We start from the raw sequence: 72,089 nt of genomic DNA, 5'->3' as shown, positions 1-72,089 counted from the left end.
TTACAATTACATATTACACATATTAGAAATGTAAATGTCAATACTGTGGACTGTGGCGGCCGAGGCGGGTTTCGAACTGGAGTTCACCAACGCCCCTTGATCTGATGATCAACGCTCTAACCACTGCACCACCGCCCCTTTAGTACATTTCCAACATTAATTGTCCTGAGTTAAGCCCATTTTAAACAATTTCAGGGCTGTAAAATAATATCTATGCACAATTTTATGATGGATAAACTTGCTTCTCGCATCCCTTGTAGCCAAACCTACATCCTGCCATAGATCCTCCCTAATCTCACTACCGAGGTCTTTGTGCCAGATCCTTCTCAGGCCAGAATATAAAATCATGATATTTAATCTGGAGTTTATTCAGAGGACATTAGTATTCTTTGATTAAGCTCAAGAAAGCTGCTAAGCCCACAGTGAAGGAGACTGACAACCTATAATCCTTCAATCCGCAGCGTGTCCGTGTTTCCATTTTGCTATAACTCGTTATGTCTCGAGTGTCTAAGGTTTCGGGTCCGGGACAGTTCCCTACCTGCTGGTTGACGTCGGCCCCGTTGTTGACCAGCAGCTCCAGACACAGCGCTCCGTTGGTGGAGACGGCGGCCAGGTGCAGGGGGGTGTACCCGCAGCGGTTGGGCTGGTTCACGTTGGCCCCGTGGTTCACCAGCTCGTTGGCCACCGCCTCCTGCCCCGTGTAGCACGCCACGTGCAGCGCCGTGTTCCCGAAGCCGTTCGGCTCGTCGATCTGAAGGAAACACACGGAGACCAGATCAGACGGGAAGACCTCCGGGAGAACAGGTCTTCTCTACTAACACAGAAACTGATGATTGGAGCCTTGTCTTTCATCCTTTCTTTATAAATAATGCTGTTGATGTGTTGTGATTTTAAAAAGGTGTCTATTATCATGTTGCCGGGGACAACAGCTGGAAATTAGCAATGTTGGCTGAAGCTGCCCCATTTACTGTTTTTTGTAGTTGACGACACTATAAACAAATAAACTAAACTCCCCTCTTGTTTACGTCCTAAGGTCACCTGATAGTGACGTCATAAAGGGAAAACTCGGGTTATGGTTTTACCAGCTATTTTCTGATATGAGTAAAATGAGCTCTTCGTCTAAAAGTCAGCCGGTTTTGTCGGTTACATTTCCAAAACCAGCTCGGTGGCTACGACATAAAACCTGTCAGTAAATACCCCACTGGTGAATTTAAAACGCTAACAAGTGAGACGACTAAACGTCATCACAAAAATCACAAACTGGTGGTAATGTGTTTGCGGAGGGAACCAGGGAGAAGCTGCCTTCAGGATCCACTACAAAAATACGGCCGCTCTATATCGCCCCCTATGGCAGATGATCTTAATCTGTGGATAAACTGCAGATCATCCAGAGCCCTCTGTACTTTCACTTGAGTCAGTACTTCTACTTTCACCAGAGTATTTTTAAACACGAGTATGTGTACTTCTACTTGAGTAAAGGATGTGTGTACTTTTGCCATCTCTAGTAATCTGTGACGTTTTGCTCTCTAAAATCTCAGGCCATTTTGTCCTCATGCACCAATGAGCAGCTCTCATAGGAATGAACAAGCCCCGCCTCCATGGTGTGAATACCCGATTTCATTTCACTCTCCCTGTGTGTCTCTGAGTTTCGTCTCCATTGCTTCAGCAGAAGTTTCCATCACAGTATCCAGTTCTTATTACCTCGCCCACCTGCTCCACCACCACACTCCTTCCTGCTGCCTTCGCTCCTCTGACGCTCACTTCCTGTCTCCACCTCACGGGGCCGAGCGACGGGCCTGGGGGGGCGGAGCCTCCTCCTCCACCCCCCTCTGCAGCTCTCTCTCCAAACACATCCGACACCGCACCAATCTGTCCATGTTCAAATGGAGCATATTCAATATCACTTGATTTAGAGACGATATTAAAGGGTTAATCATTGACAAATAGTACGTAATCATCAGGTATGAGCCTAGAAGGACTTAGTGGGTAAAGACAAATAGTTTACTGAAATGCAGACTTTAAAACACAACAAAATAGTGAGATATTAAAAGACACAAAATCCTAAACAGTTATTTATCCTATGAAAATGGAGCAACTGTAATGCAATAACAAAACGGTTAAGTCAATATTTGTTGGTATATATCAAGTAATCTGATTCCTATTCGCCGCCTCTAGTGCGAGGGCCGGGCCACATGGAGCATATTCAATATCACGTGAGTTAGAGACGATATTTAAGGGTTAATCATTAAAAATATGATGTAATCAAATGCCTTACGAGGCCACAGAGAGTGAAATAAAACCCCTCCGGCTGCTGGTTTGTGAAACAGAAATATAGCTAGTTTCAAACAGTATTTCATATTGCGTGTCTCACCTCTGTGCCCATTCTCAGCAGGTACTTCACGATGTCCAGGTGTCCGCTGGCAGCAGCAGCGTGCAGAGGAGTGTAGCCCTGCTTATCCTTACAGCTCTTATCTGCAGAGCGAGACACCAGCAGCTTCACCACCTCCGAATGCCCTGCAACACACACACACACTTTTTTTTAAATATAATTACATTTATTTAAATCAACTTTTTTTAAATGTTTATTCATGTATTATTATTATATATATTTTAATTAATTATCTTTTTTTAAATGTTATATCTATATATATTTTTTTCATACACTTTTGACAAAAGTCTGCAAAATCCACTTCTTCCATTGGCCAATAACCACCACCTGAATCTCCTCCTCGAGCACCATTGTGTTTTTTTAACCAATCATCTCTCAGAGGGGCGTGGCCAGCAGCAGCTCATTAGCATTTAAAGCTACAGACACAGAATCAGCACTTTGGAAACAGGGCTGAAACAGAGGGGATTATGGGTAACACTGCAAGGCTCTGTATATATATCTGAGAGCTGTGCTATAGTGATGAGAAACAGTATAATAGGGGACCTTTAAAGCAATAAGTCCACAACCAGAGAGTGTTTACGAGCCAACAGTCGGTCTCGTTGTTTCTCGTTTCATTGCGTCAGGACTTGGCCGTGTTGTCGCCCTTCTTATGAGTCAGACTCGTCTCAAACAAAAGGAGCTTTTTTCAGATTTTTCACAATAAAATGTGTTTTCTTGAGCACTTTTGGCAGTAAGAGAGACCGTCTCACCCAAGTAAGCAGCACAATGGATGGGCTGTCTCTCCTTCTTATCGATGGCGCTCAGGTTGGCCCCTTTGTTCAGCAGCAGCTTCACCATCTGTGGGACAAATAACACACATTTAGAGAAAAGAAAATCGCTCATAAAAGGTCTCATGTTAAGGACATACTGATTAAATAAGGTTGATATGTGCACATGTCTGTTCTGTGTGTTTGAGCACAGGGTCGGATAAAGACAAGGTGACACTAATAGTACTTTTATAATTAGTAGGATTACATTCAAGCCAAACAAACATTTCAAATGAATCCAGAAAGTCAAAAAAATTAAATACAACGAATTTTTCAAAAATAAATATTGGAGTTTTTTTCCTCCAAAAATCAAAGATATAATTAAAAAAAAAAAAAAAAAAAAAGGTTTTGTAATAATTTCCCAAATGTTGTTTGGTCTATATTTCTTAGAAAAGATCAATTTGAGTTTAAAATATTTATGTTATTATTCCAAGGGCACATTTTACAGAGAAGTCAAGATGCCAGATTCTATTTTTAGAATAAGATAATACTTTACTGTAATAATTAGTTAAAATAGTATTGGTTGTTGTCTGTGAGTCTCCAGTTTCCCCCAGATCAGCAGCTCCCAACCTTTTCCAACTCAGGGCCCACTGAAGAATCAAAAACATTATCGCAGCCCACATTCAACCATCAACAACACGGAGGCTAAATAAAGTTCTGATTGGTCGATTCAGAACATGTGACACGTTGTTAATCCAGTAAAACAGACTGGAATAATGACCGTTGCTAAGGACTGTAATGACCGTTGCTAAGGACTGTAATGACCGTTGCTAATGACTGTAATGACCGTTGCTAAGGACTGTAAGGACCGTTGCTGAGGACTGTAATGGCCGTTGCTAAGGACTGTAAGAACCGTTGCTAAGGAGGATCGAGAAAGAGAAAGGAAAAGAGGTTAAAAAATAAAATAAAAAATCTTAATAATGAAAATGTTTCCACACAAATCATAATGTTTTGCAAATTATTTGGCGGCAATTATTGAATTTACATTTACACCCTTTAATATGTTATTTGGGCTTTTATATGAAGACAGCACACAGTTAATAAATACAACTATTCTTCTGGCTAAAATACATATTTTTAAAAGTCAATCAAGGAGTAATCTTAATGTAAGGTGTTTGAAGAGTAGATTCAAAACGAAGAGTGGGATTAAAGGAACAGTAAATATGCCATGTTGTGTTTTTGGATGTCAACCTATTTTTGTTTGTGAAATGTTGACTGACTGTATCTTTATTTCTTCCGTGTTTGTCTGAGATGGGAATGTCATCTCCTATATGTTATTGTTATGACCATGTGTGTGTCTTTAGCCTGTACAAAATAAAAAAATAAATACAAACTAAAATTATTTGGCGGCCCACTTGCAATGCCTTCGCGGACCACTAGGGGGCCACGGCCCACAGGTTGGGAACAGCTGCCCTAGACCTTATTGGGGACGTAACGGTCGTAAACAAAGAGTAATACCATGATTAAAAGCCTCAACAGAAGCCTTTGAGCTCCTCTCCTCATCTTAAACAAAGTCTGATAAGATAGAACTGTATCCAGAAGGAAGAGTTAGGGCTGCTCAATTAATCGTATGTAATCGCAATTAGGATTTTGGCTTGCAACGATTATGAAAACATCATAATCGAAATAAAACGATTATTTTTATTTATTCAATTTAATTTTTTTAAAGGTTTTTCAGTTGAATTCTACTTAAAGTTCAGAGTAATCAACTGTTAAAAACATACCGTTTACATTCTTTTTTCAATAAATGGATGTTTTCAAAGTAAATGGATAAACGTTTTTAATAATCGTGATATCAATTATTGAGCAGTTCAACATCTACAGGAAACAGAGGGTCTCATCATTGATGTGAAGGGGAGGTCTGTCGGTGTTTGGGATGAAGGGTGAACTGCTACTATCTCATTTAAGTCCAATGGTCCTTGGTGTTATGAAATCTTGAATGTAATTGTACCCTCACTCATCCTGTGAGATTGAAATAGTGTTTATGTGTTTCCTGACCTCCATGAACCCGCTCTGCGCGGCGTGGTGCAGCGGCGTCCTCCCGTATCTGTCGGCCATGTTGAGGTTGCTGAGCGTGGCGAGCAGCGCCTCAGCGCAGCGCGTCGAGCGGTTCGCGGCCGCCACGTGCAGCGGAGTCTGCCAGAACTTATCCCGCGCCGTCGCCTCGGCACCGCGACGCAGCAGCAGCCCAACGGCCCTCTGGGAAACAGGAAGAGAGCAGCAGGAGGTTAAAGGTCACCTATTATATAGTTTTTCATTCAATATATCACCGGTCTCAGATATATCCAGAGCCTGTCTCTGATTGGCTGAAACACCAAACAGATCGTTGCAGCATTACCCATAATCCTCTCTGTTTCAGCCCTGTTTCTAAAGTGCTGATTCTCTGTCTGTTACTTTAGATGAAAATAAGGAGCCCCTCCCCACGCCCCTCTGAGAGACATCTGGTTACAAAGAACTCAATGGTGCTCTAGAGGAGATTCAGGTGATAAGGGGGGGGGGGGGGGGGTTACCTTGGTTGCTGATTGGCTAATGGCTACACAAGACAACACATCGTTATGACATCACAAAGTGGCCAAAATCTGATCAGCTCGTTTTCAGACAGGTTTTTATAGAAATGGATCAAAAAGAGAGAAAATCTTTGTTCCTGAAACTTTCAGAGTCTCTTTCCACAGAGGGGACACATGTTGATGTAGAAGAGACACGGAGAAGAGGGGACACATGTTGATGTAGAAGAGACACGAAGAAGAGGGGACACATGTTGATGTAGAAGAGACATGAAGAAGAGGGGACACATGTTGATGTAGAAGAGACATGAAGAAGAGGGGACACATGTTGATGTAGAAGAGACATGAAGAAGAGGGGACACATGTTGATGTAGAAGAGACATGGAGAAGAGGGGACACATGTTGATGTAGAAGAGACACGGAGAAGAGGGGACACATGTTGATGTAGAAGAGACACGGAGAAGAGGGGACACATGTTGATGTAGAAGAGACATGGAGAAGAGGGGACACATGTTGATGTAGAAGAGACATGGAGAAGAGGGGACACATGTTGATGAAGAAGAGACACGGAGAAGAGGGGACACATGTTGATGTAGAAGAGACACGACGAAGAGGGGACACGTGTTGATGTAGAAGAGACATGGAGAAGAGGGGACACATGTTGATGTAGAAGAGACATGAAGAAGAGGGGACACATGTTGATGTAGAAGAGACATGAAGAAGAGGGGACACATGTTGATGTAGAAGAGACATGAAGAAGAGGGGACACATGTTGACGTAGAAGAGACATGAAGAAGAGGGGACACATGTTGATGTAGAAGAGACATGGAGAAGAGGGGACACATGTTGATGTAGAAGAGACATGAAGAAGAGGGGACACATGTTGATGTAGAAGAGACATGAAGAAGAGGGGACACATGTTGATGTAGAAGAGACATGGAGAAGAGGGGACACATGTTGATGTAGAAGAGACATGAAGAAGAGGGGACACATGTTGATGTAGAAGAGACATGTAGAAGAGGGGACACATGTCGATGTAGAAGAGACATGAAGAAGAGGGGACACATGTCGATGTAGAAGAGACATGAAGAAGAGGGGACACATGTTGATGTAGAAGAGACATGAAGAAGAGGGGACACATGTTGATGTAGAAGAGACATGAAGAAGAGGGGACACATGTTGATGTAGAAGAGACATGAAGAAGAGGGGACACATGTTGATGTAGAAGAGACATGGAGAAGAGGGGACACATGTTGATGTAGAAGAGACATGAAGAAGAGGGGACACATGTCGATGTAGAGGAGACATGAAGAAGAGGGGACACATGTTGATGTAGAGGAGACGTGAAGAAGTTTGTCTTTTGTAATATTTAATAAAGTCATAAAGAAAGTCAATATCCATGAGAGGAAACAGCTGCTCCTCCGTCCCATCATTAAACCAGATGTCAACTCTTAACATACGTCTCTGTTAAACACATTCAAGACGAGGGGTCGACCGATTATCGAGGCCGATATTCCGCATTTTACAGATTATCGGTATCGGCCTTTTTTTTTTTTTTAAATCAAATTGCCGATACAACTTTGGCTCTGAAGGCGCCTCACGATCTGGACTACTAAATGAGCGAGACTCAAACATCACAAGTTCAGAACAAGTTTGTGGTTTTTATTTTTTACTTCATTTGCTCGGGTCACAGAGAGGAAACCAGTTCTAAGACGTTCATCAAACATAAAAAGGCATTTCAAAGAAGTTATTCTACATTTTGACATCAAGATGTTCTGATTTTACTGCAAATGTATATCGGTTCCAAACATCGGTTATCGGTCTCCTTGACTACTAATAATCGGTATCGGCCTTGAAACAGCCGTATCGCTCGATCCCTATACGAGACTACAAATACAAGTTAACAGAGTCAAAGTTAATCATGTTTGAAATGATCATTTGATCATTTGACACGACGGCAACACAACGACAGGAGAAAGAGTTATTCTTACTTCATTCCTGGAAGCGGCCGCTCTGTGCAGCGGGGTCAACCAAACGTGGTCTTTAGCATTTACAGTGGCACCTGGAGACAGAGAGCAACGTCAACAAGGGGTCAGAGGTCAGATGGGACGCTATGATATATATTTTTTTCTTTTATACATTTTTTATTAATTTATTATTATTTTTAAAGTCATTTTATTTCTTTTACATTTTGTATTATTATAATTTTTTTTAAAGTAATTATCCTTTTAAAAATTATATTTATTCATTCGTTTGTGTCTATTCTTTATATACATATATTTCTCGTCTTTTATATGTATGACTTCTTGTACTTTCGCTCATGTTTGGCTCGTTAGATACAGCTCAATTCAAATGTGTGAAAATGTTTGTAAAACGAAACTGAAATAGAAATGATAAAATGTATACATGTTCATTTAATTCATTTCTTATTTTAAAAGTTACTTAATGTATATCATTGTAATTGTATCTTCGATTGTATTCATCTCTATCCTGTGTGAATCCGTGCCGTTTTTCATTCTCACCCTGTTGCTGTTAAACTACTTCTCTAAAGAATCAGAATAATCACTAATATGAACATCGACGAGACATTTGACTCTTGTTCTGTTCGTCTTCTTACAGAGAAATAACAGGTTCTACATAAGCAACCAGAAAAGTCAATTCTGTAGACAATTATTTAATTGAAGCAATAATCAATCAATCAATCAATCAATCAATTAACAACTTTATTTATCCCGCAAGGGGCAATTGGTTATGAGCAGCAGCTTGTACACAGGCAGGAACATACAAGAAGAAAACACACAGATACACCCGGGAGCACAGATGTGGATAATTCCAATTTACACTATAAATAGTTCAAAGCATCACAATAATAAATAATAAATAATCAAGTTAAAAGCCTTTTCAAGAATTTAAAATATCGTCAGAAAATACTGTTTCCAGCTTTTCTAATGTGGAGGATTTCTGCTTTATTATGTGTATGCGTGCTTCCTGATCAACACTAAGCTGTCTTCGGCTCTTTGCTTGCTGTAGCTAATGTAAACGTCACCTCTGTGGGACCAGCAAAGATATTCTGATTCTGAATAAAGTACAACACTTTCGGACTGACACTACGAGGCAGTTAAACACGGAGGATTTGAAGCATCATTCCTGAATGCAGCGCGCTCACCTGATTCGATGAGGAGGTCCATTATATGGACGTCCCCCACACAGGCAGCAGCATGCAGTGGCGTACGCCGCTCTTGGTCCTGTGGGATAAAAAGGTAGAAAATCTATCAGTTGGTTTTGTAGTTCGACCCTGAAGGAAGCTGCTGGTTCCCTCGACAGAAAGCAACGGGATTTCTCCAGAGGAAAATAGGAAATAATGTCTGTGGAAACGAACATGTTTGATGAATGCACGTTCTGTTCAGCCGGATGATCTCCACACGTCTACTTTCATAATGTTCTAATCATAAATATAATGTCCAGAAGCAAAATGCTAACGTTATGCTATAAAGGAACTACAGGCGAGTCCAGCAGCACGACTTCAACGTCACGCCGACTTCAGATCCATATTCAAACACACAGATTCAAGATGGAACGAGTTGAAGCGTTTGTTTGAGCACTCTGCAGGAGGCAGGGACTGGCTTTCAAGCAGAACAGAAACTAACTTAGAGGAGTGTTCACGTGTTCGGCGTAATGACGTACAACGGCCTCCACGACTTCTGTAGTGCTATTCAGCATCCTTATTTTTAAGCGACCCAACGGAAGTTTATTGTAAAATGCGGCCATAACTCTGGCTAGTAAGGTCGTATCAACGTACTAAAGCTCCATTGGAAGCCATTTGGAAAATGTTGTTCATTTGTGTGTATGAATTATACGTTTTTGTATGATTTTAGTTGAATAAAAAAGAAAAAAAAAGAAGGGCAGGCACTTTCAAAAATACTTGGCAGGTGATTGGATCAATCTGTCTATCACCTTCTATCATGGGCCAATTCTGATTGATTAACAATGGCTGGTACATGTGGAGCACAGCACTTCTGATTGGTGTGGATGACTGACACACAAGAAGAAAAAAAAAATTGTAAAAAAAAAAAGTTTAAACAAATCGCAGGCTTTCCCATTTAATAATCGCATAAATTAAAATCGCGATTTCGATTTAAAATCGATTAATCGTTCAGCCCGAGTGTGTGATACGTACCAGTGCATCCGAACGAGTGTGTGATACGTAGCAGTGCATCCGAACGAGTGTGTGATACGTAGCAGTGCATCTGAACGAGTGCGTGATACGTAGCAGTGCATCTGAACGAGTGTGTGATACGTAGCAGTGCATCTGAACGAGTGCGTGATACGTAGCAGTGCATCTGAACGAGTGTGTGATACGTAGCAGTGCATCTGAACGAGTGTGTGATACGTAGCAGTGCATCTGAACGAGTGTGTGATACGTAGCAGTGCATCTGAACGAGTGTGTGATACGTAGCAGTGCATCTGAACGAGTGTGTGATACGTAGCAGTGCATCTGAACGAGTGCGTGATACGTAGCAGTGCATCTGAACGAGTGTGTGATACGTAGCAGTGCATCTGAACGAGTGTGTGATACGTAGCAGTGCATCTGAACGAGTGCGTGATACGTACCAGTGCATTGACATCCTCCTTTTTGTGCAATAGTAGTTGAACTTCTTCAGCATTACGATTGAAGACAGCCTGGACCAGAGGAGGCTGAAACACAGGAAGAGTGATTTACTTTCACTTTGACTCCCTCCAGATTCCCGTAGGTTACCTACTTCCTGTTTACACTGATCATGTGACAAAGTTTGGGATGTGTTGTGATCTGTGAGACCGGACCAATGATGCACTGATGGCTGTTCAATCATCCGCCACTAATGAGGAGTTTATATCAACATCTATTAAAGGAATGGTGATGAAATGAAGCCAAATTGCTTTTTATCCACTTAACTCGAAAGCTGGTTTTACATCTGCCAATAAACAGAGGAGGAGGAAGGAAAGGAGGAAGGAGACATGAAGGAGGAGAACAAGGAGATGAAGGAAGGAGAAATGAAGGAGGAGAAGGAAGGAAGCAAGAGGAGGAGAAGAAGGAGATGAAGGAAGGAAGTAAGTAGGAGGAGGAGGAGAAGGAAGGAAGGAGGAGAAGGAGATGAAGGAAGTAGGAGGAGGAGATGAAGGAAGGAAGTAGGAGGAGGAGAAGAAGGAGATGAAGGAAGGAAGGAAGTAGGAGGAGAACAAGGAGATGAAGGAAGTAGGAGAAGAAGGAGATGAAGGAAGTAAGTAGGAGGAGGAGAAGAAGGAGATGAAGGAAGGAGGAGAACAAGGAGGAGATGAAGGAAGTAGGAGGAGAAGAAAGAGATTTAGGAAGTAGGAGGAGAACAAGAAGATGAAGGAAGGAAGTAGGAGGAGAACAAGAAGATGAAGGAAGTAGGAGGAGAAGAAGGAGATGAAGGAAGTAGGAGGAGAAGAAGGAGATGAAGGAAGTAGGAGGAGAAGGAGATGAAGTAAGTTGGAGGAGGAGGAAGAGGATTGCTCTCAATGATATCTGGAGTTGGATTATGAAATGACATCACGACATCTCTCTTATCCCCCGTACGGTTATGACCCTCCATTTAATACTTGATCAAATGCAATCTTCGAGACGTCCCTAAAGCTAAGAGCAGGAAACTGTCTTCTGGTTCAGGACTGCCTTCTGTCCCCAAAGCCCACATGGAGCAGCCTCAAAACAGGCTGTATTCTCACAGGAGGAAACTACCAACATGCAATGCTGCAGATTAAACCGCCCTACAGTGAGTGTACACAGGAGTCAGGACGTCTGCAGCAGTGACATGCTACACACACTACGGCATCAGTGACACACATCATAATAAACACCGACTGGGATCATTACTGCAAGAGTAAACACACTTTGATTTAGGTTAGGGTTGAAATGCATGACTTCTACATGTAGTGGTGAATGTACACAGTGTGTTGGAGGTGAAATACTTCCCAAATATGTGCATAATGGAGCCTATGCATGTTGACAAGCAGTGTGTGTGTGTGTGTGTGTGTGTGTGTGTGTGTGTGTGTGTGTGTGTGTGTGTGTGTGTGTGTGTGTGTGTGTGTGTGTGTGTGTGTGTGTGTGTGTGTGTGTGTGTGTGTGTGTGTGTGTGTGTGCAGATGACGAGCTGTGGGGTTTAGGGTCTGGGTTGTGGATGTACACTTAGAAAGGTATTCTATGTATTCTGCGTAAGAACTGAGTAAAATCAACTGTTAATGAGAATCCCCTGCTCAGTTACGTTGCATACAATTCACGTTGTGCTTTATACTTTAATACATACAATATTTCACTTTTTACTCCAATACATTTATTTTTAAAATGCAGTGATTTGCAGGGATGGATTTAAAATACAGAATACAAATCAAACGATAAATCATTATGCATTATTTTAGGTTAAGCTACCCAACAGTATAGCAAGTAATTTGCTTTGTAATGTCATGTATTGTATTGCAATAATCCCCACCTTTACCATGTACAACCTTGACATTAACAATACATTTAATACAAACATGTTATATTTTTAAATCTGAAATGGGCCACAGTGCACAATCAGTACTTTAACTAAAAATGTATTTTAAAGCCTGGTAATAACGTTTCATAACATACGGTTAATCTAAGCAGGTTACATTTCAACTGCAGCATGTAACTCTTTAATGCAATGGTTAAATATGCTATTGTTCAGTTAATGCATTTAGCAGGTTTGATGTAGCGTTAAGCAGCCGATTCTTGTTTTTCTCTCCAGGTAATAGACGGAGCCCTGACTGCGGCCTTGTCTTCTATACAGGCTGCAGCTGAGCCCCAGAACTGGGCCTCGATTAGAGCAGCAGATTATATCAGTTCATGTGACAAAAATCTAATTAAAGGGGGATGGTAACAGTGTGATTCCTATTTAATAAGCATGCACTACGAATAAGGTGAAAATGAAACTCGGTTCGTGTATTAGACGTTGTATGTTGAAGAGCTGGAGTGTTCCAGCAAATAGACTGCGCCACAAACACTGTTCCAGCAAACACTGTTCCAGCAAGTAGCCTGCACCATAAACACAGCTCCAGCACAAACACTGTTCCAGGAAATAGACTGCGCCACAGCACAAACACTGTTTCCAGTTAACACCGTTATAGCAAACGCTGTTCCAGCAAATAGCCTGCGCCACAAACACTGCTCCAGGAAATAGCCTGTACCTGGTCTGCGATGTTTTGGACTCCCATCTCCCAAACTCAGCCGGGACGGAGCTCCTTCATGAGGAGGAAACCTGCAGGTTTTACCGGCGGAGCTACTGAGTCCGCGGATAGACTACACCCATGGCCGGCTGCGAACAGAAATGCGCTCCGATGTGTCAGTGTTGTTGTCGGTAGTCCGGTCTGTGGTCTGACGGATCTGAGAGTCCGCCTACAGGCGTGGCGGGGCCGGGGAGCTGAGCGGAGAGGCCGCCCCCTGTGGAGGGAGGAGGTACTGCAGTGTGGAGGGAGGAGGTATTGCAGGGGAACGGCCCCGTGTGGAGGGAGAAGGTACTGCAGCGTGGAGGGAGAAGGTACTGCAGTGTGGAGGGAGGAGGTTCTGCAGGGGAACCGCCCCGTGTGGAGGGAGAAGGTACTGCAGCGTGGAGGGAGGAGGTACTGCAGTGTATTATTTATTTATTATTAATTATTGTGTTATTATTGTATTGTTATTTCGTTATTTTATTGTTATTTCTTTTTTTTTATTCCTTATTTCTTATTATTTTATTCGGTGAAACCGTGCACTTCATCCCTGAAGGGGGTTTGTTTGAACCACCATTAAAAGAAAATAAGAAGAAGCGGTTCCTCTCCAGTCCACAGGGGGCACTGTTTCCCCGCAGAGCTTCGGCGAACAACTGCCAGAAGAACAGTCTGTCGAAAAAATCAGGCAACATATATTGTGAGATTATTACATTTCTAAGAGAAATTGATCAATTTAAAATAATCTATTCTAGAGGTTTAGTTCTTTTTTCTTTTGTTTATTATTTTCTGCATAGTCTCTTGTCCACACTCCAGTCCAGTTGGTGGCGGTAATGCACCTACAAGTTGGTTTGCCAACCACCAATAAACACCAAAGAAGAAGAAGAGGAATAAGAAGAACAGTCTGTCCCACCGGCTCCAGTTTAATCAGAAGGTCGTTCTCGGCCGGGCGGTGTTTAACAACAACCGAAACCTCAAGGAATCACCCATTAATTCAACTTTATAGAGAACTATTTCTCCAATCGCGGAGGGATGTGCGCGTTGCCGTTTAAAAAAAAGGACAGACAAAGCGCGGCGGAAGGTCGCTTTTATTCGGGACTCGTTATGAAACAATGCTAACGGCGAGCTAACGTTAGCACCGCAACGGCTATAGAAGCGACGCATAGTTACGGTAACCAATAAATAACTGGTTATTCTGGTCGGTCGGGGTTAGTGACGAACGTGGGAACTATTACACCGGAAGAAGAAGAGTGTTTGCACTCCGGGTTTTGTTGGACCGGTGTCAGAGGCTCTCAAACCACGGATTCAGGTCTCAGCAGATCCTTCGCCCGGCTTCTAGTCCTCAGAACCTCGGTCTCTGGTCCTCTGAACCCCGGTCTCCGGGTGTTCTGAACCCCGGTCTCTGGTGATCAAGCCCCCGGTCTACAGTCCTCTGAACCCCGGTCTACAGTCCTCTGTTCCCCGGTCCCAGCAGCTCCTTCTCCCGGCTGGTTGGATGGCAGCCTCGGCAGGAGCCCGGAGGCTCCCCATGGGGGTACGGACCTTCAGTGACTTCCTGCAGATCGCCTCGGTGGGCTCCCCCCGGTCAGTGCTCTCAGCAGGGGGACCAAGAGGAGGCCTGAGACAGAGCATCAGGTAACTGAAGCCGGCCAAGGGTCACCTAAAGTCTGATCTGTGAGGGCTATCTTTGGACACACTCAACCAGTCATGTGAGGAAATGGTCAAAAGCTAGTGTGGAGAATTCTCTAAAGAAATAAGGAGTCTGTCTTTAAACGAGTTAAATATCAATAGGGTGCAAACTGATCAGAAGTGGCGCCAGCAGTGACAGACTCGACAAAGACTGGATTCGTGGACTTGCTCTAAAACGTGGACGTATCTCTGATTGCACTGTACAATCTCTTGTAGATTTCTTGCCAGTATATACTCAGATCGTGTACTTGAGTAAAAGTACCAGAGTGTAGGTAAACGTCCTGCATTCAAAATGATCCTCAAGTAAAAGTAGAAAAGTATTATCATCAAAATATAATTAAAGTATCAAAAGTACTCGTTTTGCAGAATGGCCCATTTAAACACCATACGTATCAAGTTAGGGTTTACTTGAATGACTGTATCTACAGCTGGGTAGCTTAACCTTTAATAATATAGGATTATGTAATGTATGTATTTTGTATACAGAACCTAGATCTGCAAAGTAACTAAATATGTAAAATAAATGTAGTGAAAGTATAAAGTACCTTAATATCTTTACTGAAGTACAGTAGCTTGTAGCCGGGCATGGAAAAGGGTCACCTTCATTCTGCATGTAAACACGGAGACGTCTGAGGGCTATCTTGGGATCTCACAGACATGCTAATCTAATGATGAAATGCTAAATAGCTAACATAAAGACATCACGGTCTAGGACGTGAGAAGGGAACTCTGGGGGTGTAGGGTTCAGGGATTCAAATACAAATGGTGGTCCATCTCAACATTGACCTGGCGAAATGTACACTAATGAGAGCGAGGCTGAGTTATTGGTCTAAATGCCGGGAAATAGAGGAAAACGTCCAGAGAAATATAATCGTGAAACATATGGGAGACGTGTGAACTGGGACCCCTCAGAGTTAAAGCTCTAACTGGCTTTACATGTCTTATGTCCCCAGTCCCCTGAGTCACATATTAGAGACAGACTTCAGCAGCACATCACTTTATCGTTGGAAGGCTGATTGCACCAGGGAGGGAGAAGCTGCCTTTAGGAAACAACACAGAAACACCTCGCGCCTGCGGATTTACTGTAGAAATGGAAAGGTAAAGTAAACACAGGATCCTGCTCTCGTGATTTAGTCGGGGGACAAAGCTTTCACCGTTCATAAGAGAACTCAGAAACCTCCAGCACACACACACACACACACACCTTGCTATGATTGTCCTCTGCCTTCAGTCTCTGGAAGCTCTGTGATGTTGTTGTTGTTGTTGTCGTCGCAGAGACTCCCTCTTTCCAGAGTGAATCTAACGGGACGTTTCCGCTCACCTTTCAGACACCTGTCGTCATGCGGCATTCTGATGACCAGAACTCCCAGAATGCTTTGCTTTCAGGACACGATGACGACGGTTCCTCCGAGCAGAAGCTTCCTCAGCTTCACCAACAAGAGGAAGGAGTACTCAGAGCGCAGGATACTCGGGTAATTCATCCACGACATTATTACTCATTTATATTGAGGGGTATTGATTACTATGTTAGTCCTTTCTTTACATTCTTATTTTTAAATCTTTATTTATTTTATTATTGTATTATTTGTTTTATTATTTTGTTATTGTTTTATATATGTTATTCTTATTTAGTTATTATTCTTATTTTTTTATTTATTCTTATTTAATTTATTGTTTTGTTAATCCCTTATTATTCTTATTTTATTTATATATTAACATTTGTAATTCTTGTTTTATTCCATCCTTTGTTTATCGACTTCTGTTGTTTATCTTTTTGTGTATCTAAAGACCTGTATAAATAAAGTTATATATATTTGAATCCTATTGTGCACGCCTCAGCTTCTCGATGCAGGAGATGTACGACGTGGTGGCCAACGTGGACGACTACAAACACTTCGTCCCGTGGTGCAAGAAGTCCACGACCGTCATGAAGAGAGCGGGGCACGCCAAGGCTCACCTGGAGGTGGGCTTCCCCCCCGTGGTGGAGCGCTACACCTCCATGATCACCAACGTGAGGCCGCACCTGGTCAAGGTGAGTCCTGCAGAGACGGCACAGCTGCTGCTTCAAGGTTCAAGGCTTTCATCGTCATGTGTGCAGAGCTACAGTGTGGCTATGACCATGACGTTCTGAGGTCACAGGCTCCTCCTCCAACAGAGCAGCACAGATACCATAGTGCAAGTAAATACAAATAAAATACAATGGAAATAGTGCAAGAATAGTCGATATCAAAGAGAGTATAGAGGTAAAGAAACTTGATAACATATATAAAACTAGGGATGCACCGATCTACAACGCGACGTCTCCCGCTCACCGAGCAAAACGTAAACATCGGAGCATTTTACCGATGTGCCAATGGTGGGGAAAAGGTGTGTGTACACGGATGTATCGGTGCATCCCTAGTATTGGAAAGAACTGACATTGCGATATTTTCTTCCCCTGCCATACGAAAAAATACAGGAATTGAACAAAAGACAGTTAAACCATCCTTTCTTGAACTTTAATGTTTTACAATTGGTATTTTTTTAACTATATTTAACCGGATGAAGGATTTTAGTCACGGACGTCTGGATCGTAAGTCATCAGAGCAACAAGCTGCGCTAGCTCGGTTGTCCTGCTGCGATCTGATCAAGACTGGTTGTGATTGGCGGTTTGCTGTCACTCACTCCAGAACCCTGACATGACCGTTTTCCTTTTGGAGCAAGCAGCAAAAGTAACATGACGTGTTTGAGTTCATTTGCCTGCTTAATATCGCACGTCCTAAAACATTTTTCTAGATCTGATTCAATAAGTCGGCTGATTCATATTATCATATCATATTCTTCAAATGCTGATAACGGCCTCTCAGATACGGAGGTCCGGCTTTCCTCGGTTTTATATCACATTAAAGAGAATATCTTTGACGGAACATTTTAAAGACATCACCTTCAACTCTAGGGAAATTGTGACGGACATTTCTCACTATTTTCAGACCTTTTTATCGACCGAACAATTACAACTAAAAAATCGCACGTCCTGCGCATAACGCGATCATCGCCATGACGCGATATATCGTGCAGCCCTAATCCCGAGTATGAGCCATGTTACCGTTTGCTTTAATTGTATCGAACCGGCTTGATCCAAACCGGCCTAAATGACTGCATATTTGTACGAAGTCCGAACACATGCTTCGTCAGGTCTGTCCGCAAAGACAGCGTCGATGTATCGCTGCGTCCCTAATTAGTTATGGAATATTTGTATTGCACATTCTCACTTTAGCTTCTTAGGATTAAAAAAGAAATTCTATTTATTTTTGTCTTTTTATTGAACATTTACTTTTATGTCTCAAAAATATCTTTATTTAAAGGTGGGGTAGTTAAGTTTGAGAAACCGGCTCGAGATCGCTAGAATTTGAAAATACACAACCGGAGAAAATCTGCCGCTTCCTCACAGAGCCCCTCCTCCAACACACACGAACGCGCACATGACCAATGAGGGCACGAGATAAGTTTGTGCCCCGATGGAAGGCTGACAGGCAGGCAGGCCATCCAGTTACTTTAGCCGGGCCGGCTCAGATGATTGGTTGTACTTTTTATAGTATTACGGCTTCCACAGATTAATTTTCTTTATGGATTTGTTGTCAAAGCACTTCAGATATTTATTGCTATCGGGATGTTAAGAGCATTCCATGGAATATAACAAAAAGTGTATCTCGAGCCGGTTTCTCAAACTTACCTACCCCACCTTTAACTGTTAATATTTAATTTAAAGTATTTAATTTGACTATTTTATTGACGTTTTTATTGCACATTCTCACTTCTTTTGTTCTTTTTATATATTTTACTAAATGTGTCTTTTTCTTGGATATTAGTAAAAAAAAAATATTCCACATTCTTGCTTTACTTTTTAATGTTTTTACACATGTTTATATTGTTTATTTAATTCTAAAATAGAGCAGCTTTCACAAAACCCTAATTCCCCCCTGGAATAAACAAAGACTAATTTCTGACCTCCCCCCCTCCCCCCTCCAGGCGGTGTGCACAGACGGGAAGCTGTTCAATCATCTGGAGACCATCTGGCGCTTCAGCCCTGGGATCCCCGGATACCCCCGAACCTGCACCGTAGACTTTTCTGTGAGTAAACCCCCCAGGTGCTTTCTCAACGAGCGTTAGAGCGGGATCTCGACATTTCATTTGTATTTGTTCCGTTCATGCCAAGCACAACTTCATGTTTAACAAATATTTACAAAACACGTCTCTATGAACTCGCCTTTGACCGGAAAGGAGCAGGGAGCAGAAAATAATGTTCTATGACCGGCCCCTTTCTAAAAACATAGACAGATGGTCTGCCCTTCATATGTTCTTATTCACAGCCACACATCACAGCATCGCAGGAAAATAAGAGAAACACAAACACGAACTAACACAAATACTTAGTTCCCACTTGACAGTTAACGGAAAGAAACAAAACGACGACAACGACACCAACGACACCAACACATCACATTTCATTTGAGATGAGATGGAGCTTCATTGACCCCCATGGGGAAAGTCAGGCGCTTGTAGCAGCAACGGGGTCAGAGTGAAACCAGGGTACAAATAAAGACAAAGTAGAATACAAATAATGATAAAGTAACTGTTGAAGCAAGATATCACAGCAAAACGTTGAGCGTCTGAATGAACGTGTTAAATATATTTACATAAATGTGCACTTTTCCAAGTCCTCAGGCGCTTTGCATTACACATGATATATTTCAGACATGTTATACATCGATGAAACCCTCTCACATGCAGAGCACACAGTGACATGTGTTCTCTGCATTTAACCCATCCTAGGGTCTAGCGCTAGGAGTCTAGCGCTAGACTCCTAGCGCTAGGAGTCTAGCGCTAGGAGTCTAGCGCTAGGAGTCTAGCCCTAGGAGTCTAGCCCTAGGAGTCTAGCCCTAAGAGTCTAGCCCTAGGAGCAGTGGGCAACTATTGTACAGCGCCCGGGGAGCAATGGGAGTGAGGGGGGAAGGGGGTTGTCCGGTGCCTTGCTCAAGGGCACCACCGCAGGACAGGAGGTGAACTGGGACCTCTCCAAGTAGCAGTCCATGCTCCATGTGGGGGACTTGAACCGGCTGAGCCCCTGCGGGATTGAACCGGTGTTCCTCTGATCTGAAGATCAACGCACTATCCCACTGCACCTCAGCTAGCTTAGCTTAGCGAGCCGCCTGTATTAGTGTAGCTTCGTATCCAGCGCACAGATATCGATCTCCTCATGTTACAAACAAAAGAAGCGAGTAGATTCTGTTTGTTAGTGTGGAGTGAACGGATCGGCAGTCTGTGTGTAAATGGGACAAATCCATGAATGCAAAATAAAGATTTGCAAATAACGACGATTTGCAAATCTGCAAAAATAAATAAAATCCAAATCTTTGAATACATCTAATTGTTTAAGTAGTTAATGAAAAGCAGTTTTAAATATATTTCCTACATCTCCTTCCATCAGGACTTTTATTTAGGGATCTCATCTCTACGTTTGTGGGTTGGCATATTTCTACAGATCTGCCCGGATACCAGATACGATACGATGACACTTTAGGCAAGACAAGTTTATTTGTAAAGCACCGTTCAACACAAGGGGCTTTACAAAAAGGAAAGGCATTAAGAAACATTATAAAAGGCTCATTTCAAAGCAAAGAGAACAGAACATGGATAAAAGTTACAGCGAGATGTGAACGGTTCAATTAGAAGCAGCGGCAAACAGAAAAGTCTTCTTGCTGGATCTAAAAGCAGTCAGAGTTGCCGCGGACCTGCAGGTCGTTCCAGATGTTTGGAGCATAATGTCTGAACTCCTCATGTTTAGATCTGACTCTGGGTCAGATCCGGTCTGACATGCGCCTTGCATCACGGTAGCATCAACACATATACATGAGAAACAAACATTGAACATGACCGCAGGATCACTGCATATGTCCCGCCTCCTCTCTCTCCTTGTCGTTGCTCTAAACACATTGTAATGATCCCCCCCCCCCCCCCCCCCCCCTCTCTGTTCTGATGCAGATTTCCTTTGAGTTCCGCTCCCTGCTCCACTCTCAGCTCGCCACCATGTTCTTCGACGAGGTGGTGAAGCAGAACGTGGCGGCGTTCGAGCGCCGGGCGGGAACACTGTACGGCCCCGAGACGCGCATCCCCCGAGAGCTGATGTTCCACGAGGTGCACCAGACGTGATCCGAGCTGCACCCTCGTGACCTTTAACCCCACCCCCACCTGCATGATGCCGCTTTAGAAGACTTACATCCAACTCCTGAAACCCCCGCCTCATTCAAATACTCTGATAAAGGGTCTCTTCAATCTGGATCAAACCATCTCTCCGTGTCTCAAGGGGGACGATTTCTTTTGTCCAACAATGAGAGGGCGCTGCAGCTAGCTTTGTAATGACCACTACTCCCGCTCCTATTGGCTAGCGCTCAAACGCACTGTACGTGATGGGCTAAAGGGGCGGGACATTTCTTAAGCGGTTTAACCAATCACAACAGAGCCGGCCAGCCAACCAATCGCAGCGGCTCTGGTTTCAGACAGCTGGTGAAAAGAGGTGCTGCAGTATGAGACGTGTCCCAGGAGACACTGAGGGACTCTTTCAAGGTTGGAGTAACGGCTGCAGCGCTCTCTTTTTACAACGTGTCCCCGTCAGTCACAGAATAAAGGAAGCGTCCCTTTAACTGCGTCTCAACCTCCCCTGGAAGGACTCTCTATTTATCAGCGGGGTCAAAGTTACAGCTGTCGTCGGGTCGTCATGTGACCGACAGCTCTCGTTTTAAAACTCTGAACAAAGAAACCGTCTAATTTGCTCATCTTACGGAGACCCTGTGATCTCAGGCGGGCTGCAACGACACATCAGTCATAGGTCATCGATCGTGTGAGATAATGATAAGAAGTGCCTGCTTTAAGTGTCCAAAACCCCCAAAATAAGCCGTTAGCAAAGATTTAAACCGCCGAAAAGGACCTGAAAGAAGTGTCTCCACGTTTATCTGCGGCTTAAATCTGCCTTTAATTGAATTATCTAAATCTTAATTTTAGTTAATCTGATGCAAAAACAACTCCTTTCATTTATTTATCAGCGGTCGTTTGCATATTCGGACAGTTTTAAATTAGAAGAAGGGAAACGTTACTTCTAATTAAGTTGAATGTATTTTATTCTGGCTTCTTCTTGATGCTGTGAGGAATTATATGTGTTGGTCTCTTGAGACATTACCAGGTTTAATAACGCTTTCTTTCACAGCCCAGCGCACAGATTTCGAAAATATATAAAAATCCACTGATATTTAACGCCTGCTTGTTTGCCGCGAAACACAACCGCCTGCTCGTGGGATAAAAGAATGAAGGCAATTATTACCAAAATCATCACGAAAATAACTGTATTTACTGAAAAACCTGGACATTTTATTGATAATCACATTAAATAATAATCACTGCCTAGAAAAACTATAAATATGTTGTATTTATCTCGTTCTGTGTGTGAACTGTGTGATGAAGTGCTGGGCTGTGGAATAAAACATATCTCATGTCTGGTTTCCTTTCTGGTGTTTTATTTTATTTACCGGCTTTATGAATCGCGTACGAGGCGGACCATGCCTTGATCGGGAAATACATATTTAATTTGGGGGATTTACGTTTCGTATATTCTATTTAAAATGCATCATAAAAGATTGTCTCCTGCATCAAAACTCACACAGACACTTTGTCCGTTTTTAAAAGAAAATGAGGGGCGCTCGTGAATTGCTGTTAAAAAAAAAGCTAATATTTTTATTAGCTTTTCTTTTTTAATGCTTAATGTCTTTCTTTTTTTTTGTAAAGCACTTTGAATTACCTTGCGTTGAAAAGTGCTATATAAATAAACTTGCCTTGCCTTATGGAAAGAGAGGTTTTAGGTTGCCGTAAGGCTTCACGGTGTTATTATGCATCCAGAGGCAGAGAAGGTGTTGGTGCTGCGGATATGGCTGGCCCAGAGTGACATGCTTTGTGAGCACACACTAGAGGGGATCAGGCAACACCAGTGTGACTGTGGGGGGAGGGCCGTACCTGCTCTGCTGAACATGGAGAGAACACTGCAGATCTACCTATTCACACCAGGACAAACTCAAATAAGGAACATTAATGGTGTGATATAGGCACAGATATAAGATCAATAATACACTTTATTTTAGGGCACCTCAATGTCACCTTAAAATTAAATATGTGTGGCATTACAATTACTGTATTTCTTTGAGTACTTCTACTTTTACTCAAGTACAAGATCTGAGTACTTCTACTTTTACTCAAGAACAAGAGCTGAGTACTTCTACTTTTGCTCAAGTACAAGATCTGAGTACTTCTACTGAAGTACAAGATCTGAGTATTTCTACTTCTACTGAAGTACAAGATCTGAGTACTTCTACTTTTACTCAAGTACAAGATCTGAGTACTTCTACTTTTACTCAAGAACAAGAGCTGAGTACTTCTACTTTTACTCAAGTACAAGATCTGAGTACTTCTACTTTTACTCAAGAACAAGATCTGAGTACTTCTACTTTTACTCAAGTACAAGATCTGAGTACTTCTACTGAAGTACAAGATCTGAGTATTTCTACTTCTACTGAAGTACAAGATCTGAGTACTTTTACTCAAGTACAAGATCTGAGTACTTCTACTTTTACTCAAGTACAAGATCTGAGTACTTCTTACTTTTACTCAAGTACAAGATCCGAGTACTTCTACTTTTACTCAAGTACAAGATCTGAGTACTTCTACTGAAGTACAAGATCTGAGTATTTCTACTTCTACTGAAGTACAAGATCTGAGTACTTCTACTTTTACTCAAGTACAAGATCTGAGTACTTCTTACTTTTACTCAAGTACAAGATCCGAGTACTTCTACTTTTACTCAAGTACAAGATCTGAGTACTTCTACTGAAGTACAATATCTGAGTACTTTTACTCAAGTACAAGATCTGAGTACTTCTTACTTTGACTCAAGTACAAGATCTGAGTACTTCTCCTTGTACTTAAACATATCATATACAGTATATATTGACATGTGAAGCTGATGTGACCTTCTGAGTCCCGTGACGAGGACACGGCTAAAGGAGACACCGGAGCAGCAGGTATGTGGGACAGTTATTAATACAACACACACACACCCTCTCCTTTATGTCCTCGCTGCGTCTCATGCTGTTTCTTCGTGGCTCTGGTCAGGATGCATGTCATGTGTAACAGCTTATCTTTGTGGGTAATCAATAACTGTTCATGTCACACACACACACACACACACACACACACACACACCATGTATACATCACTTCAGGGGACATTACATTGACTTACATGCATTTCCTGGAGACTTATCCTAACCCTTACCCTAGGAGGCGAGTCCCCACACGTGACTATGTAAACAGATTTAGGTCCCCACAAGTATAGTAATGCTTGGCCACACACACACACACACACACACACACACACACACACACACACACACACACACACACACACACACACACTCATTCATGTTGGCAGCTATTTTTGATTTAGTCTTTAGGTGAAAATGGTTATTAGTTTTATTCACATCTGAGTGTTTCCGGGGGCAACCAGGCTTACGTCGTGTTCTTTTATTCTAACAACTTCTAAGTTCAACTATTTAATAAAAGAGCAAAAGACACTTTTTTGGACTCCCTTATCTCGTAGCTCTGTTGCCCCAATTACGAGTAGCGTTGTCACGCCAGGTGCGCAGAGGTGGGAGAAGTACTCAGATCTTGTAAGTACAAAGTACCAGAGTGTAGGAATACTCTGTTACAGTAAAAGTCCTGCATTCAAAATGTTCCTCAAGTAAAAGAACAAAAGTATTGGCATCAAAATCTACTTAAAGATTCAAAAGTGAAAGTAGTCGTTGTGCAGATTGGTCCATTTCAGAATAATATATATATGTTTTATAAAGATTGATCATGAAAGTGTCCTCAGAGCTGGTGAAGGAGCAGCTAGTCTGAATGGCTTTGTAGGGTACAACATAAAGGTAGTGGAGTACACGATGTACCGTGCAGAGTTCTCCGAGTGGCTCAAAAAGAACACAGACTGTTTCAACTCAGTAAAATAACTTTATTGTATGATTGAGTGAATCTGCAGCTTCTGTTGTTGACTCTGATCATCGATCAGCTCACGGGAACAGCTTCCTCTGTAACAGAACAACAAAGCGCTGCATTAGGTGGAGGCGAGGGAAGCATAGAGACACGATTGAGGAAGGGGTCTCGTGGACACTCACAGCACTGGTACAGAGTGTTGAGCCTGGCGATGTCGTTGCTGCTCATCTCCCTAGCGTTGCCAAAGGACACGTTGGGATCAGGGATGGGGATCATTGTGGGCTCGCCATTCCTGGAGAAGGCGGTCCTACAAAAGGACAGGAAGCAGTTACAGTGAGACACACACACACACACACACACACACACACACACACACACACACACACACACACACACACAGCAGGGAGGAAGTGACTTCTTCTCGTTCTCACCTGTAGTACTGCATGACAGAGTTGTAGTCGTAGGGGGTGCCCTGGTTCAGGGTGGCAATCTTGTAGAAGTTGTGCTCCATGCCTAAAAGAAACCACAAGAACAACATTACTTAACGTTAAAGTAACGTTTGTGTGCCTTGAAGTCCCGCTGACTGTGGACGGGAAGGAGTCGTGCTGCTGGAGACGGAGCATTTCAATGCCTTTAGGACAGGGGTGTCAAACTCAAGGCCCGGGGGCCAAATCCGGCCCGCGAGTTCTTTTTATGTGGCCCGCAAGAGCTTGCAAAGAATATATTACGTTTATTATACGGTTACATGCCGATTTACAGAAGCACGTTGCCCATAAACTACATGTCCCACAATGCATCTCGTTGTGTGCCATGTGCACTGAAGAGACTTGCAGTTATTTGCCCTGGACTTCTGCTTTCAGACGTAGTTCATTACTAAGTTATTATCCTATCCGATAATAATCCAATTCAGAGGCAATAATGTAATATAATACACTATTTTATATAATATATATTTATATAGTCTTAAAAGTTACAACCGGCCCTTCGAGTGCAACCATAATGCTAATGTTGCCCGCGATGAAATTGAGTTTGACACCCCATGCTTTAGGACGTTATAGGAACTGCAGAAACCCTGGTTTAATACAATCTAAAACAGAAGAAACATCACATGTCCAAATGTGTGAGGCCAAAAACATCCTTTGTTCTTTACAATGAATACATTATAAACGAGTTGGTAATGAAGGTCCCTTGAACTGTGTTCCTGTTTGTCCACTAGGAGGCGCCAGGGCCTGTTCCCGACTCTCCTCTCTCACATCTTCCATCATTTTGAATAACATTACCATACATGACGTTCTGCAACACGACTCTGATGTGCTTGTCTCTGTCGGAGCGGGTCTGCTCGTGGTTGAAGCCCAGAGCGTGGAGCAGCTCGTGCTGGACGGTGTGATGGTAAAGACATCCGCTGCGGTCCAGAGACACCACCTGCCTTCCACCACGACGGCCGACGTAGGACCAGCAGCTGGACAGAGGGAGAGTCGAGTTAGAGCATGCGGAGGCGTGAGGAAAGCTGAGGTCTCAAACTCTACCACATAATCATCTTCGCACCCATTCTGGGACTCGATCTGCAGCCATTCGTGGTCGTTGCTAAAGGTGGGTCTGAAGCGGATGCAGGAGATGGAGGAGAAGGACTCCAGGCCACGGGTGATGATGGCCTTCTCGCGGGAGGCTGGGAGGAGGTATAACGCAGGTATCATTCAACAGACATCATGAGGAACGTTATGTGTTTTTTAGATCACAAAATATGGAAACATTTTCTAGCAGAAACCCAAATCTTATAATGAACCTGAAATCGGCACAATATGTTCCCTTTAATTGAGCTGTGTGCAGTCGTTGAGAGTTGATCAGCATTAGTAGAGACTCCAGTTGAAACACTTACAGAAGTGGTCGGTGATGTAATAAGGAACGTAGACCTTTCCATCGCTGTTCTTCAACCACTTGCAGCCACGGCTGGTGCAGGGGTCGGCGTTTCTCTCTGCCTCGTTGTCGATGGCGATGTCCAGCTCAGTCAGGATGGGCCCATCGTCGGAGCGAACTGAAACACATCACAGCGCAGCTCAAACTCCTGCTGAGGAGATACTGACGGAAGAGGAGGAGCACGAGGTGCGGCCGCTCACACTCACCCAGATTTGCGTTGGCCCTCTCCAGAATTTCAGACACAGAAAGCCCGTCGGATTCCTTCCCTGCAGAGAGACATCAACAACACACATGTAAAAACACAACGGCACAAACTGAGCATGTAAAGACTTGAGGTCTGATCTTTAGAGCAGATACATACCGGCCTGCAGGTTCAGCGTGGGGTTGGAGAAAGACACACTCATTAGAAACAGAGAAACCACATGAGCTTATAGTTACAGCTAAAGGTATTGTAGCAGTCATCTATTTATCACACATTCTATGTTTTTAGACATGAAAATACAGACAAACGCGTGTTTTTGATGCACTGGACATTTTAAAATGTTGAACCTAACCCTCACCCGAGCCCTATCCCCTCTTTTGCTTTTTGAGTCTAATAGAAAGAAGAACATGGTGTAATATACACAATGCCTTAATTACGTTTTTCAACACAACATTTCAGAAAACTTGCGCTTTTCTAAAATAATATATCTAATATGAAAATGTGTCTTAATATAATTGTTCAACTGGGTATATTTGTTGAAAGTATATATTAGTTAAAGAAGAATCTTTACAGAAAGAAATGGAGAACATTCTTAAAAAGTCAGCAACGGTGTAAATACATGCTAAATATAAATACATGCATGTGTTACTTTTAAAAGTGTTGTTATACATGTGAGCAGATATCACCTGCCACTGCTCCTACCTCAGTGTCGGCCCAGCAGCAGGCAGACAGCAGCAGCAGAGCGAGAGCGGAGAACCTGAAGACAGACATCCTGCGGGACACACACAGCTTCACTCAGAGCACACACACACAGGAATACACACTGCAGCAAAGCGCACACTGAACTCACCTTGGATCCTTGGGGTGGACTGGTGCAGAGGAGCTCTCTCTGCAGCTTTTTATCCACGCTCAACTGTCTTCGTGTGCCCAAATATGGACTATCGGGGTTCTAAGAACGTCAAAGAATTAGCTGAACTCACAGCCTTATCTGACACTGTGGGAAAAGGGACACGTGTTGCCATCATACCGTACAACACACACTGACGAAAGGAAACAAATACAGAAATTGCATATATGTACTTTGATAAACTAAAATGGAACTGCAATGGAATGCAGAGGTTTTCTAGCTCGCCCTTCATTAAGGCATACATTAACTATTGTGCTTATTAGCGTCCATATGAGTAGCATGTTGGCTCTCTATTCGTCTTATTAAAGCACCCAATGACGCCTTATCAAAGATTGTTGGTCCCCCCTGTCAGAGACTCTATGACTCAGCACATCATAACAACCTAGTGAGGCGGTCCAACAACATCATCTCCGACCCAAAGCATGTTCTGAACAGTGAGTATGAGCTGCTACCATCTGATCGGAGACACAGGGTCCCACCATTCAATAAAGTCAGACTGAAGCATCCTTTGTGCATCAGTCAGCCCTCACAGTAAATACAGAGCTGATCCCAGATCAGATGCACGCTGAAGGCTCTTTGAGCATGTTCATGAATTACTTATGAACTTAAGATGCTTGGCTCTGATTAGTACCACAAGAATGGTCACACTCCTTTAATAACGCTTACAAAATGTGATTTATTCTGTTGTTATTCTTGTTGTGTTTCTTGTAACTCGGCCAGGACTTGGCTGGTATACTGATCAGATCAAAGTCAAATAAAATGTATATAAATAAATGTAAAAAGAGTATTTAATAATGGTGTTGTTTCTTATTTGTGTTCAACCTACTGTACTGTGAAATGTGGCGTGTGTGTGTGTGTGTGTGTGTGTGTGTGTGTGTGTGTGTGTGTGTGTGTGTGTGTGTGTGTGTGTGTGTGTGTGTGTGTGTGTGTGTGTGTGTGTGTGTGTGTGTGTGTGTGTGTGTGTGTGTGTGTGTGTGTGTGTGTGTGTGTGTGTGTGTGTGTGTGTGTGTGTGTGTGTGTGTGTGTGTGTGTGTGTGTGTGTGTGTACTGGCTGGCACTCAGACTGGAAAATAAGTGGTTATCCCAGAGTTTGATCAGCTGCGTGTTTCTCCTGTTCATGAAGGCCAAATGGAAAATGACAGACGGACATGTGAAGGTTTGTGAACGAACACGTGTTTTCATTATTTGCATTTAATCAAGCTCATAAGCAGTCATTTATCTAAGTGAACATTTGTGATTTTTGAATTGTAATTTCTTAGTGAGACAAGCTAATGTCATCTGAATTAAAGCACTTTCATTCAACACCAGATGCATCTCGGTTTTGCTTGTAGATAATAAGCTGCATGAATTATTTATTACTACTACTACTTATTTCCTCTTGAATTCCTGTTGGAGGACATTTTAAAGAAAATATGCCCATTCATGGATCCACATAAAAGTACATTCATGTGTTCAGTATCTGTCACTATCCTAAAAGCAAACCCAGACAAACTCAAATATATGAATACAAATCCATCATCCATCTAACAAGCTAGCCCCGAGTGCATTTATTAAAAAAACAAAAAAAACGTCAACGTTCAAGTAATGGAGACATTAATAAATAAAACAATAAAGTCAATAATGTCACATATAGTTCTAAAATGGGCCAGAGGGCAACATTATCATGGGCGCGGGAAGGGGGGTGCTGAGGGCGCTGCAGCACCCCCTAGCGGCAGGCAGGGGGTGCGGAGCTCCCCTGTCTGAATTATTATTTGACGGTTATTGCTGCTCCCGCTGTGCATAATCTGTGTAATATGTAGCCAATAAATTCCACATTGTTGGTAAAATAATATTTTGGCCTGCCCCGAATGTTTTTTCTGTAGCCCCGGACAATTCTACCTCAATAATATAATACATTAACTGTGCTTTACGTCAACCTCATCATGACACTAGAGAGGACGGCAGGACTGTAATTTCCCGTGTTCAGTGAATGCAACAGAGGCAAGACACCAGACCAATCAGAGAATTGCATGGAAATAAAAGTGTGCTTGTGTCATTCAAGCTCGGCTCTGTGTGTGTGTGTGTGTGTGTGTGTGTGTGTGTGTGTGTGTGTGTGTGTGTGTGTGTGTGTGTGTGTGTGTGTGTGTGTGTGCGCGTGTGTGTGTGCGCGCGCGGAAATAGCGCATTTAGTTTGTGTGAGAGAGGGAGAGAGAGAGGGAGAGGGAGAGAGAGAGAGAGACCGGTGCCCGCAGCAGGGGCCGTGTTGTTAGCATCTGGTTAGCTAGCTGCACTAACGGACATACGGAGCTGTTGCTGTTGGTTCCACAACAAGCTGGAGGAGAGCTCTCCTCTCAGACTGAAGTTATCTCCGTGGGTCTCAAACGGTTTGGTCACAAATTATTCAAAAGATTATTTCCGCGGCACACTTTCATATGATCATTATAGTTATAAAACAAATAAGAGAATAAAGGAAAAACACTTATGAAATACTATATGGCAGTAAAACAAGAATATAGTCTGAAAGGGGAGTGATTTGTAAAATATCCATAAAGAAAAAGAACATCTGCTTACAGTTGTGTTTCATCTGGGTGTTGAGAGATGTATCCATAGATCTCTTCATGTTGCTCTCAAAGTGCACCAGAGTGATGCTTTAACTTCAATATTTAAAACAAATCTTCCCGGGGGAGCATGCCCCCGGACCCCCGTAGAGGAGGTGAGGTCCGCTCCCCACTCGTAAAAAATAGCACTTTACCCCTGCCTATATGCCGTGAGCTGATTATCGAGCCTTCATTGTAACAGTCGCGGGTGTACTGTGTGTTTGCGTGTGGGGAGTGCTTTTGTGCGTGCTCGATAGTGCCCGTAATAGTGTTCACTGGAGTCCAGCACCTCAGCACCCCCACTCAAAATACCTTCCCGCGCCTCTGAACATTATTCACTTTTCTAATGGTTCTATCTTGATGCAAATGCTTCTGTACTTTCTGAGTTACATTTGAATGTGTGGTCTTACTTTTCACCACAGTTAAAGATCTGACTACTTTGTTCACCCCTGGTTCATAGCAAGTTTGAAAGAAACATGCACATTTAGCTTCATTTATCCAAACATTTTTTTCTTTGCACCGGTTTCAGTGAGGTCTGGATGCACTGGAATCTGACAAAAAGACAGTAAACCTGTAAAAACTGCTTGATACTTGTTATGGTTGTTATGACCGGCTCGTAGGCCACAACGAAAAGATAACGAGACGAACACGAGTTTCCAAAAGCCACGGCACATTTATTGCGGTTGTTCCATATAATGCAAAAGATGGATGGATGGTGTCCATACAACGTTTTCATTGTCACCAAGGTGGTTGCTAGGGACGCTGCTATCGATATTATTTCTGTTATGTTGTGTAACTGTTTAATGGTGTTATCTGTATTGCTACCCCATTCCCCGTCAATGTATAGTGTTGGTCCACAGCGCAAACATATTAGTTTAACAAAATCCGCATCTAAAATTGTGGCATAGTGTGGTGCCGAGAGATGGGAGTCGGAGGTACAAGCTAGACTTTTATTTAGCATCTCAAAACACATGTAAACAGCTTCATGCCCGGGAAGACACTATAGTGATACCATACGACATTATAGTGATACCATACGGACACTATAGTGACACCATACAGACACTATAGTGACACCATACAGACACTATCGTGACACCATACAGACACTATAGTGACACCATACAACACTATAGTGACACCATACAGACACTATAGTGACACCATACTGACACTATAGTGACACCATACAACACTATAGTGACACCATACAACACTATAGTGACACCATACAGACACTATAGTGACACCATACTGACACTATAGTGACACCATACGACACTATAGTGATACCATACGGACACTATAGTGACACCATACAGACACTATAGTGACACCATACGACACTATAGTGATACCATACAGACACTATAGTGACACCATACAGACACTATAGTGACACCATACTGACACTATAGTGACACCATACTGACACTATAGTGACACCATACGACACTATAGTGACACCATACAGACACTATAGTGACACCATACAGACACTATAGTGACACCATACAACACTATAGTGACACCATACTGACACTATAGTGACACCATACGGACACTATAGTGACACCATACGGACACTATAGTGACACCATACAGACACTATAGTGACACCATACTGACACTATAGTGATACCATACTGACACTATAGTGATACCATACAACACTATAGAGACACCATACAGACACTATAGTGACACCATACAGACACTATAGTGACACCATACTGACACTATAGTGACACCATACAGACACTATAGTGACACCATACTGACACTATAGTGACACCATACGGACACTATAGTGACACCATACAGACACTATAGTGATACCATACAGACACTATAGTGACACCATACAGACACTATAGTGACACCATACAGACACTATAGTGACACCATACAGACACTATAGTGACACCATACGGACACTATAGTGACACCATACAGACACTATAGTGACACCATACTGACACTATAGTGACACCATACAACACTATAGTGACACCATACAGACACTATAGTGATACCATACAACATTATAGTGATACCATACAGACACTATAGTGACACCATACTGACACTATAGTGATACCATACGACACCATACTGACACTATAGTGACACCATACAGACACTATAGTGACACCATAGTGACACCATACAGACACTATAGTGACACCATACTGACACTATAGTGACACCATACTGACACTATAGTGACACCATACAACACTATAGTGACACCATACAGACACTATAGTGACACCATACGGACACTATAGTGATACCATACAGACACTATAGTGACACCATACAACACTATAGTGACACCATACTGACACTATAGTGATACCATACAGACACTATAGTGACACCATACAACACTATAGTGACACCATACAGACACTATAGTGACACCATACAGACACTATAGTGACACCATACGGACACTATAGTGATACCATACAACATTATAGTGATACCATACAGACACTATAGTGACACCATACTGACACTATAGTGATACCATACAACACTATAGAGACACCATACAGACACTATAGTGACACCATAGTGACACCATACAGATACTATAGTGACACCATACTGACACTATAGTGACACCATACTGACACTATAGTGATACCATACAACACTATAGTGACACCATACAGACACTATAGTGACACCATACAGACACTATAGTGACACCATACAGACACTATAGTGACACCATACGGACACTATAGTGACACCATACAGACACTATAGTGACACCATACTGACACTATAGTGACACCATACAACACTATAGTGACACCATACAGACACTATAGTGATACCATACAACATTATAGTGATACCATACAGACACTATAGTGACACCATACTGACACTATAGTGATACCATACAACACTATAGAGACACCATACAGACACTATAGTGACACCATAGTGACACCATACTGACACTATAGTGACACCATACTGACACTATAGTGACACCATACTGACACTATAGTGACACCATACAACACTATAGTGACACCATACTGACACTATAGTGACACCATACAGACACTATAGTGATACCATACAGACACTATAGTGACACCATACAACACTATAGTGACACCATACAGACACTATAGTGACACCATACAGACACTATAGTGATACCATACAGACACTATAGTGACACCATACAACACTATAGTGACACCATACTGACACTATAGTGATACCATACAGACACTATAGTGACACCACACAGACACTATAGTGACACCATACAGACACTATAGTGACACCATACAACACTATAGTGACACCATACAGACACTATAGTGACACCATACAGACACTATAGTGACACCATACGGACACTATAGTGATACCATACAGACACTATAGTGACACCATACGGACACTATAGTGACACCATACGGACACTATAGTGACACCATACAGACACTATAGTGACACCATACGGACACTATAGTGATACCATACAGACACTATAGTGATACCATACAGACACTATAGTGACACCATACAACACTATAGTGACACCATACAGACACTATAGTGATACCATACAGACACTATAGTGACACCATACAACACTATAGTGACACCATACGACACTATAGTGATACCATACAACACTATAGTGATACCATACGACACTATAGTGACACCATACAGACACTATAGTGACACCATACAGACACTATAGTGACACCATACGACACTATAGTGATACCATACAACACTATAGTGATACCATACAACACTATAGTGATACCATACAGACACTATAGTGACACCATACAACACTATAGTGACACCATACAACACTATAGTGATACCATACAACACTATAGTGACACCATACAGACACTATAGTGACACCATACGACACTATAGTGACACCATACAGACACTATAGTGACACCATACAACACTATAGTGACACCATACAGACACTATAGTGACACCATACAGTCACTATAGTGACACCATACAGACACTATAGTGACACCATACAGTCACTATAGTGACACCATACAACACTATAGTGACACCATACAACACTATAGTGACACCATACAACACTATAGTGACACCATACAGTCACTATAGTGACACCATACAGACACTATAGTGACACCATACAGTCACTATAGTGACACCATACAACACTATAGTCACACCATACAGACACTATAGTGATACCATACAACACTATAGTGACACCATACAGACACTATAGTGACACCATACAGACACTATAGTGACACCATACAGACACTATAGTGACACCATACAGTCACTATAGTGACACCATACAACACTATAGTGACACCATACAGACACTATAGTGACACCATACGGACACTATAGTGATACCATACGACACTATAGTGACACCATACAACACTATAGTGATACCATACAACACTATAGTGATACCATACAACACTATAGTGACACCATACAGTCACTATAGTGACACCATACAGACACTATAGTGACACCATACAGACACTATAGTGACACCATACAGTCACTATAGTGACACCATACGACACTATAGTGACACCATACAGACACTATAGTGACACCATACAGACACTATAGTGACACCATACAGACACTATAGTGACACCATACGACACTATAGTGACACCATACAACACTATAGTGACACCATACAGACACTATAGTGACACCATACAACACTATAGTGACACCATACAACACTATAGTGACACCATACAACACTATAGTGATACCATACAACACTATAGTGATACCATACAACACTATAGTGACACCATACAGACACTATAGTGACACCATACAACACTATAGTGATACCATACAACACTATAGTGATACCATACAACACTATAGTGACACCATACAGACACTATAGTGATACCATACAACACTATAGTGACACCATACAGACACTATAGTGATACCATACAGACACTATAGTGACACCATACAGACACTATAGTGACACCATACAGTCACTATAGTGACACCATACAACACTATAGTGACACCATACGGACACTATAGTGACACCATACAGACACTATAGTGACACCATACGACACTATAGTGACACCATATAGACACTATAGTGACACCATACGACACTATAGTGACACCATACAACACTATAGTGACACCATACAGACACTATAGTGATACCATACAACACTATAGTGATACCATACAGACACTATAGTGATACCATACAGACACTATAGTGACACCATACAGACACTATAGTGACACCATACAACACTATAGTGACACCATACAACACTATAGTGACACCATACAGACACTATAGTGATACCATACAACACTATAGTGATACCATACAGACACTATAGTGATACCATACTGACACTATAGTGACACCATACAGACACTATAGTGACACCATACAGACACTATAGTGATACCATACAACACTATAGTGACACCATACATACACTATAGTGACACCATACAGACACTATAGTGACACCATACTGACACTATAGTGACACCATACAGACACTATAGTGACACCATACAACACTATAGTGACACCATACAGACACTATAGTGACACCATACAACACTATAGTGACACCATACAGACACTATAGTGATACCATACAGACACTATAGTGACACCATACAGACACTATAGTGACACCATACAACACTATAGTGACACCATACAGACACTATAGTGACACCATACTGACACTATAGTGACACCATACGACACTATAGTGACACCATACGACACTATAGTGACACCATACGACACTATAGTGACACCATACAGACACTATAGTGACACCATACTGACACTATAGTGACACCATACAACACTATAGTGATACCATACTGACACTATAGTGACACCATACGGACACTATAGTGACACCATACAGACACTATAGTGACACCATACAGTCACTATAGTGACACCATACAACACTATAGTGACACCATACAGACACTATAGTGACACCATACGGTCACTATAGTGACACCATACAGACACTATAGTGACACCATACAGACACTATAGTGACACCATACAGACACTATAGTGACACCATACAGACACTATAGTGACACCATACAGACACTATAGTGACACCATACAACACTATAGTGACACCATACAACACTATAGTGACACCATACAGACACTATAGTGATACCATACAACACTATAGTGATACCATACAGACACTATAGTGATACCATACTGACACTATAGTGACACCATACAGACACTATAGTGACACCATACAGACACTATAGTGATACCATACATACACTATAGTGACACCATACATACACTATAGTGACACCATACAGACACTATAGTGACACCATACTGACACTATAGTGACACCATACAGACACTATAGTGACACCATACAACACTATAGTGACACCATACAGACACTATAGTGACACCATACAACACTATAGTGACACCATACAGACACTATAGTGATACCATACAGACACTATAGTGACACCATACAGACACTATAGTGACACCATACAACACTATAGTGACACCATACAGACACTATAGTGACACCATACTGACACTATAGTGACACCATACGACACTATAGTGACACCATACGACACTATAGTGACACCATACGACACTATAGTGACACCATACAGACACTATAGTGACACCATACTGACACTATAGTGACACCATACAGACACTATAGTGATACCATACTGACACTATAGTGACACCATACGGACACTATAGTGACACCATACAGACACTATAGTGACACCATACAGTCACTATAGTGACACCATACAACACTATAGTGACACCATACAGACACTATAGTGACACCATACGGTCACTATAGTGACACCATACAGACACTATAGTGACACCATACAGACACTATAGTGACACCATACAGACACTATAGTGACACCATACAACACTATAGTGACACCATACAACACTATAGTGACACCATACAGACACTATAGTGATACCATACAACACTATAGTGATACCATACAGACACTATAGTGATACCATACTGACACTATAGTGACACCATACAGACACTATAGTGACACCATACAGACACTATAGTGATACCATACAACACTATAGTGACACCATACATACACTATAGTGACACCATACAGACACTATAGTGACACCATACATACACTATAGTGACACCATACAGACACTATAGTGACACCATACTGACACTATAGTGACACCATACAGACACTATAGTGACACCATACAACACTATAGTGACACCATACAGACACTATAGTGACACCATACAACACTATAGTGACACCATACAGACACTATAGTGATACCATACAGACACTATAGTGACACCATACAGACACTATAGTGACACCATACAACACTATAGTGACACCATACAGACACTATAGTGACACCATACTGACACTATAGTGACACCATACGACACTATAGTGACACCATACGACACTATAGTGACACCATACGACACTATAGTGACACCATACGACACTATAGTGACACCATACAGACACTATAGTGACACCATACTGACACTATAGTGACACCATACGACACTATAGTGATACCATACTGACACTATAGTGACACCATACGGACACTATAGTGACACCATACAGACACTATAGTGATACCATACAGTCACTATAGTGACACCATACAACACTATAGTGACACCATACAGACACTATAGTGACACCATACGGTCACTATAGTGACACCATACAGACACTATAGTGACACCATACAGACACTATAGTGACACCATACAGACACTATAGTGACACCATACAGACACTATAGTGACACCATACAACACTATAGTGACACCATACAACACTATAGTGACACCATACAGACACTATAGTGACACCATACAACACTATAGTGACACCATACAACACTATAGTGACACCATACAACACTATAGTGATACCATACAACACTATAGTGATACCATACAACACTATAGTGACACCATACAGACACTATAGTGACACCATACAACACTATAGTGATACCATACAACACTATAGTGATACCATACAACACTATAGTGACACCATACAGACACTATAGTGATACCATACAACACTATAGTGACACCATACAGACACTATAGTGATACCATACAGACACTATAGTGACACCATACAACACTATAGTGACACCATACAGTCACTATAGTGACACCATACAGACACTATAGTGACACCATACAGACACTATAGTGACACCATACAGTCACTATAGTGACACCATACGACACTATAGTGACACCATACAGACACTATAGTGACACCATACAGACACTATAGTGACACCATACAGACACTATAGTGACACCATACAACACTATAGTGACACCATACAACACTATAGTGACACCATACAGACACTATAGTGACACCATACAACACTATAGTGACACCATACAACACTATAGTGACACCATACAGACACTATAGTGATACCATACAACACTATAGTGATACCATACAACACTATAGTGATACCATACAACACTATAGTGACACCATACAGACACTATAGTGATACCATACAACACTATAGTGACACCATACAGACACTATAGTGATACCATACAGACACTATAGTGACACCATACAGACACTATAGTGACACCATACAGACACTATAGTGACACCATACAGACACTATAGTGACACCATACAGTCACTATAGTGACACCATACAACACTATAGTGACACCATACGGACACTATAGTGACACCATACAGACACTATAGTGACACCATACGACACTATAGTGACACCATATAGACACTATAGTGACACCATACGGACACTATAGTGACACCATACAGACACTATAGTGACACCATACAGTCACTATAGTGACACCATACAACACTATAGTGACACCATACAGACACTATAGTGACACCATACGGTCACTATAGTGACACCATACAGACACTATAGTGACACCATACAGACACTATAGTGACACCATACAGACACTATAGTGACACCATACAGACACTATAGTGACACCATACAGACACTATAGTGACACCATACAACACTATAGTGACACCATACAACACTATAGTGACACCATACAGACACTATAGTGATACCATACAACACTATAGTGATACCATACAGACACTATAGTGATACCATACTGACACTATAGTGACACCATACAGACACTATAGTGACACCATACAGACACTATAGTGATACCATACAACACTATAGTGACACCATACATACACTATAGTGACACCATACAGACACTATAGTGACACCATACTGACACTATAGTGACACCATACAGACACTATAGTGACACCATACAACACTATAGTGACACCATACAGACACTATAGTGACACCATACAACACTATAGTGACACCATACAGACACTATAGTGATACCATACAGACACTATAGTGACACCATACAGACACTATAGTGACACCATACAACACTATAGTGACACCATACAGACACTATAGTGACACCATACTGACACTATAGTGACACCATACGACACTATAGTGACACCATACGACACTATAGTGACACCATACAGACACTATAGTGACACCATACAGACACTATAGTGACACCATACGGTCACTATAGTGACACCATACAGACACTATAGTGACACCATACAGACACTATAGTGACACCATACAGACACTATAGTGACACCATACAGTCACTATAGTGACACCATACAACACTATAGTGACACCATACGGACACTATAGTGACACCATACAGACACTATAGTGACACCATACGACACTATAGTGACACCATATAGACACTATAGTGACACCATACAACACTATAGTGACACCATACAACACTATAGTGACACCATACAGACACTATAGTGATACCATACAACACTATAGTGATACCATACAGACACTATAGTGATACCATACAGACACTATAGTGACACCATACAGACACTATAGTGACACCATACAACACTATAGTGACACCATACAACACTATAGTGACACCATGCAGACACTATAGTGATACCATACAACACTATAGTGATACCATACAGACACTATAGTGATACCATACTGACACTATAGTGACACCATACAGACACTATAGTGACACCATACAGACACTATAGTGATACCATACAACACTATAGTGACACCATACATACACTATAGTGACACCATACAGACACTATAGTGACACCATACTGACACTATAGTGACACCATACAGACACTATAGTGACACCATACGACACTATAGTGACACCATACAGACACTATAGTGACACCATACAACACTATAGTGACACCATACAGACACTATAGTGATACCATACAGACACTATAGTGACACCATACAGACACTATAGTGACACCATACAACACTATAGTGACACCATACAGACACTATAGTGACACCATACTGACACTATAGTGACACCATACGACACTATAGTGACACCATACAGACACTATAGTGACACCATACTGACACTATAGTGACACCATACAACACTATTGTGATACCATACTGACACTATAGTGACACCATACGGACACTATAGTGACACCATACAACACTATAGTGACACCATACTGACACTATAGTGACACCATACAGACACTATAGTGACACCATACTGACACTATAGTGACACCATACAGACACTATAGTGACACCACACAGACACTATAGTGACACCATACTGACACTATAGTGACACCATACGGACACTATAGTGACACCATACTGACACTATAGTGACACCATACTGACACTATAGTGACACCATACAGACACTATAGTGACACCATACTGACACTATAGTGACACCATACTGACACTATAGTGACACCATACGACACTATAGTGACACCATACAGACTTTATAGTATAACTGTAACTTCACTATAAGATCACCATAGCAACTCTATAGTATTCCTAAAGTAATTCTCTATAGTGTGTTCCAAAACACCATAGAAGACAGTTTAAGACAGTGTTTTTGTGGTATTTCTATAGTAATTCTTAATAGTGATACTATAGTGTTTTTTTGTAAGGGCAGCGGCAAGCTTTGGGACACACTCCCCTCTCTCCGGGAGAAACAGGAAATGCCGTAACTGTATGTAAAGCTCTTTTAGTTTCAACCCTGATGTTTATAAGCTTATTAGTTTGTCTGTTAGTCTGTAAATATATACAACTTTATAACACTTTTGTTTTTGCTCCCATTTTTCATGAGATGAACTCAAAGATCTAAAACATTTTCTACATACACAAAATAACCATTTCTCTCAAATATTGATCACAAATCTGAAAGAATCTGTGATAGTGAGCACTTCTCCTTTGCCGAGATAATCCATCCCACCTCACAGGTGTGGCATATCAAGATGCTGATTAGACAGCATGATTATTGCACAGGTGTGCCTTAGGCTGGCCATAATAGAAGGCCACTCTGAAACGTTCAGTTTTATCACACAGCACAATGCCACAGATGTCGCAAGTTTTGAGGGAGCGTGCAATTGGCATGCTGACAGCAGGAATGTCCACCAGAGCTGTTGCCCGTGAATTGAATGTTCATTTCTCTACCATAAGCCGTCTCCAAAGGCGTTTCAGAGAATTTGGCAGTACATCCAACTGGCCTCACAACCGCAGACCACGTGTAACCACACCAGCCCAGGACCTCCACATCCAGCATGTTCACCTCCAGATCGTCTGAGACCAGCCACTCGGACAGCTGCTGCAACAATCGGTTTGCATAACCAAAGAATTTCTGCACAAACTGTCAGAAACCGTCTCAGGGAAGCTCATCTGCATGCTCGTCGTCCTCATCGGGGTCTCGACCTGACTCCGGTTCGTCGTCGTAACCGACTTGTGTGGGCAAATGCTCACATTCGATGGCGTCTGGCACGTTGGAGAGGTGTTCTCTTCACGGATGAATCCCGGTTTTCACTGTTCAGGGCAGATGGCAGACAGCGTGTGTGGCGTCGCGTGGGTGAGCGGTTTTCTGATGTCAAAGTTGTGAATCGAGTGGCCCATGGTGGTGGTGGGGTTATGGTATGGGCAGGCGTATGTTATGGACGACGAACACAGGTGCATTTTATTGATGGCATTGTGAATGCACAGAGATACCGTGACGAGATCCTGAGGCCCATTGTTGTGCCATTCATCCACGACCATCACCTCATGTTGCAGCATGATAATGCACGGCCCCATGTTGCAAGGATCAATTCCTGGAGGCTGAAAACATCCCAGTTCTTGCATGGCCAGCATACTCACCGGACATGTCACCCATTGAGCATGTTTGGGATGCTCTGGATCGGCGTATACGACAGCGTGTTCCAGTTCCTGCCAATATCCAGCAACTTGGCACAGCCATTGAAGAGGAGTGGACCCACATTCCACAGGCCACGATCACCAACCTGATCAACTCTATGCGACGGAGATGTGTTGCACTGCGTGAGGCAAATGGTGGTCACATCAGATACTGACTGGTTTTCTGACCCCCCCAGACCCAGTAGCGTGGCGTGGGGAAACAATTAGGGGAAGCCAATAATACGTCCTTTCTTTTGGGTCGGGGTGTGGTGGTCAATGCAATAACGTAACCAGATGAGTGATTACAGCACCCGGTATCATTTTACACACATTTGTATCATACAGATGCAGGACTTACACACGCCTGTTATCTAACCCACGGGTTCCCAACCTTCATTGTGCCAAGGACCGGCAGATACATTAAAAAAAAATCGCGGACCGGTTGTCAATTTTAACTGATTTTAATATTTACTCACCAGCAGGTAGCAACAGAGGCTCATTGTATGTAACAGCCTGAACAAATACTAGAACAATATGCATCCAAAACATATTAACGTTTAAAAAAGAACCGGTGTCGTTTTTTGGTTTTTCGGAGAAACGGAAAACCAAAAAACCGACGTTATTCAGTTTTTCAACCAAAACGGGAAAACAGATAAATCAACGTTTTGGTTTTGTTTGTATGATTTACGGATAATCCAGTGATGGGAAAACGAGGAGAAGGCGCATTATGAAGGAGGTGTGTGTGTGTGTGTGTGTGTGTGTGTGTGTGTGTGTGTGTGTGTGTGTGTGTGTGTGTGTGTGTGTGTGTGTGTGTGTGTGTGTGTGTGTGTGTGTGTGTGTGTGTGTGACACTGGCATTTGTTTTCAGAAGATATTATGATAGTGACGTTCGTTCCGGTGCACGTCCGACAGCATTTAGCACTACATCGAGATTAAGATTAAACTAATTTATTTTGGGAACATCCGCATATAGGCTACCTATGGAGTTAGCCAGATGTGTGTAAATTACTGTTCATGGTCATTTGAAAACAAATGCCGGTGTCGGACAGACACAAACGCAGAGCAGAGCCACACACACACACACACACACACACACACACACACACACACACACACACACACACACACACACACACACACACACACACACACACACACACACACACACACACACACACACACACACACACACACACACACACACACACACACACACACACACACACACACACACACACACACCTTGGTGACTGGACATCTCCTTCATAAAACTAATAATAGGGGGAGTAATCGGGCAGTTCAATGTGTGTAGAGGTGTGTGTAGTGGTGTGTGTGGTTAACACGTAGCAGCCTGCAGTCACTCGCTGTTCTGATGAAGGTAAACACAGCGAAGGCGGTGCGTAAAAAGGCACAGCTCTCGGCGCGCTGGTGCTGCACTTCTCAGAGGCGGAGTTACACGTCCCGCTGCCTCCTGATGCTGCCTGCAGCCATTTCATGAAGTGAAGGAGGTTTCCCTTCTATACACAGCTGCGGGCAGCAGATACCGTGAGAGTCCCTGACATGAATTCATAGATCAAGGCAGACTGGTTTACTCTCCTGTGTTGCCAATCCGGTGCTTAAACAAAGGCAAGGCAAGTTTATTTATATAGCACTTTTCAACAAAAGGAAATTCAAAGTGCTTTACAAAAAAATGAAAGACATTAAGAAAATGGCATTTAAAATCAGTCATTAAAAAGAAAAGCTAATAAAATAAATAGCTCTACACCCCTGGCCGACATGTCCTTAAAATGAAGTCCGAGTTTGAAATATATCTCAAATAATGTATGCACTGCCATTTCCCCACATAAACATAACAGTCTGCAATTAAACGGTTGTCTCCTGTACGCTCCAGGCTGAGCCGCCGAATCCCTCGGAACATCATAAAAGCCATTTTCAACGGTTATCTGGTGAAAGATTAACTAGGCTACTGGAGGAAATAATATGACTGGTATAGGTGCGGACATTAAAGGTCCCATGTCATGGCCATTTCCACTGATCATAATTCCATTGTTGAGGTCGACTACAATAGATTTATACTGTGCAATTTTCCAAACTCACATTGGTTTCGCATACAGCATCTCTGTAAAGTATGTGTATTCACTCTCTCCACTAAACGGCTCGCTGCAGCTCTTGCCCCCCTCTCCCTGTGAGCCCAGTGTGCTCTGATTGGTCGGGACCAGTCGGGACGTTGTGAATCGCGCTGAACTCCATGGAGGTGTGATTTCCTTGTTTAGCGATACACAGCGAAACACAGCCAAACTCACCCTGAGCACACACACAGTCACAGCCGAAGTAAAAACAATAAGTGTGGCTTGATATTGAGTAAGACACAGGTTGATAGACGCTGTGAGAATGGGTCTGCAGAGAGAATTTCGCTGCAATCCCAACTGTCTGTTATCAGCCTGCAGCCAGGGAGGAGAGATCAGCAGAGCTGCATGCACTGAGTGTGTGAGGAAGTCCGTGGATTGGTCAATTTGGACCAATCAGCGGGGGCTTAACGTAACGACTCCGCGGACATAACGTAACGGCTCCACGGATTGGTCCATTTCGTTCCGGGGACCACATGGCATCATGATGTACCCGGAAGAATCAAATGGACAGTGACGTATCTCCAACGAGGCGTTTTGGGGAGATATTTTCTGTGTTAGAGTTTTACTCCCGACATGGTGTACTTTGAGGGTTTTGACTCTGCAGACCGTTTACATGCATAAAAATCTTCATAACAACAAGGGGACGGGCAATAACCGGAAAAGCATGACATGTCTCCTTTAAACACTTTTTGAAAAAAATATGATACAAATATTTTTATATATTTATAATTCTGCAAATATTACGATAAACTCACAGCTATTTCGCGGCCCGGCAGTAACATCTCCGCGGCCCTGATCTAACCGACAGGTCCGCACGCACTCTCCAGACAAAACTCTAATAAGCATTCATTCACAAACTAAATCAGGAGACCTTTAACGTCTTACGTCCGATTCGCTCCTTTTTTCCTCACAGCTCCAGTTTGGGCATTAGCCTGTCATCAGATTGTATTTGTTGTTGCTGCTGTAGCAGAAGTACAATTATTTTTGATTAAATACTCCAAATACTCCAAATCTCCACCCTCCATAATTGCACTTGCTTCAGTTGCTTGCTACTTTCTAACGGCGGTGAGAGTGGACGCCATCTAGCCTATCTTATATCGATTAGATTTATGATTCGAAAATTATAAAAGTAGGGTAGACATGTGTGTCAGAGAATATTTGAATGACATCTCTTTGTGTTTTAAGATTCTCAGTCTTTCTCAACATTTCTCCTGCAGGTAATTTCTCAGGAAGACACAGGTCAAAAGGTCTTCTGCCTTTCCTGTGGGAGGAAGGGTTTACTGCCCGATCTTTGTTTGTCCATCTGTTATTATTTAGAGTAAAAGCCCCGCGTTAACTACTTGTTAACAGCGTGTTTCCTGACGGACACACACAGCGTGACTCCAGTCAGGGAGAGACCGGTCTCCAGTCAGCACCGCTGCAGACTTGCTGTTTGGGGGCTTGATAGCCCACTCCCCCTCCACACTCGTTGGTTTGGAACAGCCCTTAATGTGGCGAACCCTCCGCGCGAACTTGCAAACGGAGGGATAGGGTGTAGGGGGCGGTTTGGGATTGGGCCGAGATGTCCTTCAACATGGCGCGCTGAAATCCATTTCCGGGTCACTACCGGAGGACCGAGGATTCGAGGAGGGGAAATTAGTGAAATGAGAAAGGGCCTCAGACGTTTTTACTGAAGTGAGTGTGATGGACAGATCAATGCTGTGAGCATCTACCTGTATAATACTGATAGATACATTAGATTACTTTTTATTATTAATCACCTTTACTGTATTTATGTAGATGACACTTCTCAGGAAAAAGGGACTTTATGTATTATCTTATGTATTAATATCTTGCTGGGTTTATGTAAGAGGCAAACATCTCAGGAAGGTGCAGTTTCTTTGTTCTTTTTGTGTATTATTTTTACCTGTTTTAAAAAAAAATCCCGTTTGCTGTTTTTATGAAAAACATACAGGAAGTTGATTTTATTTTACTTTTTTCGGATATAGAAGTTGCACATGAGCTCCCATTATAAATATGTTCAGAAAAGTGTTTAACCTAAACAGTCAGAAATGTCATCGTTTAAACTCTTAACCACATTTTAAAATCCTGCTTTTTGTTATAAATGCAGTTCTCCTGTCATCCACAAGGGGGCAGAGCTGCTGTGTAATGTAAAGATGGGAATGGAAAACAATTGATTATTCTTATGCAGTTTTGGAAAGATGACATGTTATCTATCTAAACAAATAGGGTGTTATCATTTGAATCGTTATACAGTCAAAGAACACCTCTGTATGTCTTTAATTTCTATGAAGACAATAATTGTAATTTATTTAATGTTCACAACACTTGGCGAAGATGTTTCTCCATCTGCATGCTTTGGTACATTTGTATTTTGACCGTTTCTCCAAACACTGACTTTTTTTCGAAAGATTCAAACTTTCACTTATTGATGAAAAACCTAGATTTCAGATTTTCAAAAAATTCTGTACATTTTCTCAAAATCTCAACATTCGGACTTTTTCATCAAAAATTCTGCCTTTTTCTAAAAATCTCAAAAATCTGTATATTCTCTCAAATTTTTACTTTTTTCACAAAATACTGACTTTGTCAACATTCTGTCTTTTCACAAAATTCGGACTTCTCAAAATCTTAAAATGTTGACTTAAAAAAAAGTACATTTAAAAAGGTTAAAACTGAAGATTGGTAAAAAATGTTATCAGGACTGAAGTAGCTTCACACAGTAAACATAATGTATCATTTCTACAGAGACACTATTGGAATAAGTTCTTTTTTAATGGCAGTGGATGACCCGCTTTATTTCACAGAAACATTTCTCCACCACGAACAAAAGGAAACGAGACAAAGTGTCAATAAAAACCTTTATTATTTTCTTTTTGTCGTTGGGTTTTCCTCAAGTTGATCTTGCCCTTTTTGACCCCTCCTGACCTAACCCCCACACATTCCTCTACTGAATCCCCCGGACACGAACAACCTCTACGATCAAAATAACCCCAACACAAACCAGAAGAGGGGATTCAAAACACGGAGGAAGCTACTGACTAGAAATAAACTACACACACATGGAGTGTTGACAAACCCAGGGCTTTGAGAGCAAGCGTGAATCTTCAGAATCCGAAAGCACCGGCGAGGGGTCGTGTATTTACATAGCTGCAGCTTTCTGAGTTTTGTTCGACGCTTTCTACACGACACTGTGGGGAAACTACGGGAATCATTGGGGTTATTACAAGCTCATACATTCAAGCTATACATATATATATATAACTATGTACACAAAGTATAAATAAAACCACCAATTGAGAACCCATAGATTATAGTTTTATACATATTCAACACCAAAGAGAAAAAAAACTGTAAAAAGGGGGACGCAGTCATCCTGGTTTCATCTAACGCTACCGATTAGGGGGATCCAATCAAGCAAGTGCTCAGTTTGGAGTAGTTGTTTAAAGCGCTCCGCTGTGGGGGTAAAGACACACTCAAGTAGAGACGGGACATATTGTACAAAGCCCCCCACCCACCCTCATCCCAACACACTTCATAATTCACGCTTGCTCTTAAAGGATTTACTGCCAATTACAACACCCTTTGCTCAAATCTGTATTCCTTAATTAACGTTACTGTACATCACTCCACGCTTTGAGCAGAGAGCCGTTAACAACAGACAGGAAGTCCACAGTTATTTTGATCATAGAGGCGACACAGGTCATTAAAGAAAATAAAAATAAACTACAAGCAGCAGGAGGAGGAGGGACCAAAGATTTAAAGGGCCAGTACCTTTTTGAAATGGTCGACTCTAAACTGGAGTGTTCGTTAACGGGAGTGAAGCGCGGGGGGGGGGGACGTTGCATAATTGAAGCTTGCAGGGGGAACAATAACTGCGACTTTAGATGTTTGATAATATCCCATAATTCCCTTTGAATGTCACCGCCTGGTCGTAGGAACACAGCTGCGGTTTATAGCGAGTCCACTGCGGGTTACACGTGTTTTAAAATGGCCCTTCTTTAGAGGATTAAAAAGCGTACTGTCTCTTTAAATCCCTGGATGTTTCCTCCGCCCCTGCAGCCCTGACTTTAAGCCCCGCCCCCCCACACCTGTGCTCAGGTGTTCAGCCTGACTTGGCCCCCACCAGAGCCATCAGTCCGTCCGTGCTCATGGACTTTGGGCGCTCCAGAGGGAAGCCCAGCGCCCGGCTCCACACCAGCTGAGCGAGGACACCGAGAGCCCGGGAGACTCCGAACAGAACCGTGTAGTAGTTCATCTCAGACATCCCATAATACTGCAGAGAGGAGAGGGGGAGGTTACTGTCAGATATGCAAACCGATAACATTAAGAGAGATACCTGAGGAATTCAACAACTTTATCTCATCACAATATGGACGAGTGCAAAATTATTAAAAAGGTTAATTATGAGCTACTTAAAAGGTAGGTAGGTCATTTTGGAGAAACCAGCTCGAGTGCGCTAGAATTTGAAAATACACAGCCGGAACAAATCTTCCACTTCCTCATATAAGCCCCTCCCCCAACACACACGAACATGACCAATGAGGGCACGAGATAAGTTTGTGCCCCGATAGAAGGCTGACAGGCAGGTAGGCCATCCAGCTACTTTAGCCGGGCCGAGGCAGATGATTGGTCGTGCTTTTTACAGCGCCACAGCTTCCACAAAGGATATTTTTTTTAATGGATTTTTTGTCAAAGCACTTCAGATATTCATTCATTCCATGGAATATAACAACAAGTGTATCTCGAGCCGGTCTCTCAAACTTTACCTACCCCACGTTTAATGGGGCTTTAGAGATATCCCAGGCTACTCATCATATTTTAAAGACTTAAAACATATTGTTCTCTACAGATATCGGCAAATAAAATGACGATGGGAGTCACAGAAGTTGAGATGTCTTGCTAGTGAGTGGAAGAGGTCGATTGCCTGCTTTGTATGGATTTATGATGGACCAAATCGGCCATTTTGAAGGAGTAGAGCACTGTCTGAAGGCGGTGGGTTCAAAGTGACTCAAGCAGCTGCTGCAGGATCCCCCCCCCAGTGAAGAGAGTGTTTTCACGATTGGTTTAGCTTCTAAAGTCTGACGTGTTGCTGCTGATTGAGTGTCAGCGGTAGAAAGATGTTTTACAAATCCCTTCAGTACGAGACAAATCCACATTTTGTGAATCTGCATTGTGCATATTTAACCGTTCGGGCACAATGCCGCAGTGTTTTGATTGTCCTCACCTGCAGCAGATGATCGTGAATGTGTAATATGAATATGAAACCCGTCTCACCTGCAGCAGCACCCCGCTGTGGGCGTCCACGTTGGGCCAGGGGTTCTTGGCCTTGCCCTGCTCCAGCAGCACGTTGGGCACGATCTTGTAGAGCTGAGCCACCATCTTGAACAGCGGGTCGTTGGGCAGGTGCTTCAGAGCAAACTCCCGCTGGCAGGTGTAGCGGGGGTCCGTCTTCCTCAGGACGGCGTGGCCGTAACCGGGGACAACCTGCAGAGAGAGAGAGAGGGGACAACATATGAAATACTTCCTGCTTCTACTTGGAAAATATAATTATTTGTTAAAAACGGAGCAACAGATTATTAAAATACATTTTCTCAACTCAACTGTGAATCTTGGCGTCCCATGTTTATTAACAGTTATTACTCATAATGAAATAAGAAAAGACACAAGCTCTGCAGACAGTAATCATTATCAATAAAACAAATAGTTATCTCAAATATGCCTTGGAAAGTATCTAGATATCCCTGCCCTCATGCCAAAGGAACTGCACACTGAATATGTGTTGCCGTTTGATGTCCGTCTGGACCGCTGCGTAAAAAGGAGGGTTTCTGCCCCGTTACTTCTCCGCTGCTTTCTTGTCCCAGTTCCAAACCGCATGCAGTTCAATCGAGCGGACTTCTTTCTGCAGATGTGAGCGTCCTTAACAACGGTCAATAAGAGCTTGACAGCGGTCTGTACTACTGGATTAACAACGTGTCATGTGTTCTGAATCGACCAATCAGAATCGAGTATTCAACTAAGCCATGTAATAATGCCACTCAATATATCATTGATTGATACTGTGTTCCTTTAAGTTATACGCGTGTGCTCTCCAATTCCCACCACTCCATTTTTGTTATTAATATAATTTATTTATCCCATCTGGGTATCTGGGTTTGGAGGAGTATTTGGTGCTTATTTACCCGTCCAGACTTGAGTGTGTTCCAGATGTAATCCCTCATCTTCTCGTCAGAGACTTCTCCTCCCAGCTCCTTCTGCAGCGCCGTCAGCCACACCAGCACCTCCTACACACACACACGGAACAAGTTATTAAAACTGTGAGTACATTCATGCTAAGTAATAGGGATGGGAATGATTAATCGAATATTCAAAATGATTCAGGTATTCGAATGAGAGTTATGAATATTTTGATTTTAATTAGTTTATTTTTTTTAGTGGGAGGGGTGCCTAAATTGAGAGAGGTCAGAAGCCATTATGTTGTTATGTTTTAAGCATGAAAGCTGTAGTCCTTTGGCTGTCGACTTGGGTTCTTTAATGAAAACAATGTTGTTTTTATTACATTTAAAAATAGATATGTAAATTCAATTAACCGTTTTTTTTGTGGGTCGAATATAAATTTGCTTTCAAATTCCCATCCCTACTAAATAAGTACACCATTATGACTTCCATGATACTATCTGAGCCACTTGTTGGTTCAAATATCAGAGCAGGAGAAAGTATTCCACACATTCAGTTTCATGCTTTAAAGAAATCCCTTTACTACGAAACCATCACATGTCAACGGGAGCGTCTGTCACGACCAACCAGCTGGAAATAAAATTGACGGCAAGATGTATTATAGGAATCTGAGCTCAATGAGGCCGAGATAATGCAAACAGGAGGAGAGGATTTAACAGCCGGTGAACTCCGAATGAAGCTCCCCAACATTTTGAGGAAAGCAGGTGAGATGTATCACATCAGGATCTTTAAAAGAGTCCGTTAGTTACCCAGCATGCATAAAAGACCCTGAAGACACGCCCTTAGTCATCATTTAGTTTTTTACACCAGAGCTTTTCCTATCCCGGCACTATTTCTTAATGCCTTTCATTTTTGTAAAGCACTTTGCCTTGTGTTGGAAGGGGCTGTATAAATAAACTTGCCTTCCTACTTAATCTACGACATCATGTTGGGAGACATGTTTCCCCCTTCAGTGAAATGTGCTGGTGGTACGGACCTGGTTGGCGAGGCCGTGCAGAGGGCCAGCGAGGCCGTTCATGGCGGCGCTGAAGGACAGGTAGGGGTCGGACAGAGCGCTGCCCACCAGGTGGCTGGTGTGAGCGCTGACGTTCCCTCCTTCATGGTCACTGAGGGAGAACAGGGACACATTCAAACCCAGCTGCATGCTGATGCTGTACTCTGTGTGTTAGTTTCTGTACCTGTGTATGGTGAGGTAGTGTGTGTGTACCTGTGTGTAGTGTGTGTGTACCTGTGTATGGTGAAGTAGTGTGTGTGTACCTGTGTATAGTGTGTGTACCTGTGTATGGTGAAGTAGTGTGTGTGTACCTGTGTATGCAGTGTGTGTACCTGTGTATGGTGAGGTAGTGTGTGTACCTGTGTGTGCAGTGTGTGTGTACCTGTGCATGGTGAGGTAGTGTGTGTACCTGTGTGTGCAGTGTGTGTGTACCTGTGTATGGTGAGGTAGTGTGTACCTGTGTATGGTGAGGTAGTGTGTGTACCTGTGTATGGTGAGGTAGTGTGTGTACCTGTGTATGGTGAGGTAGTGTGTGTACCTGTGTATGGTGAGGCAGTGTGTGTGCAGTGTGTGTACCTGTGTATAGTGAGGTAGTGTGTGTACCTGTGTATGGTGAGGCAGTGTGTGTGCAGTGTGTGTACCTGTGTATGGTGAGGCAGTGTGTGTACCTGTGTATGGTGAGGCAGTGTGTGTACCTGTGTATGGTGAGGTAGTGTGTGCAGTGTGTGTACCTGTGTATGGTGAGGCAGTGTGTGTACCTGTGTATGGTGAGGCAGTGTGTGTACCTGTGTATGGTGAGGCAGTGTGTGTACCTGTGTATGGTGAGGCAGTGTGTGTACCTGTGTATGGTGAGGTAGTGTGTGCAGTGTGTGTACCTGTGTATGGTGAGGCAGTGTGTGTACCTGTGTATGGTGAGGCAGTGTGTGTACCTGTGTATGGTGAGGCAGTGTGTGTACCTGTGTATGGTGAGGCAGTGTGTGTACCTGTGTATGGTGAGGCAGTGTGTGTGCAGTGTGTGTACCTGTGTATGGTGAGGCAGTGTGTGTGCAGTGTGTGTACCTGTGTATGGTGAGGCAGTGTGTGTGCAGTGTGTGTACCTGTGTATGGTGAGGTAGAGCCTCATGAGCTCAGTGAACTGGGAGTCGTTGTATCCCAGCATGTTGCTGAAGTTGTGGGACCAGTCCAGGTTGGAGTCGATGGCTCCGATGCTGCTGCCCTCGCGGTAAAGGTTACGGTAGATCTTGGCAGCGATGCAGGGCAGCTTCGCAATCAGATCCATGGAGTCCTCATACACAAACTGAGGGGAGCAGCACAAGGGGGTTAAAGGAATTAAAGAGCAATGCATCTGATGGTCGAGACACAAGGTTTCCTTTCAGCGCCAAGACCCCAGACTACTGGCGCATTTCCACTACAGCGCGGAGCTCGCTTTAAGCGTGCCCGGACCGTTTTTGGTTGCGTTTCCACTCGGCGTCGTTCCAACTAGCGGGTACTATTTCAGTTTTTCTGGCTCTCCAAAATCCAGGTTCTTTCCGGGCCAACAACCGGGCTGAGTCGGGCTGAGTATGCTAAACTAGAGAGAATCGCTGGCAAGGGTGCTACAACTACAACAAGATGAACATATTTGACCGTGATTTAATTGTAATACACGTTTCTAAATGATGCCGACGTAACAACATGCTGATACCGGTTAGTAAAAACCATGAATTAATGCTTTGACAAGTCTGCAGACAGACAAAAACGTTTTAAAATGCGTGTTTTCTGAATGGAGATCGGCTAAGCTAACGCAGTATATGCTCCGACCGTACACACTCACAGCAACGGCCTACAGACATAAATAAAGCAGCGACTGTATTCTCCATGACTCAGACAGTCTGTGGTTTGTACTTGTTTAACTTCTGTCTAGTTTCTGAACAGATATGAAGAGCTGTGAGCTCTGAGGGCTAATGGCTGATGTTGGTTTTGTGGTTCGCATTGAATATGACGTCACGGCTCCGCCTACACTGCGTTGCTATAGTTACTGCCCCAGCTACTAAACTGTAATGGAGACGCAGCATAGAGTGAGCCTGTTATAACGAGGCCCTGTAGTGGAAATGCGCCATAAGAGGGGGTGTGTGTAAGGGTAGCATTCAACCTTGTATCATTTCCTGTAATGTAAAGGATTCAAACTGTTCTCCTTTACCTCAACAGAACATTCATGCACTCAAAGGGTTTACAATTAAAGTTGAAATAAAGAACATGCATCTAAAAAGCAGAGTTGTATTCATCAATCCCCAGATGACGGTGTTGAAGCCAATCACACATTTAAAAGTTTCAAAGGGCGCGGCCGGATCAAACTAAAGTATACCTTGCTTCGACTTCCCGATTAGACAACGTTAGTTTTACTTTGGGAAACTACAGGCAAGATCTTCAGAATTGGTTTGCCACCCGCTGTGTTACTCTCGTGTCTGCAGCCAGTCAGTGTTTGCCATCAAGCTCCTGCTCTCCCCGAGTCTCCATTGCTTCAGAAGTTTCCATCACACATGACATTTGATGGTTTGAACTCACCTCCCAGTACTTGGACTTGTGCACCCCCTCGGAGTAAGCGCGGGCGAAGCTGCTCTCGCTGTTCAGAGCCGTGATGGCGGCGCTGAACTGGGACATGGGGTGCAGGTTGGTGGGGAAGTTATCCAGCATGGTGACCACGTGGGAGGGGAGCGCCGCCCTCTTAGCCCACTCTTTGGAGACCCAGCTCACCTGAGGGACAGAACACACACACCGTTAGAGGTGAACACACACAGTTGGAGGGGAACACACACAGTTGGAGGGGAACACACAGTTAGAGGAGAGGGAACACACAGTTGGAGGAGAACACACACAGTTGGAGGGGAACACACACAGTTGGAGGGGAACACACACAGTTGGAGAGGAACACACAGTTGGAGGAGAACACACACAGTTGGAGAGGAACACACAGTTGGAGAGGAGAGGGAACACACACAGTTGGAGAGGAGAGGGAACACACACAGTTGGAGAGGAGAGGGAACACACACCGTTAGAGGGGAACACACACCGTTAGAGGGGAACACACACCGTTAGAGGGGAACACACACCGTTGGAGGGGAACACACACAGTTGGAGGGGAACACACACAGTTGGAGGGGAACACACACAGTTGGAGGGGAACACACACAGTTGGAGGGGAACACACACAGTTGGAGGGGAACACACACAGTTGGAGGGGAACACACACAGTTGGAGGGGAACACACACAGTTGGAGGGGAACACACACAGTTGGAGGGGAACACACACAGTTGGAGGGGAACACACACAGTTGGAGGGGAACACACACAGTTAGACTGGAACTGAAATATCCTGCTCTTACTACATCATGTACAGTTTCATCCCAGGGCTCTCGACTAACTTTTTTCCCCATCCTCCCGGAACCGTCCCGAAATACAATCCAAGCCGTCCCGAAATTAATGTGGACCGTCCCGAATTTCTCTTTTCTTTTTTTTCTACATTATCATTAGTTAAAATCATTCAAAGTGACCTTTAACATAAATAAAACATCATACAAATCATTAGATGATAATTCATCAACCTTTTTATTTTAGTAAATCATTCAATCACATAAACAAAGGCCAAATATATTTAAACAAACACACAAATGAGAAAATTACTCTAATATTGAATCCAATCAAGTCCCATCCAATTATCAACAAAAATCCAACACTGTGGCCTGAAGACAGAACCCAGAGTAACCACTAACCAGGATGACAGTCTGTAACACAGTCAGGAGACCTTTACAAACGGCCCCGCCCCCTCGCACACAGACGGGACAGAGAGATCTCATCTGGATTGGAAAACTCGAAAATACATCAAAGACGCATGTTTTAGTCTTATTGCATATTAGAAACGGAGTTGGTGAAACTAAAACTGCGATATAATGTGTATGTAGCAATAATACATATGACATATTTTTTAAATGTCTCCTGTACTGATAAAAAGTCTGATAACGTCGGAGCTTAACGTTACCACTGTCTTTAATAATTCCGGCCCGTTTAACACCGGGGCTCGGTACCCATCCCTACATGGGGAGAGGCGCAGCATATTGATAAGGACTAAATACGATGGAGGGTTCACTTCCTTATAACCCATAGGGGATGAAGAGGAGTAAGTAAATAAAGAGGCCGGCGCTCCAGGGTCTGGTTCTGCTGTGCGTTTTTGTGATGTAACGGTAAAACATTTCAGAATTCCTCCACGGGATGCCATTGTCATTGTACATCACTCAACCCGCGAAATACACACACTCAGTACATAGCTAGACCCAGAGCCATATTATATTAATCTGGCTAGACCATAGAGAGCGCAAATTTGCGGACCAGGAATTCGCGGGCACAGCCAGCTGTGCGGCTGGCTGATAGCCAGCGGCACAGCAGTGGCTACATGTGTGTGTATTTCGCGGGTTGCTAAATGTTTTGTGCGTGTGTGTTTATGTTGACAAGGAGGTTTAATAACTGTGTGCTACACAAAACGTGCAGTCGGTTTCATTTTCATCGCCGTTTGTAGTAGAGTTAGCAGGATATTTTTATTTTAACTCTCGTCCCAAATTCGTCCCAAAATTATTTTTTATCCTCCCCGACACTATTTTTTTCGGCCCCGGGACGACGGGACGTCCTTAAGCTCGAGCCCTGTTTCATCCCAGAGCCCAACACACACCTGAACTAAGAACTTCCATAACATTCACCTGTTCATGTAACTTACACATTATGCATCACTGGTATTTAGACTCTTATGGCACTACTTCTATTTGATTGTATCTACTTGCACTCTTGTATCCGTGTTATTGTGTTGCTCTGTTGGAGGAGCCTATGACCTCAGATTGTCATTACTACACTGTAGCTATGTACATCCTGCTCTGACTGCATCAAGCACATTGTTTCCTTTGTTTTATTTGCACCGTTTTATTGTAATTTCCTTCCCGTTTCTTTATGTCTTAATTAAAATATGTGTTGGAGGAGGAGCCTGGGACTTCAGATCTTCATTTGTAAAAACATTTATTATAGTCAAAGTACGTCCTTAATTTCCATGAAGAAAATAACTTGACTACAATATTATTTAAGATAAAAAAAATCTTTTATTATATTTTATAATATTTATTGTTCTCGTTCCCTATATACCGTACTTTTTGGACTATAAGCCGCGACTTTTTCCCCCATTTTTCTTGTACAGCTAACGGCCACTAGGGAACCTCCTAAATGTATGGATTTTACAGGTAAAATTAACCACCTTTAACACTATGGGCTCTATGACCGGTCCGCGCCCGCCGCAGGAAAAGCTGGAGGCCGGAAAAGAGTGAGACAGGTAGCGCGCCAAAGTAAAAGTGGAACCGAGAGACAGAACGAGAGCAAGACAGACGGACAATTTAGCTGCTGCGGCTTATATGCAGGTGCGCTTTATAGTCCGAAAAGTACGGTACTGTGACCATGACCGAATGGGGTAAGGTATTTTTCTTTCCTTAAAAACAGATAAATATCTTTGTACAACATTCAATGAGTTGAAGATGTCATGTCTACAAAAAAAAACAAAACATAAAAGACCTTTATGTTATTAGTAAATGTTCCCATGTGTATATATCAGAATTCAAAATGTCCTCCGTATTTAATTAATGCTGGAGATTCTTCTGAATACTAAAATAAACCTGAAAAGCAGCAGAATAGCAGTAGAAGAAGCCTTCCGAGTAAATCGCCAGAACGCCGACACCCCCTCATCTCCAATGTTTTTCTCTCTCCGTTGGTGCGTGGGGCTAATGCTAATAATGCTAATAATGCTAATGCCAGCAAATAAAATGGCGGCTTCACAAAACTTTTCAGAGTTTTACGGGCCGTGGATTGCAATCCCCCCAGCCAATCAGACATAGGCACTTTTTTCTCCCCAGGAAAGTCTCACCTCTCTAGCAGGCACTAAACATGGGGGTAAACGTTTTCTTAACCAAGTTCTCTTTTTGGTGTGAACGCAAAATTCCAGGCACTATCAGAACCAAACGGGAAAGTACGGGGAAAAGTTCTCCGGTGTGAATGCACCTATTATCTCGTCTCTAAGTGAAGCATCAGAGTACTTTTCTCCGACAAATGCAGATGTTTTGGTTGTACATTTAGAACAACAACACTGAGCAGTTCATTTTAAAGGTAGAATGGAAATAGTTTGTTAAGAAGAACCTTTTAAAGTCAATATCAGATGCACTAAAGTTCAGAATATGGATATAAGAGGTGAGGCAATACTGAAATATGTAGCCGTCAGATAAAAGTGTTATCAGTGTGATTATCCTCTTCAAGGCGAACGGTGGCAGAGGTATTTAGAAAAAGACAGACTGAGATGTGTTCCCTGGTTATAAAACAATCTGTAGTCTATAGGAGGCTGTGACCTGGAGATAAAACGGTCGTAATAAAATGCGTTCAAAACTAGGTCAGGCTCGGAGCAGCTTTACAGAATTAGGTCACAAAGAAAATGGTTTTATTGGCCAGACTTTTACCTCATAAGAATAAAGATAAACGGCTGAGCGAAAACATGACGACACGAGTCTCTCACAACGGCCTCTACTGTTAGAGATACAAGCTTTCAATGAGGGGCAATGTCTCGGGCTGCCCTCGACTGACGTGTTTTCTACTCGGCCATTAGTCGTCAATTAGTCGACTAATCGTCGCACGTTTATGATACATTGCGGTTATAAATATATCTTCTTTATTTCCGAGCGTTACTATAACAGCGTGGTACGTTGTGCTTCACATAAGATAATGAACCTTTGGAATATAAATTAAATGCTTGAGAGTCACAGCGCACGGACGCAGCAGTGTGAACAGCAGACGCTCCGGTAAGGATTCTTATTCTTATTTTTTTGGGGGTTGAATATTCGAATATACATTTGCCTTCAAATTCCCATCCCTACTATCTATCCATCCATCTCTCCATCCATCCATCCCTACTATCTATCCATCCCTACTATCTATCTATCCATCTCACCATCCATCTATCCATCCATCCCTACTATCTATCCATCTCTCCATCCATCCATCCATCTCTCCATCCATCTATCCATCTCCATCTATCTATCCATCCATCCCTACTATCTATCTATCTATCCATCTATCTTTCCATCCATCCATCACATATGATTAAGTTCCTCTTCATCATAATCATCATCCCTCATTCTGCAGGAAAATGTAATTTAGGAAACGAGACGAAGTGGAGATATGATCTGACTAGCCCCGACAGATGGATGCAGATAATGAACAGCTGTGAACTCCAGCTCCCCTCATTAAACCTCCACAGTAAAATGCTCGTCTCACCTGCTCCTCGGTGGGCACCTGTCCTGTGATCAGAAGCCAGAAGAGACCCTCGGGCAGCGGCTCCTCTCCTCCGGGAGCTTTGGGCAGCAGACCCTGACATTCTGGGATGCTGTAGCCACGGAAACGGATACCCTGCGTTTTCATGGAGACAGAAATGTATTGTTATCATGCACTTTTAATGCAGCTTATATTATTTTATTTCTTACATGCTAGTTTTTTTATCTTGTTTGCTTGCATGGATAGCTGAAACTATACATGACGATAAAAACATCTTATCCCGGCTGGATTATTGTAACTCCATTCTCACTCGTTTTCAAGTCACCTCTGACCCGTCTACAAATGATCCACTAGGTCCAGCAGGAGGACTCACATCTTAAGATCTTTACATTGGCTTCCCATCCGGTGAAGAACTCATGTTAAGGTTCTCGTTATCACGTATAGAGCCCTGCATGGACAAGAGTACTTAAGTGACCGTCTCCATCCCTTTATCACCAGTAGGTCACTCAGCTCTTCTACTGGCTGTCCCTCGCTCTCAAACTAAAAAGGTGACCGTGCTTTTTGAAGTAGTGGCTAGTGATTGTGGATGATTTGATTTCTGTTGGCTCACAGGATGAGTTACGACATGCTGCTCTGCGTCTGAAGGCTCTCAGAGGAATCAGGGTAAGTGCCTCAGAGTAAGTTTCACTTAATTAAAGCAGCTTGGAGCCAAACTGACCTCATCAGGATCCAGAACGGATGTCTCGTACACCAGACCCTTCATCCCCCGCATGCCTCCGTACACCTGGGGACACAGCAGAGGACAGAGACATTAGGACATGGAGGAGACATTAGGACAACAGAAATAACACATAGCACGTGTTAAACATTGCAGGAAGAGGCAGGGGAAAAGTAAGATTAAACTTGTAATTTAAAATGTATTTAATTCTGCTTTTTTTCTCAGAAAGATTAAACAGTATATATTTTCTGAAAAATAATGTTTATTTTCTGGAAATAAAAGTATATATATATTACAGGTATATAAAAAATATTTAAAGAAAAGTTTTTCTGAGAAATAACAGAATATTTTTTGTAATATTTTTTTGAAAATCTCACAATTCTGACTGTTTTTCTCAGAAACATATATATATATATATATATATATATATATATATATATAAAAAAAAAAGTTTTTCTGATAAAATAATATGTATTTTCTGTTTCTGTATGTAATATGTATAAAATAATATGTATTTTCTGGAAATAAAAGTAATATATCTAATAAAAAGATTTATAAAAAGTAGAGCCGGGACTCGATTAAAAAAATTAATCTAATTAATTAGAGGCTTTGTAATTAATTAATCGAAATTAATCGCATTTTTAATCAAATATACATATTTGACCTGAGAACAGTGAGAAGCAATTTTCACATGGATTTTACTCCAAGTGGTCTACAGTCCAAGTGCATGACATTAAGGATGTTGGGAGATGGCCCTGTGGGCCATCTAAGCTGATTTACAGATGGCCCTGAGCCCAATAGAGATTGCCCTGAAAAATGCACGCGGACGAAATGGCACGAAGGGTTTGGGGGACTTCCCCCTAGAAAATGTAGATTTGTGCAGGTCTTAGATGCTGTCTGGTGCATTCTCTAGACTGAATTATAAGATGAACCACCACAATATTATATTGTACAATTTCAATGTTATTCTTCATTTCACTTGTTTGTTTGTTCTTGTTTGTGTTTGCTCGCTTCCATGCCCTGCATAGCTATAAGAAATACTTAAGTTGTTGGTCAAAACACTTTCCACCTGATGAAGGCAAATGCCTTCCCAGATAGAAAAAAGTAGAAAACATTACATTCAGTTATAACTGCCAAAACAAACATTATTTACACTATTATGGCCCCTGTTAAAAATGTTTGTAATGTTAACTACTGTTGGTCGAACGAATGCCTCCTCATCCCGAAGCTGACCGAGCAGACCCGAGCAGCAGTCGAGAGGAGCCGAGCGCATCCGCGAAGCACACGTCAGAGTTCCCGTTAGCCGGCAAATCTAAATATCTAAAAATAATTTCCCTTTAGAGCAATACCACTTCAGTTGCGCCACTTATGTGACAGACAAGAAGAGTATGTGACAGACAAGAATAGTCAACTCTAATGTCTAACACGTAATGTGGAGAAAGAGATGTCCTGTATGGGTTGATTGTGCGTTGATCTGTTGGTAATGCCTCGGGGTTCCGGTGGGCATGTAAACAAATGCATAATGCTGCGCTATACTTTGTGGCCTCATCCAGTTGCATAGCGACACTTATTGTGTAGTTGTCTTTTAATAAGCAGGTAGTCATATCATTAGCTAGAACTAGCTGGATCTGATCGATATGGACATAAACGCGAGTGAAGTCTAATCTGACGGGAGAGAGAGATCAGCTGCTGCTGACGAGTCGAGACACGCAGCTCTGCATGATCACCTGCAGCGGTGAGCGGAACAAAACACACACTTCAGGTTAGAATATCACACGTAGCTATTTTAATTACCTCTCAAACTACCTCAACTAGTTATAGATATGTTTAGTTTTACTGTCGGGTCACTCATCACTGGATCCGCGAGCTGCATGATACTGGCATAATAGATTGCCCGCTCGGGCACCCAGCAGATGAGGCTTCATTGCCCGAGCTAAATACTAGATGGCCCCGGTCTCATCAGCTTGTTCGTTCATGTTTGACTATTGTTCACCGTGGTTTGTTGTTGTTTGAAGTCCCATGCTGAAGTCATGAACGTTAGTTGGTGCTCCAGTATAATCCGTACGCCTGAAACTCATCCAGTGAGAAACGTTCCGCTGTGCAAAAATAAGTGCGATTAAAGTGCGATTAAAATGCGTTAATTTTTGTGTAATTAATTAATCTTAATTAACGCGTTAAAGTCCCGGCCCTAAAAAAAAGATTTTAAGAGAAATAACAAAATATTTTGGGCGTAAAAACATTTTATTTGTATTTTTTTCCTAAAAATGTAAAAAAAAGACTTTCTTTCAAAGAACAAAAAAAACAAAAACTCAATCTCAAATGCTTTCCCATGTGGCCGTAATTCTCTCCCGTCTATCTCCAATCTAGTCTGATCTAATACACAGAAGTTAGTGCTCTTTGAAAGGCTGCATGAGTATATGTTATCACGCTGTCGTGTCATTAAAGGGTCTGAAAAATGTGGTTTATGGATATTATATTCTTTCTGGAAGAACACAAGACGTTATCGTGACAGGCCTGTAATCCACACTGAAACACACTACGAAGTGGATAAGGTGTGTACGTTAGCTAGATGTTAAAATGTGAGCTTCTGCTTCAGCTTTTACGAGGCGTTTTGAAATGTAACGGATCGTGTCGACGGTTCAGGAGGCGTTTAGTGTCTCCTCTGATATAGAAACAATAAATAAAGTTTGAGGTTAATAATCGGAGTTTCCCCACACGCTGTTTGGCTGCCGCTAACGTTAGCTCAGATCCAGGTACCATGAGTTAAAAAGCACCAAGACGTGGCTTAAAACTGGAACAGAAGTACGTTTTATGACCACTTCTGGAAGCTAGCGTATGCTCACAGGAGACACTGGATTCAAGTTCATTACAATTAAACATTTCTCTGAAACTACTCGACTGATATTGCATATTTAAAATGATGTGTACCAGACAAAGATATTGAACCGTGGCGTTCGTCTCTCACCATGTCGACGTTGATCTGGCCTATGTTGGTTTTGCCGTACTGCTGTTTGAAGCTCTTGATGCGGGTCTGTTCTTTGGGGATGAGGTCGGCCAGGATATCCTTCAGATTCTGCAAAAAACACATCTTCATTGAACATCTAGTCCTCAAAATATAATAAAACCACACACTGCTCACATGTGAACCGGGGATAATCAAACAGACTTTATGTCAACAATGAAGGGAGAGAGATCGACCTGTGGCTCGGCAAAGGTCAGCTATTAATACAACAGAGGAGGAACCAGTGGCTTTTACACGTGTTCCATTAAACGCATATATTCTTAGTTGAGTTTGGGGCATACATAGACACAGTAAAAAGGAAAGGTAATTGCAAGAAAAGGACAACAAAATAGAACTATTATAGGAGTATTTTAACAAGATTTAAATGTACAAAAAGCTAAGTACAAGATTGTGCATATTGGAATTTAAGTCAAGAAGTGTGCAGACGAGAGGGAAGCTTCGAACAGAAAGACAGACTTATGTGCGGGCTTCACAATATTAGTATATATACATTTTATATATATTTGTTATACAATGTCCCCACGATAAGCCCACATGACGTGCTTTAGCGTCATGTGTAGTGTCTATGAAGGGGTTAGAGTCGTTCAGTGTCCTTAGAATGATAATGACATGAATATAGGAGGCAGTGCACTTACTGTTGTTGAAGCGCTGGCATTCCTGGCAGCCTGAAGGAACGCGGCATTCTGGGAAAACACAAGTACGATTTTGCGTGAGAAGCAGAAACCCCAAAACTCTTCATGAACTGTGCAAAAAGTCGATATTTCATATGAGCAAAACATGTAAATCCAACTCGTTATTTAATGCTTATGTTATCTATTAAATATCGTTTACCACTTTGCACGATCCTGTCTGGTACCAAGTGAAGTATGATCTTACTTTAAGTAAAAATGTACCCATAAAGCAACACTTCTAGGTTACTGAAGCTACTTACATATGAACCAAGACAACCTTAAAATAATTGAACGAAAACTGCTGATGATTTTTGTTGTTAGCAAGTCTTCTAGTTACAACAGCTAGTACCTGAGTGAAGACAGACTTTCAAACTAATATGTTGAAGTAGTAGAAGAGCACTCCGACATCTTCACACCAAAACATTTTCTAGTTATTCAAAATTCAAAATGACAGGTTCTTTCTGACCATTAAACATAGAGATGTGACACGGGCTGGGCAATATACCGATGATATCGATGTGACGATGGGAGACTCGATCTTATCTCACAAGAGGCAGCATTACAGTGAAGTAGGGCTGTCCCGAATACCATTTTTCGGGCTCCGGATATTCGGTAGTAATCAGCAGCGAATATTCGTTCCGCGCGGTGGGGGGGTGCGCAGTCATCAGCAGCGAACCGCTTCAACACGTGTATTTCGGTTTATTCCCGGCATTCATTTTGTTATTCTACAGTATTGTTGTTTTATAGTTATTTGTTAATGTAACCCAATTTGTGTTCTTTGAAATTGAAAAGGATATCGCATTGTGTCTGTTACTTTCGTTGCAGTTGTATATGTCTTAAGTGCAATTTGGCTTTCTATTTTGTATGGACATGCTTTTATTTTGAAGGAGAGTTAGCGCAGTTGACAGGAAGTTGTTGTTGCTATGGAGACAACGTGACGAGATTAATGGAGAAAAGAGTAATATCTACATATAAAGACGGAGAAAGTAAACGATAACGTTTATGGTTAAGTGTTAGCACCCCCTGAAGAGGCACAAGCTCTTACGTTGATATTGGAGATTTCAATAAATTCAACAAAAAATAACGGGAAAAATATATAACGAATAACGAAATTGAAACCCGAATAGTACTCCAACGAACGAATATTCTGGTACAGCCCTACAGTAAAGTGATGTCAATATTATTCAACTTAACAGATTTATTTTTGTAAAACACCAAAAGTCCACCGTACAATATTGAGGTTTTTGTTAGGAAACATTTCAGATTTCTCCCCATACCGTTCCCCCTGCACTGCAGCACAGGCGAGGCGTTACAACTAGAAATTAATCAAGCGTCTAAATAATGAATCCTTTATTAACGAGCACTTCATTTCTCCTCTGGGCTCCAGCTCTTAGAGCATCAACTGAGATTAATTAATTAGCAGAGATGAGGCGGCTATAATAGGTTGAAGATAATGAGGAAGACTGACGTTCTTCACGGAGGTCAACTGGGGGTGTCTGGTTTTGCCGGTTTAGTCTCAGTACGAGCTAAAAACCCGTTTGTATACAAAGAAGCAGCCACTGATATATTCCTGCTAATTTAAAAGAAGCAAACAACAAACTATTGGCCGCTGGCGTCTTGGTGTTAAAATCACAGAACACATGTTTGACCTCGCCTCATTTAACCTCTGATTCCTGCAGGTGTTGTACCGTAAACCTCAATGAGACGCTTCTGAATCAATAATGTAAACAAAGATAATTGTTATAGGGTCATTTATGCACGGCTAAGATAAGACTGGGAATAATCAGGTGGCTTTAGATGTTTGTGAACACCTTGGTGATGATTGCTCAGCGTTTACGATCGGCTGTTTGGACATTTTGCCAAGATAAGCGATGTAAAGGAAATGACAAACATCCCTCATTAAACTGCGAGAACAAACAATGCTCAGGGATTCCTTCAGCGTCGATGCTTCAGGAGGTTTTAAGAATCTCTTCCGATATAAAAACAATTTTGAGGTTCAAAATCTGAGTTTTCTTTCTGGCTGCCGCTAACGTTAGCTCAGCTTGTTTCTCTGATAACTTCAGATTCCCTTCATCTGGTTAAAACAAAGTTAAGCAGCACCAAGAAGTGGCTTACACCTGGATAAAAAGTTAGCTTCTGGCAGCTAACGTATGCTCACAGGGGATTCAACGGCTCCACAGGAGACAGAGGACTTAAGTTCATTCAAATCTCTGAAACGACACTAAATATTGAACATAGGGCTATGGGTTTGTTACACACTTTAAAGCGTAAATGTTACGAGGGCTGCAATAATTGTTATGACTGCTGTTGCCATTTGACTAAGGATATTGCAGGGATTGTTTTGGGGATCATTATCATTGAATGAGTGAGTTTTACCAGATAAAATATATTTTAATAAGTGCGTAGAATATGATTTGGAGGTTGGGACATCTCTCTAAAACCACGATCCTTCAATCAGAATAACATTTATTTTGCATTTATCAAATATTGCGCTTCTTGCCAATACATTTCTGTTAATTATGCACCATAATACCTGCCACACATTATCCCTTTAAGCCCAGATTTGTTGCTACAGGATGTACGGACTAAAGAAGTACCTGCTGTGGTTATGAAAGTGTTTGGAGGAGAGTAATCTTGTTAAAGCTCAGCGCTACTGAAACGGGACTCTTGTTAGATTATCACATTTATCAATGAAGGGGGAGGGAGGAGTCAAGGAGACAGCTGGCTTTCCTCTCAATGGGATCGCCCCCCTCCCCTCCACACACAACTGGTGCTCGGATAAAAGCAGACAAAGCTGGTAGAAAAACAAAAGGTGGGGTCTTGCGTCACACACAGGCAGCTGAGAGAGAGGTTATGTAACAGCTCAGGGTCTTAAAAATAGAGCGTTCCACCCAGACACTCCCTGCCAGAGGGAAAGGCTAAACCCTACTCTGCAACTAAGAGTCAAAGCAGGAGGGGAGGAAACACGTGAAGACATGTGTGTACGAGTTAGGGGTGCCAGAAACTGACCATGATCAAAATCGATTATTCGGCAGCCCTGGCGAATAATAATCGATTATTCGACCGACCTCCACAATTATTAATACTATTACTATTATTAGCATTAGTCTATATTTTGGTTGGAACTAAGCCAGAAAAAAAACAAAAAACATAAATAATAATAAAAATATATATAAATAAAATCGATTTTTAAAAATAATATTCGATTATGGAGACTAACGAATAATCACTGGCATCCCTAGTACGAGTAAATAAAACATATCTAAGGTAACTACAACTAAATGTGAAAGCTGGAGAAGTTAACCGTGTCTTTAAACGGCTGTATTTAAAAAGAAACTCTGCATTAAGTGTTAGAATAGTAATAAAATGAAATCACAACCATAGATACTGTATGAGGCGCATGTTGAAGTATTCCACCGTTTTCTTTTCTGCACTTTAAGAAATACAAGTTAGGGCATTTCATTTTTAACCCGTTCCTCTAAAAGAAGATTGTTGAAGATACTTGAAATTCCTAGTTTTTTCTAAATGATTGAAAGACCTGAGGAGCTGAAACTAAAACATTATCTAATCTATTTATCTGCTTGATTGTTGGCTCTTTAAAATGTAAGAAAATTGTTTAAAAGACGTCCTTTTATGTGTTAAATGTTCATGCATTTAGAAACATCATACTTTGTTAGCCCCCTTGATCGTGATAAATGAGGCAGATACAAATGCTTTTAATTGGGGGTAAAAATGTCGCCCTTTGCCCTACTTACTGTCCTTGCTCACGCATCACATGCTTTTCAGTCGTAGTTCAGAGACAGAGCATGATATGGAAAACGAAAAGCTCCATAATAAAACTCCTGTTAGAAGATTACAGCTGATAAGAGATAAAGGGTGAGTTTAAAAGGGGTTTATTGATATCTCCCTAATTACAAGACAGATAACAGGGACACCAGGTTAAAAGAGGGGAACCGTCAGTCGCTGATTTCTTGTTTAAAACGTAGGACAAGTTACTAGAATTCCGTCTTCGTGGGTGTCGGGAGATGATATGAGGGTCATCCAGGGTCAGAGGTCGCAGGACAGTAGATTACAGTCACTGAAGGTCACAGTCAGCATGGAAGGAAATATACTTTATCATTCACTGTTAATGTTTCAGTAAGAGAATCTAAGTAGTTGTGCAACTGTTAATAATTATCCTTAATGATCAATGTGCAGATTAATCGCTTGACCTATCAAATATCATAAAATAATGAAAAAAGTCCAAGGTGATGCCTTTAAATGTCCACATGTATTCACTTTAAAACGATAAAGCAGGACATCTCCATATTTGAGGCTCATTTCTTTCAGTAAACTAATGAATGCATCTACTAAGAGGTGCAGCTCTAATACTAAGCCCTCAGGTGGTGTAATCAAGCCTCTAACAAAAGAGATTTCAGTCTGCTTGGGTTTTAGACTATAAATGATCACTTTTAAGGCGGGTAGGAACATACATGTGACCTCCTGAGAGCAACCTGATATCACCCAGTGTGTCTTTGCTGTCAGGTCAAACCTTAAAACTAAAAGGTGACCTTTCCTGTTTGGTTGCTGAATGACTTGCTGGAGCAGAAACGCAGTGTCCTTTATGCCCTTTCTAAAATGTCAGACTTGCATTTTCTCTGCTGTTTATCACCTGTGTTGCATGCATCGTAATATTACCTTACATGTCATGGTTATTTTATGCATTTAAATCACATTTCATCTTCTTTTGTAAGCATTTAAAGTCAGCATTAATTCTCAGATATCCACTTTTCTTATCACATGCTAAAACGTGGAAACATGCTAGCTGATATTGCACAATAAAGCTGATGTTTGTTGAATTATTCCACACTAAAACACTTGTTTCAACCTTACTATATAACCGTTATATATATTTTCAGACACAATAGATTTCTAATGCTAGATATTTGGCAGAAATCCTAACCTGAAGGTCAACAGTGTTTCCTGAATAAACACAAAGTCTGAGCTGACTTTAGAAGCACTCAGTGTCTGTTAATGATTCATGCTTGTTATATTTAAGGTTTACCAGAGAACAGAGAAAGTTAACTGGACACAGAAACACAGAAACTCAGAAACACGTTCAGGCAGGACCACCAGGCCAGCTAATGCTAACAGTGGCTAACAAGACACAACTTCATACACTCACATTATATCGTAATACCACCCCTATATAAAAACAGCAAGGAATTAAGACTACTATTGTGATGTTTTAGAAAGTATTAACCACACCCTGCGTTAACGGGATTTCACAATGTGGTTGACAGTGCTAAGCTAACTAGCACTGTCAACCACGGCTAAGCTAACTAGCGTCGTTAGCTCAACAACTTTGACGTCTAAAATCTCAGCCGTTTGGATTCTACTCACCTTTGAGTTGAGGAGTTTAGGCGCTAACCTGCTGACAGTGAGGAAGGACATGGTGTCTGTGAACAGGTGTGGTATTTCCACGTATTCTTGAGTAACGAAATGAAGCCGCTGCCGGTGCGGAGCTTGTTGAAGGTGCCCCTCCAGAAACAGAAGGTTGAAGAAGAGGGATTCTGGCCCGCAGGAAGCAGCGACGTTGATTGGTCGACGGACGTTACGCACAACCGCTTAGAGGGATTCGATTGTTGGAGGGATGCTGGGTGAGCGCTGATTGGATGGAGGATCTGTCTTGTGTCTGTGACGACAACTGGAGATCAGGGTCTGTTCAAGAGCAAGCTTAAAATACCTGGTTGTAGCTCCTTTTTTGTCAAAATCCAAAATTGTACTATTTTAAACTTTGCCATTTGTGACCCCACGCACTGAAACTATCATCCTTCTGTTGTGGAAATGCCTTACTTTCCTCCGACATTAATTAACTGATTGTTGGTTTTGGGAAAAGTAGTTAAAAATGCAGAAAAAAAGGTGCAGAGGTGTAAAGTAACTAAGTAGGCTACATTTACTCAAGTACTGTACTTGTACTTTACCTGACTATTTCCATGTTATGCTACTTTGTACTTCTACTCCACTACAGTTCAGAGGTAAATGGTGTACTTTTACTCCACTACATGTATTTAATACCTTTAGTTACTTCACAATCACTACTTTTACTGTCGCTACTTTCACTATATTTTGATGAGAATACTTTTCTACTTTTACTTGAGGAACATTTTGAATGCAGGACTTTCACTGTAACAGAGTATTCCTACACTCTGGTACTTCTACTTTTAATACAAGATCTGAGTACTTCTACTTTTACTCAAGTACAAGATCTGAGTACTTCTACTTTTAATCAAGTACAAGATCTGAGTACTTCTACTTTTACTCAAGTACAAGATCTGAGTACTTCTACTTTTACTCAAGTACAAGATCAGAGTACTTCTACTTTTACTCAAGTACAAGATCTGAATACTTCTACTTTTACTCAAGTAAAATATCAGAGTACTTCTACTTGTACTCAAGTACAAGATCTGAGTACTTCTACTTTTACTCAAGTACAAGATCTGAGTACTTCTACTTTTACTCAAGTACAAGATATGAGTACTTCTACTTTTACTCAAGTACAAGATCTGAGTACTTCTACTTTTACTCAAGAACAAGATCTGAGTACTTCTACTTTTACTCAAGTACAAGATCTGAGTACTTCTACTTTTACTCAAGTACAAGATCTGAGTACTTCTACTTTACTCAAGTACAAGATATGAGTACTTCTACTTTTACTCAAGTACAAGATCTGAGTACTTCTACTTTTACTCAAGTACAAGATATGAGTACTTCTACTTTTACTCAAGTACAAGATCTGAGTACTTCTACTTTTACTCAAGTACAAGATCTGAGTACTTCTACTTTTACTCAAGTAAAATATCAGAGTACTTCTACTTTTACTCAAGTACAAGATCTGAGTACTTCTACTTTTACTACAAGATCTGAGTACTTCTACTTTTACTCAAGTACAAGATCAGAGTACTTCTACTTTTACTCAAGTACAAGATCTGAGTACTTCTACTTGTACTCAAGTACAAGATCTGAGTACTTCTACTTTTACTCAAGTACAAGATCTGAGTACTTCTACTTTTACTCAAGTACAAGATCTGAGTACTTCTACTTTTACTCAAGAACAAGATCTGAGTACTTCTACTTTTACTCAAGTACAAGATCTGAGTAATTCTACCTGTAATCAAGTACAATATCTGAGTACTTTTACTACAAGATATGAGTACTTCTACTTTTACTCAAGAACAAGATCTGAGTACTTCTACTTGTACTCAAGTACAAGATCTGAGTACTTCTACTTTTACTCAAGAACAAGATCTGAGTAATTCTACCTTTACTCAAGTACAAGATCTGAGTACTTCTACTTTTACTCAAGTAAAATATCAGAGTACTTCTACTTTTACTCAAGTACAAGATCTGAGTACTTCTACTTTTACTCAAGTACAAGATCTGAGTACTTCTACTTTTACTCAAGTAAAATATCAGAGTACTTCTACTTTTACTCAAGTACAAGATCTGAGTACTTCTACTTTTACTACAAGATCTGAGTACTTCTACTTTTACTCAAGTACAAGATCAGAGTACTTCTACTTTTACTCAAGTACAAGATCTGAGTACTTCTACTTGTACTCAAGTACAAGATCTGAGTACTTCTACTTTTACTCAAGTACAAGATCTGAGTACTTCTACTTTTACTCAAGTACAAGATCTGAGTACTTCTACTTTTACTCAAGAACAAGATCTGAGTACTTCTACTTTTACTCAAGTACAAGATCTGAGTAATTCTACCTGTAATCAAGTACAATATCTGAGTACTTTTACTACAAGATATGAGTACTTCTACTTTTACTCAAGAACAAGATCTGAGTACTTCTACTTGTACTCAAGTACAAGATCTGAGTACTTCTACTTTTACTCAAGAACAAGATCTGAGTACTTCTACTTTTACTCAAGTACAAGATCTGAGTAATTCTACCTTTACTCAAGTACAAGATCTGAGTACTTCTACTTTTACTCAAGTAAAATATCAGAGTACTTCTACTTTTACTCAAGTACAAGATCTGAGTACTTCTACTTTTACTACAAGATATGAGTACTTCTACTTGTACTCAAGTACAAGATCTGAGTACTTCTACTTTTACTCAAGAACAAGATCTGAGTACTTCTACTTTTACTCAAGTACAAGATCTGAGTACTTCTACTTTTACTCAAGTACAAGATCTGAGTAATTCTACCTGTAATCAAGTACAATATCTGAGTACTTTTACTACAAGATATGAGTACTTCTACTTTTA

The 72,089-nt window shown here is 41.9% G+C and overlaps 4 protein-coding genes across 4 annotated transcripts in view; 1 reads left to right on the top strand and 3 right to left on the bottom strand.

Moving 5' to 3' along the window:
- The window catches only part of LOC117443177 (serine/threonine-protein phosphatase 6 regulatory ankyrin repeat subunit C-like), a 44,945-nt gene extending 31,864 nt beyond the window's left edge, over nt 1-13,081 (bottom strand). The window contains exons 1-9 of the mRNA XM_034079128.2: nt 12,903-13,081; nt 10,311-10,394; nt 8,866-8,944; nt 7,691-7,761; nt 5,194-5,394; nt 3,139-3,226; nt 2,372-2,514; nt 1,702-1,869; nt 539-751 (exon numbers count right to left, since the gene is read on the bottom strand). Coding sequence (XP_033935019.1) covers nt 539-751; nt 1,702-1,869; nt 2,372-2,514; nt 3,139-3,226; nt 5,194-5,394; nt 7,691-7,761; nt 8,866-8,944; nt 10,311-10,394; nt 12,903-12,929 — 1,074 coding nt within the window. The 5' untranslated portion in view covers nt 12,930-13,081. The remainder of the gene's footprint in view (nt 1-538; nt 752-1,701; nt 1,870-2,371; nt 2,515-3,138; nt 3,227-5,193; nt 5,395-7,690; nt 7,762-8,865; nt 8,945-10,310; nt 10,395-12,902) is intronic.
- Nucleotides 13,082-13,800: 719 nt separating this feature from the next.
- Nucleotides 13,801-22,131, top strand: coq10a (coenzyme Q10A). The gene is made up of 5 exons (XM_034079130.2): nt 13,801-14,552; nt 15,935-16,078; nt 16,446-16,638; nt 18,615-18,716; nt 20,628-22,131. The coding sequence occupies exons 1-5, from the start codon at nt 14,413-14,415 to the stop codon at nt 20,793-20,795; spliced, it is 747 nt and encodes a 248-aa protein (XP_033935021.1). The 5' UTR covers nt 13,801-14,412; the 3' UTR covers nt 20,796-22,131.
- A 2,546-nt stretch (nt 22,132-24,677) lies between these two features.
- Nucleotides 24,678-28,450, bottom strand: LOC117443176 (hatching enzyme 1.2-like). The gene is made up of 8 exons (XM_071202549.1): nt 27,476-28,450; nt 26,794-26,853; nt 26,550-26,705; nt 26,219-26,339; nt 25,954-26,132; nt 25,105-25,186; nt 24,856-24,980; nt 24,678-24,768 (listed from the first exon to the last, which is right to left on the bottom strand). Coding segments are annotated over exons 1-8 (810 nt in total). The 5' UTR covers nt 27,561-28,450; the 3' UTR covers nt 24,678-24,766.
- Nucleotides 28,451-47,707: 19,257 nt separating this feature from the next.
- On the bottom strand, nt 47,708-69,410 carry cs (citrate synthase). Its single transcript, XM_034079129.2, has 11 exons — nt 69,208-69,410; nt 63,790-63,837; nt 63,098-63,205; nt 60,133-60,198; nt 59,418-59,549; nt 54,636-54,824; nt 53,189-53,388; nt 52,074-52,203; nt 51,043-51,144; nt 50,138-50,347; nt 47,708-49,136 (listed from the first exon to the last, which is right to left on the bottom strand). Exons 1-11 carry the CDS (start codon nt 69,256-69,258, stop codon nt 48,966-48,968), a joined length of 1,407 nt encoding a protein of 468 aa, XP_033935020.1. The 5' UTR covers nt 69,259-69,410; the 3' UTR covers nt 47,708-48,965.
- Nucleotides 69,411-72,089: the final 2,679 nt, after the last annotated feature.

Source organism: Pseudochaenichthys georgianus, unplaced genomic scaffold (assembly GCF_902827115.2).
Source record: "Pseudochaenichthys georgianus unplaced genomic scaffold, fPseGeo1.2 scaffold_551_arrow_ctg1, whole genome shotgun sequence".
Lineage (NCBI taxonomy): Eukaryota > Metazoa > Chordata > Actinopteri > Perciformes > Channichthyidae > Pseudochaenichthys > Pseudochaenichthys georgianus.
The sequence above is the reverse complement of the archived record's forward strand: the minus strand, read 5'-3'. Positions and strand labels throughout refer to the sequence as shown.

What these genes read in the sequence shown, in the direction of transcription:
- coq10a (XM_034079130.2), top strand. Translation starts at nt 14,413, where the DNA reads ATGGCAGCCTCGGCAGGAGCCCGGAGGCTCCCCATGGGGGTACGGACC. An exon ending in GGCCTGAGACAGAGCATCAG is followed by an intron (nt 14,553 to 15,934) that starts GTAACTGAAGCC and finishes CTCACCTTTCAG; the next exon opens with ACACCTGTCGTCATGCGGCA. An exon ending in TGAGGCCGCACCTGGTCAAG is followed by an intron (nt 16,639 to 18,614) that starts GTGAGTCCTGCA and finishes TCCCCCCTCCAG; the next exon opens with GCGGTGTGCACAGACGGGAA.
- LOC117443176 (XM_071202549.1), bottom strand. Translation starts at nt 27,560, where the DNA reads ATGTCTGTCTTCAGGTTCTCCGCTCTCGCTCTGCTGCTGCTGTCTGCC. An exon ending in TGAGGTAGGAGCAGTGGCAG is followed by an intron (nt 26,854 to 27,475) that starts GTGATATCTGCT and finishes GTCTCTCTGCAG; the next exon opens with GGAAGGAATCCGACGGGCTT. An exon ending in TTACATCACCGACCACTTCT is followed by an intron (nt 26,340 to 26,549) that starts GTAAGTGTTTCA and finishes ACCTCCTCCCAG; the next exon opens with CCTCCCGCGAGAAGGCCATC.
- cs (XM_034079129.2), bottom strand. Translation starts at nt 69,258, where the DNA reads ATGTCCTTCCTCACTGTCAGCAGGTTAGCGCCTAAACTCCTCAACTCA. An exon ending in CTAAACTCCTCAACTCAAAG is followed by an intron (nt 63,838 to 69,207) that starts GTGAGTAGAATC and finishes GTGTTTTCCCAG; the next exon opens with AATGCCGCGTTCCTTCAGGC. An exon ending in ACACACTCAAGTCTGGACGG is followed by an intron (nt 50,348 to 51,042) that starts GTAAATAAGCAC and finishes CTCTCTCTGCAG; the next exon opens with GTTGTCCCCGGTTACGGCCA.